General features: G+C 38.6%; 2 protein-coding genes across 2 annotated transcripts; both read right to left on the bottom strand.

Moving 5' to 3' along the window:
• Positions 1-14,632: 14,632 nt before the first annotated feature.
• On the bottom strand, positions 14,633-23,123 carry LOC110205320 (beta-lactoglobulin-like). Its single transcript, XM_020981849.2, has 7 exons — positions 22,970-23,123; positions 21,246-21,373; positions 20,114-20,184; positions 18,801-18,917; positions 16,403-16,498; positions 15,829-15,845; positions 14,633-14,865 (listed from the first exon to the last, which is right to left on the bottom strand). Exons 1-6 carry the CDS (start codon positions 23,063-23,065, stop codon positions 15,829-15,831), a joined length of 525 nt encoding a protein of 174 aa, XP_020837508.1. The 5' UTR covers positions 23,066-23,123; the 3' UTR covers positions 14,633-14,865.
• A 5,234-nt stretch (positions 23,124-28,357) lies between these two features.
• Positions 28,358-70,910, bottom strand: LOC110205113 (late lactation protein-like). The gene is made up of 11 exons (XM_078149164.1): positions 70,821-70,910; positions 69,997-70,124; positions 69,220-69,290; positions 66,611-66,724; positions 65,561-65,662; positions 37,787-37,833; positions 37,257-37,310; positions 36,026-36,159; positions 32,287-32,357; positions 30,144-30,251; positions 28,358-28,383 (listed from the first exon to the last, which is right to left on the bottom strand). The coding sequence occupies exons 1-11, from the start codon at positions 70,908-70,910 to the stop codon at positions 28,358-28,360; spliced, it is 945 nt and encodes a 314-aa protein (XP_078005290.1).
• Between the last annotated feature and the right edge of the window lie 1,179 nt (positions 70,911-72,089).

The raw sequence follows: 72,089 nt of genomic DNA, 5'->3' as shown, positions 1-72,089 counted from the left end.
GTGGATAGAGTACTGGACTTGGAATTAGGAAGACTCATCTTCATGATTTCAAATCTAGCCTCAGATACTTACTAGCTGTGTGATCTTGAGCAAGTCATTTAACCTTGTTTACCTCAGTTCCTCATCTGTAAAATGAGCTAGAAAAGGAAATGGCAAACTATTCCTGTATCTTGGCAAAGAAAACCCCAAAATGGGGTCACAGAGAGGCAGATATGAATGAAACACCTGAACAACAGAGTTCAAGACCAAACAAGAGATACAGGGAATAACAGAAGGTAACACAGATAATTTTCATTACATAAATTGAAAAGTTTTTACAGAAACAAAACTGATACACCTAAAATTAGAAGAAAAGCAGGCAAGTGGGGAAAGTATTTGCAGAAAATTTCTTTGATAAAGGTCTCATTTCTGAGATTTATAGGGCAATTTTTCAAATTTGTAAGAATAAGAGCTAATCCCCAATTGTTAAATAGTCAAAGGATATGAACAGGCATTTTCCAGAGGAAGAAACCCAAGCTATCAGTTGTCATATAAAAACGCTCATAATTACTAATAAGAGAAATGCAAATTAAAATAGCTCCAAGAACTACCTCAAACCTATCAATTATGCAAAGTTGACAAAAATGAAAAATTACACATTCTAGAGGAGCTGTGGGAAAATAAGTATGTTAATGAACTGCGGGTAGAGGTATAAAATGGTCAAGCCATTCCAGAAAGTAATTTGGAACTATGCTCAAAAAAAATCTATTAAACTGTAAATACCCTTTGACCCTTATATAGGCTACTACATCTATACCCCAAAGAGATAAAAAAGAGACAAAGCTCCAAAATGTACAAAAAATATTTATAGCAGCTCTTTTGTGGGGGGTGGCAAAAAATAGGAAACTAAGGGATGCTGACCAATTCTGGAATGGCTACACAAGTTATGACATATAAATGTCATGGAACACTGTTATATTTAAGAAATTTTAAAGAACACAATTTCATAGAAACCTGGAAAGACTTGTATGAACTAATTCAGAGTATGAGAAGCATAACCAGAAAAATTTATTCAACAACAATATTATAAAGACAATTCTGAAAAACTTGGGAGCTCTGATCAAAAAACCCCAATTCCAGAGGACTCATAACCAAGTGTGGTACCCACTTCCTAATAAAGAAATAGAGGACTCAAATTGCAGATTAAGAGTTATATGTTTTGAAATGCTCAATGTGCTGTCTAATGTGTAAATATGCTTAATATGATTGCACATGTATGGTGTATATCTGATTGCATGCTATCCTAGGGAGGGGGGAGAAAAGGGAGAGAGAAAAAAATTGGAATTAATAGTCTTATAAAAGTGAATGTTGAAAACTATCTTTGTAAGTGATTGGAAAAAAAATAAAATATGATTAAGTGCGGGGTGGGAGAGAAGAAAGAAACACAGAGTGCATAAGAAAGAAATGAATGGCCAATCCTTGGGGGTGCTATTAAAGCTTTCTCTAATCAATAGTAATTTGGAGCATTTTTTTTCACATAACTTTAGATAGCTTTGATTTCTTCTTCTGAAACTTCCTGATTATATCCTTTAACCATTTATCAATTAGAGGATGGCTCTTATTTTTTTATAAATTTTACTTAGTTTTATATGCAGCATATATTTGAGAAATGAGGCCTTTATCAGAGAAACTTGCTATAAATTTTTTTGTATTACTTTTTTATATTACTTGTATTATATATTATATTACTTGGATACATTGTTTATGGTATCATTTAGCAAAATATAGTTTCCATATTATCCCTTCAAATTATCCTTTTAATTTAGTTAGGTCTATTTTTGCTTTGTCTGAGATCATGATTGCTACTCCTGCCCTTTTTTAGTTTAACTGAAGCATATTAAATTCTGCTCTAGACTTTTATTTTAACTCTGTATGTCCTTCTGTTTTTAAGTGTATCTCTTATAAATACTTTATTGTTGGATTTTGATTTCCAATCCATCCTGCTATCCAATTCCATTTTATGGGTGAGCTCATCTCATTCATATTCATAGTTATGATTACTAACTTTGCTTTTCCCTTCATCCTGAAGTATCAGAGAGTTCTACTGTGCTTGATGGTGGACTGACTTGATTGGCACTGCTGAATTTTGTGCTCTCGAGTCCACAGATAGGCCCAATGTTCATCCCAGAGCATACTTGGTCAACACAAGAAGGAAGGTTACTTAATGCCAGCCCAGGCAATTGGAAGCGGAGAAACTGTAGCTTTTTATCTTAGTTCATTCTCTCAAATGCCAACTGGTTTAGATCAATTCTGCTCATAAATTATCCTAACTGTACCTTTCTGAGAAGCTCCTCCAGATTTGTCCAACCTCTGGATTAAGGAAATGGGCAGGAACTGTATTTTCTTATCACCTTGAAGAACATTTCAAACACCATGATTGACATGCCAGGAAAGCATAGTCATTGCTTGGAGGTCTTAGTTCTCTCTCTCATTCCAAAGGAGGGAATGATAAGGAATAGCCTGGAAATATAAGGAAGCTTTGGACTTCTCTGACAACCTCAGAATTCTCAGAGGAAACTAATAAAAATAATACAGGACCTGCGAAAGAAATGATACTTCCTTTGAGAAGGTCAAACAAGGCTATTGAAGGTACAAAGTACTTAGGAAAACATTCCCTAAGCTGTTGTCTTTGGATCTTACTGTGGCTGTTAGAGGAAATGGGAATAAGGAAGCTTTCATTGCTCTATCAGGCCTGTCACTTGTTCCAAACTACCAGCTAAGGGAAAGGACAGGGAAATAGTGTTTCTTTGAAAATCCTTTATTAACTGCTCTGCTGTATCCAGAATTTAGTTATAATCTGGATCCATTTAGGCTTAACTACTTAACTATGTATAGGTTCACTCTAGAGATAGCTGTATAGATTAAAAATATATGTGCAGAAATCACAACAAACATTATTAATTGCCTGCTTGTGCGTATCACTATGTCAGATACTGGGGAAAACACAAAATTTAAAGAGTTTATTATTGGAGCCAAGATGGTGGGTTAGAGGCAATCCAGATGAATTCTGTCAACATTCCCCTCCAAACAACTTTAAAATAATGCCTCAAATCAAATTTTGGAGTGGCAGAGCCACAAAAGGTCAGGATGACACTTTTCTGGCCTAAGAAAAATTCGGAGGTTGGCAGGTTTGTGAGACTGGGATAGAGGCCAGTCCACAGCCCACATATTCAGTAGCAACAACAGTGTCTGTAGCAACTGCTTCAAAAGCATTCAGCCCTGGAGCAGCCAGGTGGTGCCATCAATAGAGCACCAGCCCTGGAATCTGGTGGACTTAAGTTCACATCTGGCCTCAGACATTTGACACTTACTAGCTGTGTGACCCTGGGCAAGTCACTTAACCCCATTGCCTAGCCAAAAAAGAAAAAAAGCATTCAGCCCAGATATGGTAAGGGGATCAGATAACTGGTCCAAAAGAGATAACAAGGAGCACTTTACTAGCACTGAGTACAGCTGGTATTGATTGGCAACTCTGTTGCCTATATGCAGTTCTGGATCACAGTTTCAAGGCAGAAAGGAGCACTAGTGGTCATTCACAAGTTAACAAAGAGCTTGACCAGAGTTCTAAGACAAGCTATCACTTGTGACTGCAGGGGACTCAAAGCCCTTCCTGGGTAAAAGCCAGAGTGCAGATTAGCAGAGTAATGACCATGGCTTTCCCCACAACACACTACCTTTGAAACATTGAAAACTTGCAGAACCCCAGAACTAGCTCTGAAGAGAGCAACACAAAAAAAGCCTGAAGTTTGGGACAGTGCTTCCCCACCCCCAGGGTGAACAGAGTCCAACTTTAACATAAAGTTAAAAATGAAGAAATAGGCTAGAGAAATGAGCAAAAAAATAAAATAAAATAATCTGACCATAAAAAGCTATGACAGTGGAAAGGAAGATCAGGCTATAAATTCAGAAGACAACAGTGTGAAAACAGCTACAAAGCCTCAAAGAAGAATGCTAATTGGACCCAAGCCCAACAAAGTTTCCCAGAAGTTAAAGAAAGAGATAAGTAGTAGAGAAATAATTGTGAAAAGAAATTAAAATGATGCAAGAAAATTATGAAAAGAGAACAGCTTGGTAGAAGAGGAACAAAAAAAATACTGAAGAAAATAACAACTTGAAAAACAGAATTGCCCAAAGGTAAAAGAAGCACAAAATCTCACTGAACAGAATAATTCCTTAAAAATTATAATTAGGCAAATAGAAGCTAAGAATTCCATGACACATCAAGAAACTAAAACAGAATTTAAAAAATGAAAAATGGAAGAAAATATGAAATATCTCACCCTAAAAACAACTGACCTAGAAAATAGATCCAAGAGAGATAATTTAAGAATTATTGGACTACCTGAAAGCCATGACCAAATAAAAAGCCTTTCATATTTCAGGAAATTAACAAGGAAAACTGTCCTAATATCTTAGATACAAAGCATAAAATAGGAATCAAAACAATTCACCAATCCTCTCCTGAAAGAGATCCCAAAAAGAAAACTCCCAGGAATATCATAGTTAAATTCCAGAGCTCCCAGGTCAAAGAGAAAATACTCCAAGCAGCCAGAAAAAAAATTATTCAAATACCATGGAGCCACAGTAAGGATCACACAAGATTTAGCAGGTGCCACATTAAAGGAGCACAGGGCTTGGAATATGATATTCTGAAAAGCAAAGGAATAAAAATTACAACCAAGAATAAACTACTCAGTAAAACAGTGTAATTCATCAATGAGAAAAATTAACATTTACTGAAGTAGAGGACTTTCAAGTATTACTGATGGAAAAACAGAGCTGAATAGAAAATTTGATATTCAAACACAAGGCTAAAGAGAAGCATAAAAAGGTAAACACAAAACAGTAATCATAAGGGCATCAATAAACTTAAGCTGTTTACGTTCTTATATGAGAAGATGATACAAGTAACTTTTAAGAATTTTATCATTATTATGGAAGTTAAAAGGAGTTTACAAAGACAGAGGATATGGATGTGTCAATAATGTTAGAATGATCTCAAAAAAAAAGAAAGGTTGAGAAAGAGAGATGCAGTGGGAGAAGGCATAAGGGAGAGGTAGAATGGGAAATTTTCTGCTATAAAAGAAGTACACAAGGAAGAGTTTTTACAGTGGAGGGGAAAATGGGGGAGGATGGTGGGCAATGCCTGAACCTCACTCTCATCAGGATTGGCTCAAAGAAGGAAAAATACATATACACACTCAGTTATGTATAGAAATGTAACAGGGAAATAGAAGGTGAAAGGGATAAGAGAAACAGGAGTGGTGATATTAAAAGGGAGGAGAGATTAAGGGAGATAGTGATTAGAAGCAAAATAGACTTTTGAGGAGATATGGGATAAAAAGAGAGAGAGAAGAAGAAATAGGATGAAGGGAAAAGCAAAGTTAGTAATCATAACTATGAATATGAATGAGATGAGCTCACCCATAAAATGGAATTGGATAGCAGGATGGATTGGAAATCAAAATCCAACAATAAAGTATTTATAAGAGATACACTTAAAAACAGAAGACATACAGAGTTAAAATAAAAGTCTAGAGCAGAATTTAATATGCTTCAGTTAAACTAAAAAAGGGCAGGAGTAGCAATCATGATCTCAGACAAAGCAAAAATAGACCTAACTAAATTAAAAGGATAATTTGAAGGGATAATATGGAAACTATATTTTGCTAAATGATACCATAAACAATGTATCCAAGTAATATAATATATAATACAAGTAATATAAAAAAGTAATACAAAAAAATTTATAGCAAGTTTCTCTGATAAAGGCCTCATTTCTCAAATATATGCTGCATATAAAACTAAGTAAAATTTATAAAAAATAAGAGCCATCCTCTAATTGATAAATGGTTAAAGGATATAATCAGGAAGTTTCAGAAGAAGAAATCAAAGCTATCTAAAGTTATGTGAAAAAAAATGCTCCAAATTACTATTGATTAGAGAAAGCCAAATAAAACAAGTCTGAGGTACCACCTCACACGTATCAGAAATGATAAATGCTAGAAGGGATGAGGGAAAAATAGGTACATTTATGAGCTATGTAGTAAACTGGTCCAACCATTCTAGAGAACAATTTAGAACTATGCCCAAAGGTCTATAAAACTGTGCCTACCTTTTGACCCAGCTATACCATTATGAGGTCTATAACCCAAAGCGATCAAAGAAAAAGGAAAATAATTTGTATATAGAAAAATATTTATAGCAACTCTTTTGTGGTGACAAAGAATTAAAATCAAGGGGGGATGTTCATCAATTGGAGAGTGTCTGAACAAGTTCTGGCCTGTGATTATGACTGAGCACTACTTTGCTGTGGGAAATGATTAAGGCTGTGGTTTCCAAAAAAACATGGCGAGACATATCTTATATAACTTATCCCTGGTCACATAGCATGATTTGAGTAGTCAGCGTGTACTGAAGGAAGGCAAATTCATTCTGACATCAGCCTCAGTCAGCTTTACAATAGAGTATAACACTTCTGTTGCAAAATATAAATATAAAATATAAATATTTCATTATTCACTAGTTTGAGTTATCTGCACCAGTGCCTTCTAAACTTTCCTTGATTCAACCCTAAATTAAACATCAAGGAGTATTTGTGACTAGAAGATTCAGAATTCCTCTACAACAGAGAACTGCTACAATGTCAAGAATTTGTTATTCATGGTCTGCTGTTTTTCTTCTAGAGAATTCAAATATATATCTCAGTCTGCTAATTCTGTCTCCAGGCTGTCATGGTCCTGATAATACAACTATCATGGTGCTCTCTGAAGGAAGGAATCATTGGCTTGGAACACAGGCCTGAAGACACTTTGGACAAAAAGATGGAATGAGGGAAGAGGCAGGGCACCAGAACTCAGCTCCTCATAATTAATTCAGCTTAAGAAGGATAGCATGATGAGGTAGAAAGAACATTGGATTTGGAGGTTGGGGATCTGGGTTAGAATCCTGGTTCTGCTCCTGAGGATCTATTCCAACATCACAAGTGACTCAATCTCTCTGGGCCTCCTATTTTCCTGCTACGTAAAATGAGGAGGTTGAACTACATGACCACTAACGTCCCTTCCAGCTCTAAATCTATGATCAGGATGGGCACTTCTGACATCCAGAATACTTCTCAAGGTCTTAGTTGCATGGGATGCTAGAGCCAATGCCATTACTCATTCACCTGGGTAGCTAAACTTCTGATAATGAGCCTACCAAAACTAAGCTGCACTGTCAGAATCTATAACTAGGTTTGTACTCAAAGCCTTTCCAACTTGATAGAAGCTTCCAATTCTTGGGAATCTCCAACATAGCTTTGGAGAGCCCTGTGTCACCCCTACCAATCTGAAGCATCATAGCAGGACTTTAATGAATAAATTTAAGGAATATCTAAATAGAAAAGGAGTATGAACAAATCATAGAGTATGTTATCCCCTTAGTGCGTATGATTATATGATAGCACCTGTAATTTTAGCAATTTTTTTCTTGGTGAAGGAGACCAACCATAAGCACTATTCTTACTATTTCTTTTCCTCCTTACACTTGGTTCTATTTGTTCCAAGACACAAGAGGTATAGATCAAAAGAAGACTTTCTCTGCATTTCCCTTTAGGAGGAAATGCCCACAGCCCCATGAAACCACTGTGTTCTTTGTTTCCCTGAAATAAATTAAAGTGTCTACAGCAGCCAATAGCTTCATTGTAGGAATAAGTTTACTTAGTAAACAAGGTTTTACTAAGAATTGCTGGCAGCCATCATAGAAGGCTGTATGTATAAAGCAATTTCAGAAAGGTAACTCTTAAATTATCATATTATATTAGTCTAAGCCCTACATGCCACAAGGCAAAACAAAACAAACAGTGAAATTCTAAAACCTTAGCCCTAATCCATAGCAAAGTTTGCCAGTATATGGGAAGGGATGTCTTGCTCTAGCCAAGACAGGAGAATGTTTCCCATAACCCCCAGAGATCTCACACACAGATCTCAAGGGTTTCCAACTCCCCTTTCATACAATCGCTACAGGCCAATCTGGTGAAAGGGGGAAAAAATCACTTTCTAAGAAAGAGCAGGACACTGCATACTCAAAGGGAACCAGGATTTTCAGGAAATTCTCATGAATGCTGGGACCAGTTCTATTTAAATGAGAGGTTTTCACTTTCAGAGAATCCTATGCCAGACATAAAACTCCCAACCTATCAACCTTTGCAGGTGCAAATAAAATGTTAAGAGGGCACAGTCATGGGAGAAATTGGGCAGAGTTTGAGAAAGCATCATTGACCTCAATGTCTTGTCGGACTTCAATGGATCTCATTGATGTAGATTCTATGTCCAACAGGTTGAATCCTATCCATGCCATCTTCTCCTATGATGTTCTTATCCTCTCTTGGTCTCTTTATATCTGAAGAATATCAGCATATCATCTAAGCTTCTTTTCTGGATGTATGACCAGCCCACCTCCTCAGTAACTGGCTGTTGAATTGAGTTGAACTGAATTGAATTGAGTTTAATCAAAATCAAATTAATTGAAGCTTTAGTTGGCTTGGGAAGGATTTTTGGAAATGAGGAGAAAGAGCAGAGCAGTCATCTCCAGGCTTTTTGTTTGTTTGTGTATCACTATCATTTTTTTAAATTAAGCATTCATCTCATATATATATGTATATATACATGTATGAGTGTGTACTATGTATATAAATGTACTTACTAGCAAATAATATACATGTTGCTGTTGTTCTGTCATTTCAATCATGGTTTTCTTGGCTAAGATTTTGTAGGCCATTTTACAGATGAAGAAACTACGGCAAACAGTATTAAATGACTTGCCCAGGGTTACACAGCTAGCAAGTGTCTGAGGCCAGATTTGGACTCGGGTCTTCCTCACTCTAGGCCCAGCCCTCTATACACTGTACCACCTAGCTACTCTACTGTTATATTTATGATATATATCAAAAAACTTACACAAAAATAGATATGTAAAAAAGATGAGAAAAAGTTCAAATAATATTTGATCCCAGAGTCAATTGGTAGCCATTAGAGTATTGAGTATGAAGGTTATATTTTTAGACCTGAGTTTTAGATAACCAAATTTGTCTGGTGAGTAAAGCCTAGATTGAAGAGGAAGAGGATTGGGGCAGGGAAATCAACCAGAAGGCTACTGAGATAGTCCAAGAGAGAGGAGCTGAGACCTAGGACTATGGTGATGGTTGTGTGAGTAGAGTGGAGACAGAAGGGAAAGAAGTAGAGGAAGAATTGATGAGAATTGGCAACTATTTGGATATGTAGGGAGAAGGACAGCGAAGGGTAGAGGATGACACTAAGGTTATCAACCCAGGTGACTAGAAAAATGATAGTGTTCTCAAAAGAAATAGAGAGGTTTGGAAGACATAGATTTTGGTGGAAAGATAATGGAATGAGATCAGTATTCTGTCTCACCCCATTTGTGCCTACTTATCCAATGTGATTTGCTCTGTTTCCCTCAAAACAAAAAGTGAGAAGTGGAGTTCTTATCAACCTTGGACACAAGAGTGCAAACTCCCTCTCCTCTCCAAGGGCTACTTGCCACAGCTTGATGGGAAGCAAAGAGTAGGTATGCTGGAATTAGAAAGGAATTTTCTCAATGTTATATGCTAAGCTGCTACTGCAGGTGTCTGAGTATTGGGTTACAAGTTCCTTGAAGGGCTCATTCCTGCCTCAGAAAGGCATTTGGGAGCTTGCACAGTAGAAAGAGAGGGCAGAGTAAATAGTGTCATTAGAAAAGGGTAGGTGTGGTTGAATTGTTGACAAGTTGTACAATTGGCTATTGTTGGTGGTCTAAGATGCAACCTATCTCCCCACCCTCTAAATGATTTATCACATACCCTTTTGGGGTCAGGCTAGCCCTGTTGAGCTCAGTTTGTGGGATCCCAGGGGGGAAGTAGGCTTTTTGCCAATTGGCCTACAGGGAAGCCCTCCTGAACCTCTGGAGGAATAAAATAATCTAGCCCATCACTTTAGCATTCCCCTGCACCAGCTACAGGAGGGTCTGCAACTAAGAGAACCCAGGAAACTCAGAGCTAATTCCTATGGTCATAAACCATAACTATGACACTATCTATGAGGATGCCAAGAGCATATACAGATGATAAAACCCTCCCCTTGTTCTTTTCTTTCTTGGTCAGGTGGCTGTAATTACTTTAGCCTGGTTCAATGCTGAGGCTAGCTTCCAGACTCAGGAAGCCATTTATTTCCTCTTGGCCTCTGGAGAGGAGCAAACCAAGTTAATTAAAAATAACCACATTGATTGCATCAGACTGAGTCTATGTCTTCCACAGAACTCTGCAGGGACAGGAGAGAAGATGGAAACAAGGGAGAACTGTCAGTTTGTGAAAGTAGATTCGGCAAACATGCAGGTATTGTGGTCACAGGGGCACCAAGAGAGACCCTATTTCTCAGTTCCTGTCCTGACCTTCCCTTTTTCACTGACCTCAAATTAACACCATCCTAGAAACTTCCATAGCTCAGAATTCTTATTTATGTTATTGCCAAATAAATTGGCAATTACTTGTTAAATATCTACTTGTAGTCACTATAAACCTGCAGAGCTTCCCAGCTGACTGATAGTGGCTGAGTCCAGAAGCAGTCTAATGTGGCTCCCAACTAAGGGCCAGAGAGTCACAAAGTCTCAAGCGCAGTTCAAGAACTTGCAGAACTCAGACCAGTGGGGATCAAACTTTGCCCTGGATCAGATCACTTTGGGAGCACTGAAAGCTTACAGATCCACAAGAATGACAGAATATTCAATATTCATAAGAATGCAGCAGAAGGACCCTGGAGGATACAAGCTCATCCTAGACCTTCCCTCCAAAGCTTAAAGGGCCTGACCCTAAAATAAAGTCCAAAGTCAGGAAGTAGTCTGAAAAAATAAACAAAAATGTAAAAAAAAACCCACCATAAAGAGCTATTATAATGACAGCAACATTCAAAAAACAAACCCAGAGGAGAAAGATTCCAAAACAGCTACAGGAAAAGAGAAATATATCTTGGACACAAATTCACTTAGAATTCTTGGAAAAGATGAAGCAAGAACTAAGAAAAAAGAGGTATTTTTTTTGTAATTGAAAAGAAAATGCTAAAGAAAAAATGGAGAATAAATGAGAGCCACAGAAGAAAGAATTGGAAAGGGAAATAACATCTTAGAATAAAAGGTATAAAGCCTCATCCAAGCAGCAAATGCCCTGACAACTAGAACAGACCAAATAGAAGCCAATGATTCCATGAGACAATAAGAAATTTTAAAACAAAGTCCAAAAACTTAAAAAATATATAGAAGAAAGTTTAAGGTCTTTCATAGCAAAAACAACCAGCCTGAAAAGAGATTAAGGAGAGATAATTTAAGAGTCATTGAAAGCCTTGACCAAAAAAAATAGAGTAGACATCATATTTCAATTTTAAGATGCTCAAATCTCTTAGAACCAGAGAGCAAAGTACAAGTAGAAAGAATCCACCTCCTGAAAGAAACCCCTAATGAAAATTTCGAGAATATTCTAGGCAAAATCCAATACTTCTAGGTCAAAGAAATAATACTACAAGCAATCAGAAAGAATTTAACTACCAAGGAGCCACAGTCAGAATCACACAAGATTTAGCAACCACTGCTCTAAATGAGCAGATACTTTGGAATATGATACTCCAGAAGGCAAAAGATATAGGCTTACAATCAACGATAACTTATCCAAGAAAAACTAAGTATAATCTTGCAAAGGAATATTAAGCTTTTAGTAAAATAAAAGGTTTATTAACGTACCTGATGAAAACATCAGCACTACATAGGTACTTTGAAGAACAAACAGGAATCAGGAAAAATGTTTTTAATTAATCATAAGTTACCAATCATGAGAGACTAAACAAGAATAAATTGTTTACATTCAAATATAGAGAGATAATATATCCTCTCAAAACCCTATCACAATCAGGGATTATAGAGGAGGTCTAATTATACAGAGGGCCTGGGAAGAGTTCTGACATGTTTTGATGAGCTTAAAAGAATGGAAAGGGAAGGGAAGAAGAATACTCTGGAGGGGGGAATGGAGTGGTGGATTGGAAAAACTATTTCATATAATGGGAGTGTACAAGGATAAGTCTAAAAAAAACTAGAAGAAAAGTAGAGGGAGAGTAAGGAACACATGAACTTTCCTCTGATTTGAAACTGGTCAAAAGAAGGATGAATATACACACACACACAGACACACACACACGTACACACCCAAACACACACACAGTTGGGTATAGAAATACATTTCACTCAATAGAGAAACAGAAGAGAAAACGGAGAAAGAGGAATTAGAAAGAGAGTAAATTAAGGGAAAGAATTACTCCTAGACAAATAAAAAAAAACTCTAAGAACATATAAAATATTTATAGTAGCTCTTTATTTGGCAGCAAAAAAGAGGGGGGGACTTGAAGGGGTGCCCATCAACTGCGAAGTGACTGAACAAATTTTGGTATTTAAATGTGGTAGAATGCTATTGTGTTGTAAGAAATGATGAAGGGGGTGGTTTCAGAGAAATCCAAAAAGATTTTATAAACTGATATAGTGTGAGAACAAAACTAGGGAAACAAATAATACAATAATGATATTATAAAGATGAAACAATTTTGAAAGACTTAGAAACTCAATGATCAACTTCACTTCCAGAGGGCTCATGATGAAACATGCTATCCAGCTCCAGATGGGTAGCAAACAGAGAGGTAGGTGATGGGCTTAGAGTACAGACTGAAGCATGGTTTTGTTTTGTCTTATTTGCAAGTGGTTGTTGTAGGAATTTGTTTTGCTTGACTACATTTATTTGTAATAGGGGTTTTGTTTTTCTTTTTAAGTTTGGGGGGCAGAGAGAAAAGATGGATTGGTTTCTGAAAAAAAATTAATTTTGAAAAATGAAGGTGTTGAATCAGATGACCTCTGAACTCTTTTCCAGCTCTAAATTTATGATTCTGTAGTCCTACACAGGTTCTTCTATAAATTCTGCTCCAGAGTGGAGTCTACTAAGCACAGAGGATCTGGGTATAAATCCCATTTTAACCATTTATTCTAAGTGACCTTGGGTAATTCATTTAGTCACTCTGGGCTTCAGTTTCCTCATTTGTAATATGAGCGAATTGGACTATATCATCTCTGACCTTCCTTCCAGTTCTAAGCCTAATATTATTATCTTTCTCCACACATAGTGTTCTTTTCCACTGTTCCTCTGTCCGGAATCTTTTCAATAGTCAATAAACATTTAAGTGCCTACTATATACCAGGCACTGTATTAAATGTTAGGGATACAAATAGAGGCAAAAGGCAGTCCCTTCTCTCAAGGACATCACAGTGGGGGAGGCAACACGCAAACAAACATGTAGAAATAAACCATATACAGAATAAATAAGAAAAAATTAAGAAAGGAAAGGGCCTAGAATTAAGAGTAGTTGGGAAAGGCTTTCTGTAAAAGATAGGATTTTAGTTTCTGTTTAAAGGAAGCCAGGGAAGCCAACAGATGAAGATAAGAAAGGAAAACATTACAGGAATGGGGGACAACCAGAAAAAAAATCCAGAGCTATAAGATATAGTGTCTTGTTCATAGAGCTAGAATGAGGTCAGTGTCACTAAAGTGAAGAGTATATATATATATCAGGAAATAAGGCATAAAAAAACCGGAAAGGTGGGGGGTGGGGGACTGGGTTATGAAAGGCTTTGAGTACCACAGGATTTTATATTTGATCTTAGAAGGAATATGGAGCAACTGGAATTAATTTCATGAGAGATGATATGATCAAACTTGTGCTTTAGGAAAATTGCTTTAGTGACCTAACAGAGGATGGTATGGAGTGGGGAGTTAGTTGAGGCAGGCAGGACCACCAGCAGCCTGTGGCAATAGTCCAGGTGTGAGGTGACGAGGGCCTGCACCAGAGTGGTAGCAGTGTCAGAGAAGAGAAGGGGACATAAAGGAAAGATATTACAAAAGTGAAACTGACAGGTTTTGGACATGGGGAAGGGGGGCGGTGAGGGGCAAAAGATAGCGAGAAATCCAGGATGACTCTTGGGTTGGGAGCCTGAGGGACTGGAAGGATAGTGTTGCCCTCTACAGTAATATGGAAGGTAGGAGGGGGCAAGGGTTTAAAGAGAAAGATAGAGTTCAGTTTGGGACATGTTGAATTTAAGATATCTACTGGACATCCAGTTGGAGATGTCTAAAAGGCAGTGGAAGATGCAAGATTAGAGGCCAACATAGAAGTTGGGGGAGGAGAGATATATTTGAGAATCATCAGCATAGAGACAGTAATTAAATCCATAGAAGTTGATAAGAACACCAAATGAGGTGGTATCGAGGGAGAAGAACAGAGGTCCCAAGACAGAGCCCTGTGTGTGCTTAGCAAAATGCCTGGCACATAGAAGGCATTTAACAAATGCCTGCTGACTTCACTCGACTGTTCATTTAGTAGCACATACCATGATCAGGGAGGGATTCCTGAGCTCAGTCAGTACACAGCAGACTAAGATTGCAAAACCCCTGTCTAAATGGCCCCTAGTCAACTAGGATTTTTTTAATAATTCCACCCAAATGACCGTCCAATTCAATACACAGAGTCCTCTGGAGTAATTGCTGAACAAGTTTATTTAATACAAAAAGAGAAACCTCTCAGAAAGAAAGCATAAGATCCTCAAGACAGAAACATGGTAGACATCACTTCCTTGAATAAAAAGAAGAAAGTGAAAGAATCAAATGGTATCCTTGATTTTCAGTATATTAGTGATTTCAGAATGGAAACTGCCATAGATTCTACCATTCTGAGAGGTGATCTTGGAGGGGGATAGCTTCCTCTGCTTTCCCTGTGAATAATTAAAGGTGATAGGGTTACAAATTACTCAGGTGGGCAAAAGGGGAAGTGCCAAGAGATGCCAACTTCTTACCTGGGACACAACTTGTCATATGACACACTTGGCAGGGTTTAGTTATGTCCTCCCACCAGTTAAAAGAATTAGACCGTTGTAATTGAAGCCACGAAACTTATTCCACATATTTTACATGAAATAGGGGGAATTGCTGCTCACACATTTGGCCAGAGGAGAGAGAACTGATTCCCTTTTCCCCCTCTTCCCTGCTCACTTCACATCTACTCTTTCTGAACATAGCAAACACAAAATTATGGGTCCCTACCCCTCAGAGTGCTACATTGCATACCTGAGGGCAGAGTACAATTGGACACAAAATTATGCAACAGTCTAAAGGGTAGAGTATTCCAGTGGGAAAACACCTCTGAGTAGAAAGTCAGAGGACTTGAGTTCTAGTCCTAATTCTCACACTATATAATATTGGGAATGTCCATTCCTTTCTTTGGGCCTCAGTTTTCCCCATCTGTAAAAGAAGAGGTTGTATTAGGTGATTCCTAGAGTCTCTTCTATAACTTAGAAGATGTGATTGTCTTCTACCTCCCTTTCACAAGCAGCAGAAGACTTGAGTTTCCTGGCTTTCCATGGCAAGGAAGTGTCAAGAATGATTAAAATATTGCTATGTGAAGACCATGCCCAAAAAGAGGCAAAACTAGTCTGTGGATTTTAGGACTGACAGGGCAAGTCCTCTAAATCTACTCAGGCCCAACTCCTCCAGACAGGCCATGAGGACATGGAAAATTTTGTTGCAAACATGGACCCTTTACCTTCCAAGAAACAGGGGAAAGTCTTTTATCACACAGTTATAAGGATCTGCACATGCTGAAATCTCATAAATGTAGGCTATAGAAAAGAATAAGACAAAGCATTTTCCCAAAGGAAAGAAATGAAACACTAACTTACCTAAACACGGCATGTGTCTGTGGAAAGAAAAAGAAATGCTTGAGTGACATCATTTGGTGAAAAAAGAAATTGCCTTTGGGAGTAAAATCGCTATAACTGAAACCACATAACAAAATTACTCCTTCAAAGGGTAAGGAGACAAGTTCTCTCATCCTTTCATAACCCAGAGAGAGCTTTCTCTGATAGCCCCACACACACTCCCCACCCATGAGCAGTAGAAAAAATTTTGATAAGTATCATTGATGCTTTTCCTGATTAAAATAAAACAACAAAACAATTAATCTTTGCTGTTGGTAGTCATAAAATGAAAGAACTGTATTCTAGTAGGGATGGAGATCACTGACCTTGCCTTTTCTGGGTTATATTTTATACTGGCTCAAATTCGTTCACAGATAAGCCAGAGAGGATCTTGAGGGTATGTAAGATGACTAATCAAAAGTAAAGTAGTTCTCTGTAAGAGAAAGCTTTGATCTCCTTGCTTATTAAAGACTTGTTAAGAATCAATTCAATTCATAAAAATTCTGCCTTCAGGTATCTATTTTCTGAACATTGAGCTGAGATCTAAGAAACCTACCTCTTGTACGGAATTCAATCGCTGTATAAGGCATAGTCAAAGTCCTGAGAATTTTCTTGAATTCTTCCATGCCTCTGCTGTCCTCTATTCTTCTGACTGTAGAGTTTAAAAATTTAAGTCATTTTATTTATTTTTCTAAGACCTTGATGGGAATGCAGAGAAAACATGTTCCCATATGAAGAACTTGTTAGGTCACACATACAAGCCTACGCACCAAAATCTCTATGATCCACATTCAGGTTATCAAGAAACTGGTCTATTGTTGTTATTATTAATAATCTAGTAGTAATCACAATAGTAGTAGTAGTAATAGTAATAGTAATCGTACTCATTTGCCTAGCATGTTGAAATTTTTAAAGGAATTTCACATATATAGCCTCATTTAGGCAAATGGGGGGGGAAAATCAGTCAAATTATTTGACTGAGTCATTTGGTTTATTCAATCATACTGGTTAATAAAGTAACATGAAAGTGCAGACTTCACACAAGCACATGTGTGTAAGTTTTTTTATGCTATGTGTTTAAAATTATATCTGGTCCCCACTTTGCTACCCTTGATACACATCATGCCCTATTGGTCATTGTTTAAACTATAATCCAGGTGAGATAAAGTTATGTAAAGGGCTTTGTAGCCCTTAAAGTTCTCTATAAATATCAGTCATTTCTATTAATATTAATTCAAAATTAGGCTTGGCACAAAAATTCGTTACATCCTTGACCCAATTACTGTAACACGTTGTTAATTGTCTACTTCACAAACTGCTTCAAGAACCTGTGGTTTTGTACTCCTCCACCAAAGAAAACTATAATCCCTTGACTAGGGGCTATTTTTGGAGAGTTACTGAGACTGAAAAAAATCATCACCCTTCAGCCAACATGATTAGGCAGGATAACATGGTCTTTCATTGGACCTTTCTATACTCACAAACTTTCAATTTTAGGAAGGCTTGCCAGAGTTTATGCTCCAAGCATAGACACAAGCCACAGTTACTTCATATCATGATGAGAAATCAAAAATAGGATTCTCTCACTTACGTGAACTGATGCTGAGTGAAGTGAGCAGAACCAGGAAAACATTGTGCGCAGTAACAGGAGCAATGTGCGATGATCAACTTTAACAGAGTTAGTTATTCTCAGCAGTACTAAGATCTAAGACAACTCCAAAAGACTCATGATGGAAGATGCTATCCACATCCAGAGAAAGAACTACAGAGTCTGAATGCAATTGAAGCAAACTATTCTCTCTCTTTTTTGTTGTTGTTGTTGTTGTTTTTCCTCCCTCATGATTTTTCCCTTTGGTTCTAATTCTTCTTTACAACATGACTAATGTGGAAATATGTTTACTATGATTGTACAAGTATAGGCTATATCAGATTGCACACCATCTTGAGGAGGGGGGGTGGAGGAAGGAGGAGAAAATTTAGAACTCAATCTCAGAGAAGTAAATGTTGGAAACTAAAAACAAATAAATAAATAAACATTTAAAAAAATAAAAGATGTTGAAACCATTCTTGAGACTTGTTTATCTCAGGGGACTAAAGGCTCAGGTTATTGACATCAGTTCTGGATCACAAGAGAACAAAACAGTCAAGAATAATTCCACACATACTGTGATATTTGGCTAGTGAGCTGCAGTAGGCCACTCAGGCCACTTATTTGTTGTTGTTCAGTCATTTAAGTTATGTCTGACTCTTTGTGATCCCATTTGTAGTTTTCTTGTCAAAGATACTGGAGTGGTTTGCCATTACCTTCTCCAGCTAATTTTACAGATGAAGAAACTGAGGCAAACAGGTTTAAATGACTTGCCCAGGCTAGTAAATGCCTGAGGCCAGATTTGAACTCAGGAAGAGTCTGCATGATTACCGACCTGGCACTCTGTCCACTGCAACACCTAGCTGTACTGCATATACATATACATACATAAGTATGCATATATATTATTTATTGTACATATTAAATATGTATATGTACTTAGACACCTTAGGAGGAGAAAGAAAGAGAAGCATGCAGGCTTAATTTGTATTAGTTGTGTTGACTAGATGATTATTAATCTTCTGATTCCCACTGGACCCTAGTCTGGTCCCCAGAACTTCAGACAGTTCCACAATTGCTACTAGTGCCTTCCCTCTGACAGCATCTTCTATCTACTCTGTATATAGCTTATTTATACATAATGGTTTGCATGTTGTCTTTCCCATTTGAATGTGAACTCTTTGAAGGAAAGAACTGTTTTTGCCTTTCTTTGTATCCCCAGCTCTTAGCACAGTGCTTGGCACATAGTATATGCTTAATAAATACTCAGACTGGCTGTGGACTGATTAGTTTCTTGATAATGTGTATTATGAGTGATGATCTGTTGTCATATCTCATTCAAACTTGTAATGAATAAGATACATACCATAGTGAGCACATGCCATTCTCTCCCGGGAATTGATGTTCTCCAAGCAAAAGAGGATGTAGTTGTCATAATCAGTTTCCATCACAGAGAATGTGTATGAGGCAGGTTCTGAAGGAACTAGGACAGAAGCCATAAGGAAAAGTCTAAATTTTCTTCCCAAACTGGAAGCAATCTGAAACATCTGGATGCTAATCAATCTAACTTTCCCCCATCAAGTCCACAAGGGTAAAGATTATCTCACTGAGAGTTACAAAGGAAAACTCTTTGGTTCTTACACTCTGTATCCCCTCTCTCCTGTCCTGTCCTTGGCTTGCAGTTCCCATAGCTGCTGTTAATTCAACAATGCCTCCTAACCTGCTTAAGGCATACCTAACCCAGGAATTAGAACGCAGAAGCAAATGCTTCATGACTGATCCTATCCCTCAGTACTCCACATCTTATCCCTCTAGGTCAGTGTTCCCAAAATTTGAAATCATTACCTTCAATAGATCCTTATTTCATAAGATTTTGATCTGGAAGGAACCTTTAGTGGTTGTCCAGTCCAGTCCTATCTTGCCATAGATAATGAAACTTGGACTTACACAAGGGAAATGACTCTCCCAAAGTACAGGAATTAAGAAGCAGGTCAGGAATACAAACAGAATTCCTCAGAGTCTGAATCTCCTGAAAAATTCTTTCTACTACATATATTACTATGATTATACATATATTACTATACTTGGAATAATATCACAAATAAATAAGTAAATATCACAGGTCTATCAAGAAAAAACCTCAATGTTTTATTTCCCAGCGATGTTCTGAGAAAAGCCTGTTCACATTTTAGATTTGGAATCAAGTTCTATATTTGAAATCAAAGTTCAATAATTAATACAAGGACCCTTCCCCCAATAGCATATTTTCCACAGATCATTTTTTACCTTTTTATTTATGAAAGCAAGTTTTCCTTCATTCTCTACCTCATCCCCAACCCCAACATACACCGAGGCAATGAAGCCTTTATGTGGCCAGTCATACCATCTGCCTACCTTCCTAACTTTATTGGTTACTACTTCAAGAAATTTTTTTCTTAGTCTTTAAAAAGAATTTAATATGTCAATTTAAATTGACATAGCACTATCATTTCTCTTTACCTTATTAAAATTACCTTATTCTCAGTATAGATTTAAATCTTGGACTCTCAGAAAAAAAAGAGTAAGAAAGAGCCTTCTTCATCTTTTGTTGAGTGTAGGGGAATATGCTTCCTTTCTGGACCACCACATAAATAGGGGCAGTATAAGCAGAATCTGGAACCATGACTTGGTGATACCTACTGCTGATCTCAAACTCGGTAGGTTCCTCAGTTTTCTTTAGAAGAAACTTCTTCTCAACACACCTGTCAGTCCTGAAAAGCCAATCAGATTTGTCAGTCTTTTCTCGAACCTCACTTTTTATGAACCAAATACTGGACTCAAGAGGGAAAATAACAAGGGTGTTTGGAGAGCTCATACCACACTCAAACCAATTGGAAAACAAGGAAAATCTGAGAGAGTCTCCAGTTATTTTCATCACACCCAGAAGCAAATGGCCAGTTAATTGTTTGAGTCAAATCAGTTCTATTCAACACACACTTATTAAGATTGTATTATTCACAAAGCACTTTACCCAGCGTTTTGACTGAATTCAACTTTTCTTGATAAATGAAATGATAGTCCATTAAGTCAGAAAACTCTATATGTGTAAATAGAGGCTTGATGAAAAAAACAAATCATTTGAAGCAGTAATTTGACACCCTAAAAAGCAAACAATCAAGTGATTTACTGGATGTGGGAGACTTTATAGCTTTACAGGATGCAGTTTCAGGACATAAAGTTCCCTACTTCCTTCCTAGATACAGTCTTCCAGCTTTGAAGGTAAATTTCCAAATCTGAAGGTGCCACGACCATGCCCACGGTTTCAGGACCATTTCCTTTGGTTTTTTGTTTGTTCATTTGTTTGTTTGTTTTTGCTGCCTGGAGAAATCAAGACCCAGTTCCTGAATCTTACCAGTTTTAGCCAAATGGCTCTTTGTACTGATTTCTTTTTATTCCACCTAAAGGTTCTAGAAGTTAAATTGCCCTCCCCGTTGAGACAGTAAAGAAACACCAGCTCCACCATTTACATGCTGGTGCTTTTCATCATTTAGACAAGGATCAATGGCTATACCAAAGACTCAGGAAGGGGCTACTAAAACCCTATTTAGGGAACAAGCCTTGATCACCTTAGGACCAAAATTTTACTTTAGTAGTCTGTGCCATGGTCTCTGCCCTTCATAGCCTTTGCTGCTAAAAGCAAGGCATAGTTTCCAACACCACCCCAAAACATACTTATTCAGCCACTCTCCTTCAAAATTTCCCTCAAAGCTATAATTCTCTGTTCCCTGATTCATTGCTTTCTTTAGTCATCTTAGGAGGCTGTGATACTTACTTCTCTAACACAACCAATTCCAGATCGCGTTCAGGAGTGGGGTTCACTTCCTTAATGTCCATATCCAACAAGGGGACTGAAAATTCCATGGCCTTTACTTCTTGTCTGAGATACCATGGCCCTACAAGCTATAGAGAATATACTTGTGAAACTCTATGTCAGGGTTCGTAGGCATAACTGACCTCTTTCCTACTCCCCTCTGCCATATCCCTCACCAGCCCTGAAGACTTTTAATTCCAAGGTTCATGTCACTGGCCTGAGTCTAAAAGAATTAATGCTAGAAAGAGGGAGGCTCTGATCCAAGTCAGAAAGCAGAGATGGGCTGTGATAATGGAAGGAATTCCTACATTAATCAGCATATCTACTAAGTATTGGTGAATTGTAAATATCTTAAAGTTTATGTGGTACCAAACTTCCTAGAATATTGTATTGTCATGGAATAATTCGGGGGGAAATGTACAAATATTCTTATGCCTTACACAATAAAATAAAGGAAAAGAAGTAAAAGGAAAGGTGAGCTTCCAAGTGTGGAAAACAATGAGGTTGTTGAAAAGAGAACTCTGTGGCCCCTTCTAAGCTGCTGTCAGAGAAGGTTTTCAACCCCAGTTGCATCACAACTGTGGCACAGACAAGAATGAACTTCTCTGAATGGCACAGGCAAGAATGAAAACTGCTCTTCTGAAAAGATAGTTCCATTCATACAAACCTGTTTCAATGGCTTTAGAAAAGCTAAAAGCTTGACTTGGGAGAAGTCATATATTCAAGAATCCCTGGGCCTAGTCTAAAGGCCTAGTGTTAAAGAAAGGGGCAAAGAAGAGTAGCCTATGGTGAAGAATGACAGAAAGAAAAGAGAGTTAAAAAGGGGGAATAATAAAAAGGAAAAAAGTTCCTAGTGGTATGAACCCCTATTCTAGGGACACAATTGTAAGTCTCCCAGGGACAACTGCCATTTCTGTTGTGTGTACTCTTCCCCCCTGTAATCAGTGCTACCCATAAGGAGAGTGTCTCTAAACATGCTCTTGCCTCCCAATTCTAGAATACTCACTCCACAGATAGAGGAAAACTCTTTATAAAATGCCTTAAAACCATCTTAGAAAATGGAAAATCCCTCTTTAACCAAGATTCTGTTGTTTTTTTGGGTTTTTTTAGTGAGTCAATTGGGGTTAAGTGACTTGCCCAGTTGAACGCAAGTCCTCCTGATTCCAGGGCTGGTGCTCTATCTACTGTGCTGCCTAGCTACCCCAACCAAGATTCTTTTAAGCCAAATTCTAGCTGGGAAGTAAAATCACCAGTTGAAGTAAAAAATACCCCAAAAATGAAATGAGAAGACTGTCACAGAATCACAGAAATGTATAATCTTAAATTTGGAAGAGAATTCAGAGGCTAACTGAGACACAAGATACCCCTCAAGTGGTCATTGGGCTTTTATTTGAAGATTACCTGGGACAGGGAGCTCACTACCTCCAGAAGCAGTCCATTGTATGGAATGTATGGAATATATTATAACTGTAAGGAAGTTTTTCCTTACATCAAGTCTAAATTTGGCTCTAACGGGTAGGGAAGGGATAAATCCCTATAATAGACAAAAGGATCATTGACCTCATACTCCAGGAAGCATTGTCCCCTAAAATCTGATTCACCTTGTCACCCCAATGCCTGGCCCATCATTAAGAGTAACACTGGCCCAGACCATGCCACTCAAACCTACCTTCACTTTCTCTTACCTTTTCAACCACTAAATCTTTCTTGGAGCGGATGTTTTCAGTAGCCTGGATGGCACCAATGAGGGCCAATCCAACAGCGAGCAGAAGGAATTTCATAATGACAGTTGTTGGATCTCACTTCTCTGAGGTCTGGAGAGAGTGATGATGGACAAGTCACCTCAGCAGAGCCTTATTTATAGAACAGGAGCTTGGGTTGCCCCATGTACCAGGGCAGTACCGCCCTACCCACCCACAAACCTTATTCCTTGAAGCCCAAATGGTCCAGCTGGCAAGGCTTAGAAGGTACTGTCACCCAGGAAAATAAAAGTTCCTTCCAAAGAGAATGACACTCATTTTCCTTTAAGTCCCTAACAGGAAAGAGATTCTATGGTCAGAGCTGGCAGAATGGAACTCACAGTCTTACAGAATGGATCGCTGATCAATTCTTGGCAGATGTACTAGAGGGGGGTTGGAGATGGATATCAAGGTGGCAGAAAATTACAACTACATTTCTATGAGCTCTAGTATTGTGAAATACAGTATAAATGATGGGGTGTGTGTGTGTGTGTGTGTGTGTGTGTGTGTGTGTGTGTGTGTGTGAGAGAGAGAGAGAGAGAGAGAGAGAGAGAGAGAGAGAGTTCTTAGAGAGATACCCCAAACAAGAACAAGGAAGGCATACTCCGGCAACCAACCAGTGTTCCTGAGAAGCATGTTATTTCACCATTGCCAAAATATTTTGGCCTTCATCCTGAGACACCTAACCCAGGTTTCTATATACAATTGCATTATGCAATAATGCAATATATAATTGAGGAGAAACACAAGGGACACACACCATCCTCTTCATTAAGTCACAGGCTTTTCCTCCTGGTAAACCTTTCTCAAAACACCTTCCCTAGTAAATCTCTTATGTCTACATCCAATTTCAGCCATGCCATTATTTTTGTTTCCCTACATTTGTATGTAGTTTCCCTTATTGTGATATGAATTTGTCCAATTTCTCTTTGCCGAGTAAGTTTATTTTGTTTTTCGTGACTTCTCCATGTGTTTCTTGTCCCATTTCCCTGTTTAGTCTATAAACTCATTAAGAGCAAGAACTATGTCTTTCACGATATTAACCTCCTTACTGCTCCTTGCACAAGTCAATTCATCTCCAAATTCCAGATATTTTCAGTGACTGTCCCACATGCCTAAAATTTTCTCCCTCCTCATCTCCACTTCCTGACTTCCCTGGCTTCCTTCAAGAGCCAACTAAAACTCTACCTTCTACCAAAAGACTTTTTTGCTCTCCCTTAATCCCAGTCCCTAATACGAGTGCCTTCACTCTGTTGACTATATCCAATTTATCCTGTATATATGTTGCTTGTCTAAGATGTCTGCATGTCGTCACCCCATCTGACTGTGAGCTCCTTGAAAGCAGGCACTGACTTCTGCCTTCTTTTAATCCCCAGAGTTTAGCACAGTGCTTGGCATACAATAAGTGCCTAATAAATGCTTGGTGACTGACTATCACACCACAACTCATTTTCCATAGGCAGGGTCAGATGTCTCAGGAAGCAATCAAGACCTGGAAATTCATCTGCATGTTGTACTTTTTCCTAGGGGGAGCAGTAGTGGCTTGAGGCTGCAGATATTACCTAGTGGAATGGCTTCCTGGGAACTGGCCTAGTTGATTCATGGAAGGATGACGCAGCCTATTTCTTGTATTGAGAAAATGACAATAGAGCTCTTTACCCTCAAGTCTGAGCATTACTTATTACCATACTGATTTAAGGTATATGCTTCTCATTCATGTTTCACCCCTACTCATGCTACTTTGTTCTAGGATTGGGGAAACCCAACAGGTTCGTGTTTGCTTGTCCTATTTCCTGACTGATATTTTATGCTTCTTTAGGAAAAAAACATATAATATCATATTACACCTCTTAATATAAACAGGGTAAGACTTTGAGATCTTCTTATCTCCCTATCCCACCCCTTCCTTGCTCACTTCCTACTCCCTCCCAGCACAATTCCCTCTCATGTATTGAAGATCAGTCAGAGCACAGAAAGCTAAGATGAAGAGCCACTGGGTCATTTAGATTTTCCAAATTTTTTTCAGATGGCTAGAAACCAATTAGAATAAGGCCAAGGTTGGGGACTCATTAACCATAAGGTAGTACCGAGAAAAACTCTCTCATGGCTTTAAAAAACCAATTCAAATGTGACCAGTCAATTTACAAAGGCCTGAGTGCAACCAGGCAAGAGAGTGTGAATAACCCCAGTATCCATTCCCACAGCAGGAAGAGTAAGTGAATGCCCTGTTGGCAGTAGGTTGAGTGCTTCATCTCAGCGTATAAAGGATGATTGTGTATTTTTTTAAAGTCACTCAAGTGGTTTATGGTGTCTCACTGGTGGCCATGTAATATAGCCTGTGAACATCTGCAATTTAGCTGTTTGACCCTGGACTTCTTGGAGACATTACCTGACTTCTCTGGAGCTCTCTGGACTGCTACTGCTCGATATGTTGAATATAACACTTCTCTGGATCTCTCAAGGTGTCGTGAAAATAAGTGAAATCTTAGGAGATCACCTCTGGAGTCTCCAGACCCTTTCTTCTGAGGAGTTTCCAGACTAGAAATCATTATAATAATGATTCCTTTACTTTTTTTCCTGCTTCCTTCCTGATTTAGGGTTAGGTCCAGGACATGACTAAGGATTATAAAGCAGTTCATTCACTCCCTCAGACTTAACTTGTAGGCCTCTTCTAGGTAAATTATATTTTCTCTATCACTAGAAATCATAACACCTTTGTTCTGGCAGCTGTGCTTATTACTTGGAATTTCAAGTTCCCTAAGTGAGGACAGAAGGAAAAGGTTGGGTTTTTCAACTGCAGAAAAAGCCACAAGTCTAAGCATAATGCAAGAAAGGACCAGTTCAGGATTACACTCTTACTTTAAAACTAAGCAACCAGTTTTGTTTTGTTTTGTTTTGTTTTTTAGGCAATTGGGGTTAAGTGACTTGCCCAGGGTCACACAGCTAGTAAGTGGCAAGTGTATGGTTTGAGGCCAGATTTGAACTCAGGTCTTCCTGACTTCAGGGCTGGTATTCTATCCACTGTGCCACCTAGCTGCCCCACAAGCAACTAAATTTTAAAAGTAAATATGATGCATGGAAGTATTATAATGTCAATGGACACCTATAAAAATGCAACATATAATATTATCTCTAAGACATGTACTTTCTCTGCAATAAACAGCCTTTAGGTGGCAGTGATGTATCTTACTATGTATTCTGGTATAAAAAGTGTGGGATGTGGATTCACAAAACCCAGCTTCAAATCTCAGCTTTTCCATTTAATGAGCTACGACTTCAGCCAAGTGATTGAACTTCTCTAAGCTGAGCTTCAGTCTCCTTTATCTTTTCAATAAATGGAATGATGTCTAAGGTACCTTTGGTTTTAAATCCATATCCTTGAGACCAGTAGTATCAAACTCAAATGTAATCAGGCCACTAAACTGTACATAAGAATCTCACCTGGCCACATCTTCACTTAGAAAACCACATATTAATAGTATCTATGTTTTGTTTTATTTTTATTTTAGCAAATATTCTCCAATTACATTTCAACATGGTTCAAGTGGTACTAAGGGATATTGTGGGCTTCATGGTCTGCCTGCTGGCCTCAGGTTTATCACCTCTGCCCTAAAACAAAAGATTGGGCAAATTTTCACTTTTCAACCAGCCATGCAAGTATCAGAGAGGAGCAGCTTCCAATATTCTATAGGTATCACTATTGTCTCTAAAGCTTTCAAAGTCCAAATTTCTAAGAATCCCATGGAGGTGTACCTAAGAAACCAAGTGAAAAGTAATAGAACTAAAGCTAGAAAACTCAGAAGGGGAAACAAAGCTTATTCTTCATTCATTTCTTTTGTCTTTTTTTGTTTGGATATATGGCATATTATAGAAAAGATTTATGTATAATTTTATTTTTTTAACTTGCACATTTATTTGGTTCTCTGTTTTTGTTGGTGTTTTGATTTATTTTTAAATCAGATTCATCGTTACATCAGTGTGGAGGACAGCCTATATTGAGGCATATCAATACCTGCTAATAACTTATATAGAGTCTCAGAGAGTTGTATCAGAAAACGAGAGGCCTGGACAATGACTTGTCCAGGGTCACACAGCAATCCATCAGAAGCAACACTCCTGACTCCAAGGCTCTATGCACTACACTATGCTGCCTATAAAATAAGGTACAGCAGCAAGATGGCCTAATCTGGAATTCGAGGACCTAGGTTTGAATTGCAGCTTTGCTACTGACTCTCTGAGAAACTTAGGTGAGGCACGGCCTTCTGTCTCTCAACCCTCTAGGGGATTAAACTGCATCACTGCTGGGGCCCTTCCAGCTCCAAACCTACTGCTTTATGATCTCTGCCTTAAAGGAGAAATGGGAAAGAGTAGGGACACAAGGGATCATGCGATGATAAACATGGACTAAAATAATAATTTAAGTGAAGGAAAAGGGTGATTTAGTTTTCCCAGCTTTTTCGCTCACCAAAGGAGATTTCAACAAACAGACTGAGCCAGTTATGATTGCTGTACAGTTTATGTACCACCTGAAGAAAGTGTTAGGAAGGGTGTGAGAAGATGACAGGGAGGAAGAAGCATATTCAGAGTCCAGGCACAGAGAACTGCTTTCTCAGTGGGACAGAGGACCTAGGATTTCAGGCTGAGGCTGAGGTCAAGTGAAAGAATCAGTTTCTCCTAGAAAACAGCAAATAGAACGTAGTGATGGGTTGTTAGGATTGTATGAAAGAATAGGATGGGGGACTTTCCTTGAGCCAACTGCAGGACATTAGAGGTTCACACCATTTGGAGAAGACTTTTAGGAAGAAGTCAGTGATCAACCTTTCCTGAGCACTTGTAGGTATACTCCCTACAAGATGCAATCCATAGGCTATGGTACCTAGGCATTCAATTAGACATCCATACACATAACTGAGGGGCTAGAAATCTGAAGGAAGCAGTGAGGTGTCATGTAATAAGATATTCTGTTTGACATTGTTTGGGGATTCATGTACCTGAGGGTAGGATCTAAGACCAGATGACCTCTTGAATATTACTGACTTCAAGAATTCTATGATAACTGACATTTCTCCAGCCCTCTAAAGTTTACCCAAGTGCTCTTCTCACAAGACCCCAGTGAGCTAATTACTATGAGCATAATTAGCCCCATTTTTTAGTTAAAAAAATTGTCTCAGGCAAAAAACAAAAACAAAAACAAACCCCATACTGCTGGTGAGCTCCCAAGCTGGGGTTCATGGCCAAATCTTTTGATTTCAAGTCTAACACTCTGGTCCTTGCTAACTTTCCACTTTACCTTTCTATAAATGATTCACTTGAAATCCTCAAAAGTCACTTGCCCTATGCTCGTCCAGGAACACAGTCTTCTGCAGAAATAAAAGAATACATGGACGCATTTACCAAGTGCACTTACTACAACACACCTTCTTATGTGGCCAACATTTTGAGTGTGAGACTAATAGCAGCTTAAATTTTACTAGTGGATTATATTTACAGAGTACTTTAAAAACTCTCTCAACAATTCTGCATGATGGTTAGTATGACTATTATCTCCATTATATAGATGACAAAATTGACTCAGAAAGATCCAGAGAGGTCATGGAGTTATATATTTAGAGGTGGAAAAAACCTGAAGGGTCATCAAATCCAATCTCTCCATTTTAAAGACAAAGAAGCTGATATTCAGATGGTAAATGACATCATCATCATCATCATCATTTTAGGTAGTATTTTTATACCATGTATTATGTGCCAGATACTATTCTAAGTGCTTTACAAATATTACTTCATTTAATCTTCACAAGAACCCTGGAAGGGAGGTACTATTGTCCCCATTTTACAGGTGATGAAACTGAGGCAAATAGAAGTTAAATGACTTGCCCAAGGTCAAACAGCTAATAAGCATCTGAGATTTGAACTCAGATCTTCCTGACTTCAGGACCAAAGCTCTATCCACTCTATCCTCTATTCATATCTAAGGTTAAATAGGTAGCAGAGTAGACATTTGAATTCAAGTCTCATGATTCTATACCCAATGAACTCTGTACCACATCACACTACCACAAATTAGAAAGGAGAAGCTGGAATTGGGCATAATCTCAAGAGAAAGTAGAAAATCCATCTTTGTTACCCTCCAATTCAGGGATGATGATTTTTTTCCTCATCTTGTCCTTTGCTCCGGACAAGTTCACTAAATATTTTCAAAACTTCAGGATGAGCAACTTTGTTTTGACCTATAATTGCAAGTCAGAATGAACAAATGAATACAACATTGCTACCTCTAGAGGGTACTCTGGTCAGGAAAGAAACATGGGAATTTATCTCTAAGTATTATTTCTACAGTCTCTTGAAGGAGCTTCATGGGCATACCCAAGAATTTTTAAAATTCATAATCTCTCCCTCTTCCCTTTTCCCAGTATCCCCAAGAAAGAGGTGGGATGGCAACTGTTATGGAGCAACTCTTTTAACCCTTTCAGGGCAGTAAGGTGCTTTCCAATGCCCTAAATTGAAGATCACTGGCATCATAAACAACAGTGTTTGGCAGGACCTCAAGAGATAATCTTACTTAACTCTCAACTTTCAGCAATATATCATCTTCATTTTATAGATGAGGCAATCTGTATTTAAATTCTACTATAGCAAATCCTATTTCCATGAAAGCTACTTTCTCAGGAAGATGCCTCTGTGTCTCCCTAGGTTAGCCAGAGAAAAAATGCTCTTATGATCTGATTATGACAAATTCTCTGTAATTAATGTTCCCAAACAGCCAGGTTTTTCCCTGGTCCTATGCTGTGAAGTGACTTATTACAAGTGGAACAGGAAAAGAAGATTCCTAGCCATTTGTGTATGCCAATCAGATCTTAGCCTAACAAAAACCCAGATACTCCATGGGGTTCCCAAGTCACTGGAACAGGCTCTGACTTATTCTTGTGCCAAAACCATCACCAAGGCTATATCCGGGGGAGAAATAGTTAAAGGCCTACAATTATTTATGCTGGTAGATTCCAAGTGCCTAATAAGTGTCTACATAGAATAAGCTCTTCAAAACTGTGAAGTGAATTGAACTCTAGTCATCTCTATGAACTGTGTTCTTTCAGTAGTATTCACAGGCTGCCATAATACATACCTGTGAGTTCCATCATAATGACATTTTTCCCATTCATCTTGCTTTCTACATATATAATTATTTGGTCGTCCATACCTGTGCTCAGTAACCCAACAATCTGCCTTCCCCCTATGAGGAAAAAAAACCACCCATTTTACATTTATACAATGTGTAGTCACAGCATGTGCACAATTCCTTGTACTTAGTAGGTGCTTGACAAGTGTTTAAAGTGGTATCTCATTGGTGACTTAACCTCTGGCTTTGTTGAAAAGGTGATCTGGCCTTTTAAGAATTCAAGTTGTCAAATGGTCAGGGGACACTGAATTTTTTGCAAATGAGAACCTGAGGAATTGGAGGAGCTGAGGAGTTAGGCTGAGACAAGCAAACTGCCTTTAGGTTAAAAAGCCATTCAGAGGCCTTCAAGGGATAAAGAGGGTGCACAGAACTGAGACCTTCACACAGAGTAAACTAGAGATGGCCATGGGAAAAGCATATTTATCCCTTCAGCCCTAGCTCTTTAAAAGCTGATGCTAAGGTGGGACACAGGATCACAGACCCAGGCATTGTGAATCAGAGAACAGGCGTCAGTTCAGTGAAGCAAAACGGGGTATGTTTAATATTTAGAAATTTTCTCTTAAAAACCTTGATCTATTTCTATGATATTGAGCTCTGAACATGTTTTTAAATGTTTGTTTACCACTTTCTGGTTTATTCTAGAGGCAACTTGGAGTCACAGTTAGATGACTAGCCTTGGGGTCAGAAAGTCCTGGGTTTAAGTCCCGCCTCTTACACAAACTGGCTTTATGAGCCTGGGCAAGTTACTTTCAATTCTCTACACTATTGTCTAAGCCTATCCTTTGAAGAGAAGGTGGCAATCTGCATTGATAGAGGGAGTTTCCTCACCTGGGAGTTTCTTGTACCAACAAAAGTACAATTCCAGTCTGTATCATTTTTAACTCTTTAAAAGGATTCATAAAAGCATAGCTCTAATGATCAAGTTTCTCTGGTGCAAGTAAGGTATAATTATTTTTATAAAAGATTAATTTTAAATAATTTTGAGGATGTGTCTAAAGCATCAATAATTTATTCATGGGTATTGTTTCACCTCCACTTGAGAGTTAATACCTTGCAGACATAGAACCAGGAATTCTAGTGCCTGTGGAAAAAAAAAACAGACTGAGAACAGACCTCAGTCCCTTGGGGAAAGAGACTCCAGGACACTACTCCACGGAGAGGAGAAAGACAGTTTGACCACTTCCATTGGTGGAAACTTGAAGGAAATGTATCCTGAGGAGGTGTTGGGGGGAGGGATCAGAGAGGCATTGAGGAATGAAAACTCAACTGGTAGTGTGTGAAAGCCTTAGGATCCTGTTTTGAATAGAGAGAAACCAAGGAGCTTCAGAGAGCATGCAGTAGTTCTGGATGATGTGGAGCTGGAGGAGGACTGTGGGGCCTGAGGATCAGGCCATCATGCTATCACTTTGGAGCAAAGCCCCATCACCCCAACCTAGTTGCAGTTCCACAGCTATACATCTTAAGCTGGGCTTTCAACGGCCAGTGCCTCCACTCAATTATGTGTTTTAAGGCTGGAAATTTAAAGATCTGGGGGAGGATACTAAAGATGTTGGGGTTAGATGGGGAGAGATCTTATAGTTCTTCAAATTGTATTATGTGAGGGCCTGCCTACCTTACCAGTGCTCTCCCTGTTCCCCTTGCCCAGTGACTGTGTCAGTCCTATCTCATAAACACAGCTGGCAAGTATCACAACATAATTTCTCCATAGCAAATGTTCTTTCTAGAAACAGAATTCCCATGAATCCTTTCTCTTTCCAGCACCAGTTTTTGCTTCAGTGAATAGTAATAGAAATAAAATTCAAACTAATGAATGGTTTATACTTTGCAAAGCTCTTTCTTCATAACAACAGTGGGAAATACAGCAAATATCACTGCCTCCCATTTTTCAGAAGCCAAACCAGCAGACAATTCAATATATTCCATGGAAAATGTCAGCCAAACTATGGCTCTTAGCTCTGAATCACAATTAGATATGGGTTCCCAACTTCTGCCTTAATACAAAATCAGACAGATTACATTTGTGGGAGCCAGACCTCAGGCAGGGATTCTTGACCTTATCGCTTTAAACTGGCACATTTGAGTCACTTACAGGTGATGATTTTCCCAGGTTCCTTTGTTTTGTCTAGAGTTAACTTAATTTCTTCACATCGGCCATTCTTTCTGAAAAACAAAATACCCATTAATGATACTTCTAGATAAAATTTGTTTCTTTATTGGAGAATAATTAAAATAATAATGACAGTTCAAAATGATACATTGCTTAATGATAGAGCCTTCCCTCTATTGATTATTTCCAGTTTATCCTGTACATATCTTTTTCGTACATACTTGTTTATATTTTTATCTCCCCTCTTCGACTGTGGGCTTATTGAAATCAAAGACTATCTTTTACCTTGCTTTATAGCCCCAGACCTTAGCATGGTGCCTAAAACATAATCAGTGAGTGATAAATACTTATTGCCTACTTTAAAGTTTACAAAGCTCTCTCTTCACAATAAGGCTATAATATAACTATCATCACCTATTTTTCAGAAGTGAAAACTACAGCTTGGTGTCTGCATCTATAGCTACAATCTAAAGAACGTGCAGCAACTGAAGTTGATGTGATGAGTAGTTGAGATCACTTGTGCACGGCCACATCATTAGGAAGAGGCAGGGCCAGGACTTAAACCCAGATCTACTGATTCTGCTTCCAGTGATGCTGTGATGCCGCCTCCCCAAAATGCCTAAAACCTTTAGTTCAATTTAATGAGTATGTATGGAGAGCTTGACACATGCCTAAAGTAAAATACCCTAGCCCCTGGACAGCGCCAGAGCATGAGAACTAATTTGTCACCAAAAAAGTAAACAGTGGAATCATTTCATTGCTCCTTACTTGCCTCTCATGGCAAGCAAGTATTGGCAGGTCATCACTTCAGTCTTTCTATAATACTCTAGATAATCACATTCCTATGTAACAAAAATGCCCTTCTCAACCTAATGATCAGAGCCAGAATTTGAACTCAGGTCTTCTTGACCCCATAGCCAATATTCTTTCCATGCCTTGAGTTTTTGTTGATGCCATTTTCTGAGAAGTGGAGATCTGGTACATGGAGCCACCCAAATTTTTTTCACTTGGTTTCTGATAGGGCATGTCAGTGAAGCAGTCATTTGGACCCAGGGAAGGCCATCTGTGATCATGCCACGGTTTTACATGGGGCAACCAGGTGGTGTAGTGGATAGAGTGCTGGCCCTGGAGCCAGGAAGATCTGAGTTCAAATCAACCTCAGACACTTACTAGTCTTATGACCTTGAGCAAGTCACTTAACCTCTGCTGGCCTGAGTTTCCTTATCTATAAAATGGGGATAATAAGAACACCTATCTCCCAGGTTTTTTGTGAGAATCAAATGAAATAATAATTGCAAAGTACTTTTGGTGCCAGGCATATAGTAAGTGCTGTATATATATATTAACTATTGTGATTATGTAATTCTCTAGTCCTTAAAAAGATTGAACATATGACCTTGACTGTATTACCATTTATATTCTATTACTATATTATATTGTATAGTTAATATATTATAATATATTACTATGTTACCATATTACCATTACCTGAGTGTTCTAACATAAGTAGCACCCACCTTAATGTCTCCCATAGCTTTTTAAATTTTTTTTTTTTTTTGGCAATTGGGGTTAACTGACTTGCCCGGGGTCACACAGCTGGTAAGTGTCAAGTGTTTGGTCTGAGGCCGGATTTGAACTCAGGTCTTCCTGTCTTCAGGGCCGGTGCTCTATCCACTGTGACACCTAGCTGCCCCTTCCCATAGCTTTTTAGGTATAATCAGAGTATTACATCGACAGATTACATGCCCAGGCATTACCTCAATTCCCCTGTGGCAGCTGACAAAGTCTTCCCCATTTTCTGGCATCTTTAGATATTTTAGTCAAATCTCATCCATTTTTTAAATTAAGTTTTGTTTTATTTTCAGATCCACATTGTCTCCCTCCCACATCCACCTCCCTATTTAAGCCTATTCATTTGGAATAGGCAGAAGGAAAGCCAATCTGAATTAATGGAAAGCCTGAGTTACACGTTATTATTTAAATATTTAAAATATTTATATATTTTTATATGTTGTTCACTTTTGAGTAAAAAGAAAACATCATGTTGTGATTTCACTGGACCTATTTTAGTGAAAATATTAGAATGATCTTTAATTATTACAGTAGATTTTTCATTTGCTAAGGAAAACACTACTGCTAACGTAGCAAAGAGTTCATTTCAAAGACTTTGTTCTCTTACATAGGCCAATTTTCATTCCTACTCCTGTGATTAAATACTATAGCAACACCTCTACGATCCTATGTCATTGTGAGTATACAGTTTTCTGTAAAAGTGATCTTTCTAACTAACCCTGCTTTTAACATTTTAAGTGCCAAAATTATTTTATTTCAATTTTCTTCAGATGGAATTCTTTCTATGTTGGGCAACACACTTTGCTGCCCTCTTGGATCATACTAAATATCATCTGCCCCTTTCTTCATGACTGAGTGATATCATTATGAACATGTGTTACTAACCTGTGCTTTAGATCTATCTACCTGTGGCTAATGACCCCAAATGTGCTCCCTCATCCCCAAGATACCTACAGAGGCATCACACAACTGATGGATCTTTATGAGACACCATGATACCCTTTGCAGTTACTGAGGTGCAGAAACTTATGTGACTCACACTGCGGGCCTTTGATTTCCTTGTACTTTTCTGAGTGATTGTTGCTCACTGCCCCCATAATCATAATGTATAAGAGTTGCCATATGGAACAAATTGAAGATTGGCAGAACACTTCACATACCTGTTCTCATTTGATCCTCGCAACAACCCTGACAAGTTACTACTATGGATTATTATTGCCCCCATTTTACAAATGAGGAAACTGAGACATAAAAAAATGAAGTTATTTTCCCACAGTCACACAGCTAGTGGAGGCAAGATTCATGCCTGTGTGTCTCTTGACTCTAAGTCTAATTTCCTTTCTTCATGCCAGGAACTCTTTACTGCTTCTAATGTCCACCACTACTTCTATTGCGCTCTGTGTCTGACATTTAGCACTCCCTTCCCTCCATTTTTGTTTTTCCTCTTCTTCTTCTCAAGCCCTGCTTCCTTGCCCGTGATTCTTACCTTTGCCATTAAGCATCATGGCTGCCATAGCCATTGCTACAGGTCAGTGTTCACTGCATACCTTTGTTCCTGCTTAATAAGTAATTAGATATAATCTTCAGGGTCTTTGGCTTATATGAAAATCATTGCTAAAATTCAGAGCTAGAAGACACCATAGAGGTTGAAATCAACTCCTTCATTTTACAGATGAGGAAACTGAGGCCTAGAGAGGTTGAGTGACTTGCCCAGGATCATTTATAGCTAATAAGTACCTGAGATTTGAACTTAGGTCTTTCTGCCTCCCAGCTCAGCACTCTATCTGCTATGCCATGTTGCTTCCCAGGTACTTTTCCTATTGAATGATACTCAAAAGATGCTTCACTACTGCCTGGAACACTTCAGTTCATTGCTTGTTTTCTGGAATTGGCATTGGTCAGATATTCGATTTGGTCAGAAACTTCCTTCCGGATAACAAAATCATTACTGTATTAATTTGCTTGGCAAATTTTTTTTTTTAAAAGCTAATGAAGTGGTAGACTTTAGTGCAAATTATTAAACTTTTCAAATTACTGAATACAGTTAAAAGCTTAACTACCATTTCACAAAAGCAATTGTACTGCTTTCAAGGGAAGACTGGAAATCATGAAATGGATGGTGGAATACTCCCATACAAAGTACACTTACTTAAGATTTAATTTGGCCTCCAATTTACCATTAGAAAGAGGTCTGATAGTGGTGGGAGGTATTTTCTGATACCTCTTATCTTCAGGAATATCCACGTTTCCAGTCCAGGCATTTACATACCACACTCCAAACAGCTAGAGAAAAGTGGAGACAAGGAAGACTCGAATTGTAAGAATTCTGGATATCCAGACATTGGGATTCCTAGGACAGAAGGGAAAAAAAGAAGAAATGGCAAGTGAGTGGAGCAGGGAGTCTGCCTATCTTCACAGGTCCAGGAAAGGTTTGGGAAGGGGAAGGGTTACAGCTAGACCTATACTCAAGTAGGGTGGACATCAGATCTCTGGGCTGCTGCTAGAAGATGTCAGCAGCAAGAGGGGCATCTGTTCCTCCTCTCATTCAAGTTCCAAAACCAAGACTCTACAGGATGGGCCCTGACTCATCCTAGATTTGGAGAAGGGGGATTGTATGATTAGGGATGGTATTCTGGTCTTTTATGAGAGAGATAACTAAAGGTATAAAAAAAAGGCAATATAATAGCTTATCTTTGATTAAATTGGTAGGAGCTAAGTTTCTTCTGCTATACAGAAGAATGAACAGAACCTATCTTCAAGGGCTTTGGACAATATACTGCAAGTTTCATGGGCTAATCAGAAGCCCTCTTCAGAGAATTCCCATAGCAGCTACAAAAGCCTGTGGCATACCAGAGGAAGAAGACTCTAAGAGCAGGTGAATATTATGGGGGTTGCTACCACAAAAATGATTCTGTACGGCAGACCTAGAGAAGCCCAGAGAATATTCTACTACCCCCCGGTGTCTACTTCTCAGCATCCTGGCTGTAGAAAGACACTACCTCCAAAACTGAGAAATCCTATCAGAAGTAGCCAGCCTCCCCTTTCATGATTAAGGAGGTTCTGTCTTTGTAGCAGAGTTAAACACATTGACCTGGTTGCCTCTGCTTAAAAGGTGCTCATGTTAAAGTAACACATCTCTCTCAGATTTATCTGAGGCACCACTATTTGGACTGGATTTTTCTGCTGGGTTTTCTGACAAAAGCCTACTGCAATGTCCCAAACCAGATTGATTCTTTCCCCTACCTTCTTAGGTGCCATTTCATGTATCACTTCTCACTGAACCAACACCCAATCCATACACCTGAGGACTGCTAATAGCTTTGCTCTCACCTTACTCATAGCAGATGCACGATGTCAGCATGGTAACCATGGCAACATACCCATACTGCAGGTAAGTGAGTAGGTTCTGATGAACTAATTTTTCTAATACAAACCTACAAAAAAAGTAAATATCACATGGACCAAATGGAATTAAAGTTCTAAAGGCCCTGAGCCAATTAACTGGTTCTCTGAAAATTACAGCTTGTGACACATATGAGACTTGCTTCATTTAGGGATACTAATAATTCTGATTGGCCATCAGCAGTACAAGAACTAGGAATATCACTGCTCCCAGCTCCCAGCTCCCAGATCACTCTGGTCACAGTAGACTTGGAACAAAGTGGGAAATTCTCACCTTGGAATCCATCCTATCTCCCTCTCTGACCTTCTCTTCTGTGGGTCCAAAGAGTTCTGCCAAATTCATAGCCATCTAATTTCTGTCTCCTGGCTGAGTTATAGGGTAAGAGGATTTCAGGGGTTGTAGACCAGCCTGGAAACACACTGAATGGGTCCCTACGCTGACAATGGCATCTTCTGGCTGGCGTACATCTCTCCCACTCATTTTCCCTCCCAAAAAAGATAGTCTCACCTTCGACGTGTCTTTATCAAGAGAAATAGGTTTCCAGGCATGGATGACTGAGATGAAGAACATCAAGAATGGTATCTTCACCTTCAGAGGACTATGCACTGGGCTTCTTAGCAGAGAACCTGGTTATACATTGAGCCTCCCTCTTTATATAGTACCCCACATTCAAAGGCCCTGAAAACTGATCCCCCTTGCACACAATGCCCCAGTCAGTCTTTCAAAAGCAGAGAGATAATAGCATTATTTTTGGAAACAAATGTCCAAATGTCTTTATGATTTTTTAATGATAGTTCATTAAAAATCACTCTGATAATCAACAGGATCTACTTTTTTTGGATGCCTGCAATCTTTATAGGTTCTCACAATTGATGCCTTTATTGGTGGAAGGCAGATTGTTATCAGAAGGGGATATTTTCAAAGGCCTTGTACTTTTTGAGTAACAAAGAAAAAATCAATGGCTTCATTTCATTCCTACCCACTCCCTTCCTCTACCCCCTCATTACATATGCTTCTTAAAAATAATATTTTATTTCCCCCCAATGACCTGTAAAAACAATTTTTAACATTCACTGTTTTGTTTAAGCTTTGAGTTCCAAATTCTATCCCTCCCTCCTTCACTAAGATGGTAGGTAACACAATATAAATTATACATGTACAATCACATAAAACATTTCCACATCAGTAATTTTGTGCAAGAACACTGAAAGAAAGAAAGAAAGAAAGAAAGAAAGAAAGAAAGAAAGAAAGAAAGAAAGAAAGAAAGAAGAAGAAAGAAGAAAGGAAGGAAGGAAGGAAGGAAGGAAGGAAGGAAGGAAGGAAGGAAGGAAGGAAGGAAGGAAGGAAGGAAGGAAGGGAGGAGGAAGGAGGGAGGGAGGGAGGGAGGAAGGAGTGAGGAAGGGAGGAAGGGAAGGGAGGAAGGGAGGGAGGAAGGAGGGAGGAAAGGAAGGGAAGGGAGGAGGAAGGGAGGAAGGAAGGGAGGGAGAAGGAGGAGGAAGGAAGGGAGGGAGGAAGGAAGGGAGGAAGGAAGGAAGGAAGGGAAGGAAGGAGGGAAGGAGGAAGGAAGGGAGGGAGGGAGGAAGGGAGGGAGGAGGAAGGGAGGAAGGGAGGAAGGAAGGAAGGAGGGAGGAAGAAGGAAGGAGGAGGGAGGAAGGAAGAAGGAAGGAAGGAAGGAGGAAGGAAGGAAGGAAGGAGGAGGAAGGAAGGAAGGAAGGAGGGAAGGAAGGAAGGAGGAAGGAAGGAGGAAGGAGGGAGGGAAGGAAGGAGGGAGGGAGGGAGGAAGGAGGAAGGAGGAAGGGAGGAGGAAAGGAAGGAAGGGAGGAAGGAAGGAAGGAGGAAGGGAGGGAGGGAGGGAAGGAAGGAGGGAGGGAGGAAGGGAGGAAGGAGGAAGGGAGGGAGGAAAGGAAGGAGGAAGGGAGGGAGGGAGGAGGAGGGAGGAAGGAAGGAAGAAGGGAAGGAGGGAGGAAGGAAGGGAGGAGGAGGAGGAAGGGAGGAGGGGAGGGAGGAAGGAAGGGAGGGAGGGAGGGAGGAAGGAGGAAGGGAGGGAGGAGGAAGGGAGGGAGGAAGGAAGGGAGGGAGGAGGAAGGGAGGGAGGAAGGAGGGGGAAAGGAAGGGAGGAGGGAGGAAGGGAGGAAGGAAGGGAGGGAGGAAAGGAGGGAGGAAGGAAGGGAGGGAGGGAGGAAGGGAGGAGGAAGGAAGGAAGAGGAAGGAAGGGAGGAAGGAGGGAAGGGAAGGGGGAGGAGGAAGGGAGGGAGGGAGGAAGGAGGAAGGGAGGAAGGAGGAAGGGAGGGAGGAAAGGAAGGAAGGGAGGAAGGAAGGAAGGAAGGAAGGGAAGGAGGGAGGAAGGAAGGGAGGAGGAGGAAGGGAGGAAGGGAGGAAGGAGGAGGAAAAGGAAGAGGAAGGAAGGAAGGAAGGAAGGAAGGAGGAGAGGAAGGAAGGGAGGAGGGAGGAAGGGAGGAAGGGAGGAAGGGAGGGAGGAAAGGAAGGGAGGAAGGAAGGGAGGGAGGGAGGAGGGGAGGAAGGAAGGGAAGGAAGGGAAGGAGGGAGGGAAGGAAGGGAGGGAGGGAGGAAGGGAGGGAGGGAGGGAGGGAGGAAGGAAGGAAGAAGGAAGGAAGGAAGGAAGGAAGGAAGGAAGGAAGGAGGGAGGGAAGGAAGGAGGGAGGGAAGGAAGGAAGGAAGGAAAGAAAAAATAGCTGTCACATTTTTTTCCAGCCCTTTCAGGTGGATTAGAGACTTGTGTTTCATCTGACATGCATGTCTTCATGAACTCTAAGGTCCATTCAAACTGGTCCTTTTACTGCTCCTCACACACAACATTCCATTTCTGATTTCCATACCCTTATACAGGAATTCTCCGTCATTGGAGTATATTCCCTCTTTACTTCAACCTGTTAGAATCCCTTATTTCCTTCAAAACTCAGCTCAAGTGCCACCTTCTACAAGAAGTTTTCATGATCTCCCCAGCTGCTAGTGTCTCCTCCCCCCAAAAAAATTACCTTAAATTTATTTGTTATACACATATACATACATATGTGTGTGGTATGTGGGTCTATAGGTCACCTTCCTTTTTAGGTTAGCACAGTAGCACATAAGATAAGGACCAGATCTTCATTGGTATAGGGAACTCACAAATGGACTCTACCACTGAAGTTGATTCTGTCTGTGCAATACGTAGTCTTAAGCAATTTCCCAGAGGACTAGGAGTTTGTGACTTGTCTGGGATCACATAGCCAGTGTGTGTCAGAGATGGAACTTGAACCTTGGTCTTCCTGGATCTGAGGTTAGCTTCCAATTCTCTGCCCTACACTGTCTCTCCCTGGTACATAGTAACAACTTTAAAATTCTTGCTTTTTGATGTAGAGGAAGGAAGACTTGAGTTATATCCCTTCTAAAAACTCCACCATGAACAAGATTCTTCACCTCACATCTGGAAAAAGTTTTTCACTTAGACACTCACAATCTCATAGGGTCATCATTAATACTGTTTGACAGATAAGGAAAATGAAGCCAAATGACTTGCCAAGGGTCACAATCTATAACTAATCTGAACCAATCTATAAAAGGTAATATTGAATGTATAGCCTTTATCAACACAATTTGCCATGATAGAAAAGTCCCAGCCATTGTGTTATCCCTGGTAAGGGCTACTCCTTTGTCTGCCATTTGGCTGCTCTGTACTTTGACCTTACCTGAAATACACACACACACACACACACACACATCTCTCTCTTTCTATCTCTCCCTGATAAGAGGGTTTCTGTTTGTGATTTCTCTTCTGCCTGATATGTGCTGAGTGAGTGAATAAAAACTCACTCAAAGCACTATATCTAATAGGTCTTTAGATCATGATTCACATTCCATTTGGCTATCCACCAGTAGCCCAGACCCTATCTTGCCATCTTGCCATGTATATCCTTCTTCGCTGAGTTTCCACCTCTTGCTCTGGGCACAGTAATCAAATCAATACAACCATTACTTCTGGATGGTACGGGTAAATCAACTGCTTTATGACTCTACTCCCAATCCCTCTTACACCAAGCCAAAACATGCCCTTCCTGGCCATCACTTCCTGATATGTATTGTTTTCCCCCATTAGATCAGAAGCTCCTTGAGGACAAGGATTGTCTCATTTTTATACTTTTATACCTAGCACATAGCACCATGCTTGACACATTGTAGGCAATAAATAAATGGTTTTTTCTTCATTCATTCATTCATTCTTTCATTTTGTCACAACAGATTTTCTTGTTCTGACAAGAAATTTCAATGCCTCTTCTAGTCACTCATCCTGTTATGGCCTCTACTTAGATCTTCTGGTATTGAGCTTCCTCTTACCAAAGCAAGGATCTTGTCAGTCTTACCCTAAGGAACTAGCTGCAATAGCTACACACTGACCCCCAAACCTTCTGCTACTTATCTCCCATACCAAATGTCAGAAGGAGTTTATTTCCCTGGAGTCTTTATTATTCTTTCTTAAACATTTTATGAGTTATATTTTATCACAGATCACTGACCTAGCACTTTGCTAACACAATATTACCACCTCTTTTCATAAAGGTCATTAAATGCACACCTACAAGAGGGAGTCTCATCCCTTCTGAGACCAAAGTTAACCTTGCAACTCTATCCTAAGTCAATTACTAAAGCTCTCCTAAAAGAGCATGTCAAGTTTATCCAGCAATACTTCAAGGATCCAAAATTTCACTGGGATAAGCACTTTCTCCACTTATGCAGAATGAAGCCCCTTGACTCGGCAGATTGTCTTAAAACAGTTATAACCAAATAAATAAATCACTTTGCAGTCAATCAATTGATGAATCTCTCCAAACTTAGCTGGGTGAGTCTTTGAACAGTAGACACCCAGTCTATCGTTGGCCTATGACTGAAGTTTTCTAATTTCATAGAACAAAATTTCTAATTTGTAGATTGTGCCTATAAAGCTTGAATTGCATTGGTAGTCTAACCTTCTAAAAACCAATCATTTATATGCCATGATGAATCATTCCTGCCTCATATCTCTCCCTACTTCATCTTCCACTCAGTGATCAGTGTTCCCAAAGCACAAATCTGACCTTGTCAATCCCTGTTCAACTGACTCTCGTGGTTCCTTAGAATCAAATATAAAATCTTCTCTTTGGGATTCCTTATAACCTGCCCCCTTCTTATCTTTCTAGTTTTCTTACCCCTTATTGACCCCCATCTATCCTGTGTGATCCAGCAACACTAGGCTCCTTGCCAGTGAGGAATACTCACACATGGTACTCCATCTTCCACCTCTGGGCTTTTCCACTGGCTATTCCCCATACATGGAATGCTCTCCCTCCTCATTGCTACCTCTTGACTTTCTTAGCTTCAAATCTCATCTTTTACAGGAAGCCTTTCCAGATTTCCCTTAATGCTAGAACCTTCAGTCTTTTGATTACTCCCAACTCATCTTATATACATTTGATGGTATATAATTATTTGTATGTTGTCAGATCCCATTAGATTCTGAGTTCCTCGAAATCACAGACTGTCTTTTGCTTTTCATTACATTCTCAGCTCTTACTTATCAGAGTGCCTGGCACAAAGTGGATACTTGATAAATGCTTGTTAACTGACTAATTTCAAGAGTCTAATATGAGTGCCAAGGTACAGTTGAAGAAACATCTCTCCCTCTCTTTGTAGAGAAGTGAGAAGTGGAATAAGACAGAGATAATAAATTCACATATTCCAACAGACATAGTAGCTCCGTTGGTTATTTTGCTTACTATAAATAAGAGTATTATGGAATAGGTAGAGGCAGGGTATATCATGAAACATCTGGTACAAAAATGAAAGGAATCAATGAAACTTTTTAAAGTATGTGTACGACTCTATGAAGTAAGAAACAACACAAAGTCTGTACAGCATCTAGGCTAGAGAAATGGATACTAGTATCTGATAATATGATGCCACTCAATTTTCAGCAAAAGAAAAGTTTCTGCCACTCAGCTGAATCAATTCTATCTATATGTGGCCCTACCTGGGAATTACTCTTCAAATGAAATCGTTTCTAGACATATATATCATTCTCCCAGTCATTTGGGTAACTATGTTAATTTTTAACATGAAGATGGCCCACCACCAAAATGTTAGAATGGAACAAGATGAGATAAGTTGGTTTGTCTACTGGTGGGCATTCCCTTTCCCAATGTACTGTATTATCCAAAGGGATTTTGGACTTTACCTAAGGCCAAATTATTCAGATACTTAGGAAGGAGTGTCAAAAATAGACATGGGAGTCAAGCCAAGAAAACAAGACATAAAAGACTTTGACTTTGGCAGACAGTGGAGAATGGCAGAGGTTAGAGCCTGAACAACATCCCAGATAGATTCCATTTTCTGAAATCTTTATAAGTTGAGCTGTGCTCTATCAAGCAATGACTCTTCCCAAAAGATGACCAAGATCTGGGGATTTGGGGACAGAATTCCAGAGCCATCTGCAATAACCATTTAAGATGCAAGAAAAGAGCTCTTGGTAGGACTGCCTTGAGGACCAAGTTTTCCTGGGGAGCAGAGATACACTTTCCTATTTTCCATCATGTTTCCTTCCTTATTCTATTTACTCCCTAATTGAGAATTGAATACTAAGGAAATAAGCCACAATGCTCCTGCCTTTCCTTCCCCATCTTATGGTAGCAGCCTTTGGATGCTTCAAAATTGTTGTCTTTATAAATGGTATAGTTTTACGTGATTTTTCATATTGTGTGTGATAATATATTAAAATCCAGATGCCCTGACTACATGTCATAATGCATTTGTATAATCTATAGGAAATTGCTTGCCTCCTCAAGGAGAAGGGAGGGAGAGAATTTGAAATTCAAAATTTTTCAAAATGAATGTAAAAAATTACTTCTACATGTAATTGGAGAAAAATTAAATATCCAGATGTTCAGTTGAATGTGTGACAATTTTGCTTAGTTGAATACTAGCAGTAATTGGGATTGAAGGAAGGACACCAAGAAGGAAAGTAAACTTTAAAATAATGAGATTGACTTTTGGCCAAGATGGCTGGCTGAACAGGCGACATCCTGTTCATGAAGCACCTTGTTCCCAAAAAGCTATCTACTCCAGTAGAATCCCAAAGTACACACAAAACTGAAAAATGATCAAGAAATCGAATGAAAAATTCAATAATGGATTTTTTTCCACTTAGAACATAAAAAGTTAGCCAGCTGCTGACTGTTTCTACTTCCAATAGAAATGGAAACCTCTGGCAAAGCCATCATGCTAGTACATGTAGGTACAACCAGAGATGAGTAAGAGGCAAGTGTAGTCTGTAAGGCTCTATGGGCAGCAAGTATGAAAGGTTCCCCTGAGAAAGCCCCAAAGTGGTCATACAAGCCTGGAATGGAGACCTTGGAATCTGTAAAGTGAGGTGGTGACTATCATGGCAACACAATGTTTATGTTGAAAAGCCCAACAAGATTCCTAACACTCTGTCATGAGATGAGGACTCTGAAAATCCAGATCCCTAAACCTCAAAGGTACAGGGAAGCTATCTGGGAGAAGGAGGTCAATGTAGGAACCAAGGCATGCAGGGCAATAGTAAACAAAGCTAAAACAAATATCTAGAAAGGAGTAGTTGAAGTACCTACTACAGTCGGGATTATGCAAGACCTGAAAGGTTCTACTAAAAACAAAAGAATATCTTGAAATACAATATTCAAAAAGGCAGAACAGATAGATTTACAACAAAGAATTATTTATCCTTCAAATTTGAATATAATTCAGGGTTGGGAGGGGACAGATCTTTGTTAGAATTGTGGGCTCTTAAGCATTTCTAATGAAAAGACCAGAGATGAATAGGAACTTTGAAATATAAACACAAGAGTCCAAAGAAATCTAGAAAGGTACTTTTATTTGAGCAATCTGGAAGAAAGTTTATTGTAATTTAGTGCTAACATTCTAACAGAAGAAAAGGAAACAAGAGTCCTTTCTGAACCTTAATGTCTTCAAAGGGGATTGAAGGAGGCAAATAAGAATAGAGGTAATGGGGTTGGAGGTTCTAAGGAACTGAAGATTTAAAGAAGGAAAAGAGAAGGTAGATAAAAGGAATAGCTAGTGTAGAAAGGAGGAAGGGGGAGGAAGGAAATGAACAATTATAGAGTGCTTACACTGTGCAAGGCACTGAGCTAAATGCTTGACAAATATTGTCTTATTTGATCCTTACAACAACCCTAGGAGACAGGTGCTTTATTGTCCTCATTTTACTATTAAGAAAACTGAGGCAGATAGGTTTAGTGACTTGCCCAAGGTAAAACAGATAAGTGTTTGAGGCCAAATTTGAACTGAGGTCTCCTGAGTCCAGGTCCAGTATTCTATCCACTGTGTCACCAGCTTACTCTAAGAAAGGTGTGGAACTTGCTATTTCTCATAATTGAGGTGTGTGAGAAGAATATGCAAATCTGGAAGAAGGGGTAGGAGACATAGGCATCAGAAGAACCTCACATATTTTTGTACATACTATTTTATTTTTTCCAATTACATGTAAAGATAGTTTCCACATTCATTTTTAAAACATTTTGAGTTCATATTTTTCTCCCTTCCTCCCATCCCCCATCCCCAAGGTGGCAAGTAATCCAATGTAGGTTATACATGTGCAGTCATGTTAAACATATTTCCACATTAGTCATGTTGTGAAAGAAGAAACAGAATAATAAGGAAAAGCCACAAAAGAAATTGAAAATAGTATACTTTAATCTGCATTCAGACTCCATAGTTCTTTCTCTGGATATGGATAGCATTTTCCATCATGAATCTTTTGGAATTATCTTGGATCGTTGTATTGCTGAGAATATCTAAATCAGTCATAGATGATCATTGCACACTGTTGCTGTTACTGTGTACAATGTTCTCCTGGTTCTGCTTACTTCACTCAGCATCAGTTCATGCAAGTCTTTCTTTTCTGAAACCCACCTGCTCATCATTTCTTATAGCACAATAGCATTCCATTGCATTCATATACTACAACTTGTTCAGCCATTCCCCAATTGATGGGCATTCCCTCAAATTCCAATTCTTTTCCACCACAAAAAGAGCTGCTATAAATATTTTTGTACATGTAAGTTCTTTTTAATGATCTCTTTGAGATACAGGCCTAGTAGTGGTATTGTTGGACTAAAGGGTATGCATAGTTTCATTGCCCTTTGGGTATAGTTAAGTTGCTCTCCAGAATGTTGGATCAGTTCACAACTCCGCCAACAATGCATTAGTGTCCCAATTTTCCATCTTCTCCAATATTTACCATTTTCCTTTTGCCTTATTGGTCAATCTAAAAGGTATGAGGTGGTACCTTGGAGTTGTTTTAATCTGCATTTCTCTAATCAATAGTGATTTAGAGCATTTTTTCATATGATTATACATAGCTTTAATTTTTTCATCTGAAAACTACCTAGAACCTCACATATTTAAATAAAAATATAGTATATTAAAGGAAAAGATATTATTATTGAATGCCCAATTTCTCTTGAGACATGAGACAGTAATCAAGAAGCTCCAAGTTTTAAATAGGCAAAGCAGTGTCATTTTTTCCCTCTTTGGGGTCAGTTATATTGGTGGGCTGGTTTTAAAAGGAAAGTCACACTCTTCCCCCAAAAATGGAAGAGGAGTTTCACCAGCATGCTTAGTAGCTTAGAAGGCTCAAAGAATGACTGGCAGGCCAGCCTGATTTGCTCATGATTGCCACCACCTTTTATATATGAGAACAATATCCAGGTAAATGATTTTTTTCTTTTTTTTTTTAATTTGTCCAGGGTCAATTAAGCAGCACTGCACTTTTTTTTTTATTGAATTCTAGAGATGTCTTTCCCCTTTAACTGATCACTTTTAATCCAGTACTTTAATCTGAGGTCATAGCTTCACAGTAATAATGATGCTTGCCATGATCTTCACATTGTTTCTCCACTTTTGCATTCAGGATGTTGGGCTTTAATCACCTTCAGGACTGCTGATCCTGATTGTTAACACACCTATCACCTTCTATTTATGTAGCCTGTGATTAATCTAGTCAATTCCAATTCATTCAATAAGCATTTATTAATCACTTTCTATGTGTGTATCTGTTTCCCTCACTAACTTACTAGTAATTAAGTTCTTTATAATTATCTGAGTTGTTCTACAGACAGAAGACTTTTTGAGGTAACTGTAGGGCTTATTTGTTCTACTCAAGCCTTGGACACTAAAGGATTGCCTAGATTGTATGTTGTTAATGATATAAAGCTTAATTATGCATAATTATGATATTCCCTCATCTATCTCTTCAATTATATTGGTACTAAATCCTTAATGGAACAGAGAAATACAAATGTGAGAGAAGGATATTCCATCAGATGGGCCAGTAATCACACACAGAGAAGTAAATAAAGGAAAAGAAGGATACCATTGAGAAAGGAAGGCATGTTTCAGAGTCTTGTTGGCCAAGGGGCAAGAAGTCAAATCAGAAAACTGGAGAATCATAGCTAAGGAAACCAGTCAAAAGATCTCTTCAACAAGCAGGCAGGAACCCATGATCCAGAAATGTTACAACCAATAGAAATCTCAATGGAATAGTACTATAGCCTCTGAATGGGGCTGAAGGTGGACAGCTAGGTGGCACAGTGAATAAAGTACCAGGTCTAGATTCAGGAAGACTCATCTTCCTGAATTCAAATCTGGCCTCAGATATTAGCTGCATGATCCTGGGTAAGTCACTTAACCCTGTTTACCTCAATTTGTCATATATAAAATGAGCTGGAGAAAGAAATAGCAAGCCACTTCATGAAGAGTTGGACACAATAGAAAATGACTAAACAATAACAGTCTATAGAGAAAAGTACTCTATAAAATATATTAGGTTGTACTTTTTGTCAGACTTGGTCTTTGTAATCACTCATCAACCAAGTTTATCAATTAAAAATTGTTTTATTAAAAAAGTTTATCAATTAAAAAAACATTAAGTTCTTACTCTGCCAGACAATGGGTGAGATCCTGAGGATACAAAGACAAAACATGAAACCATTCCTATTCTCAAGTTTATATTCTACCATCCTGCCACTTAGTATATTTAAGCTATAAATGTTTACTAAAAAATAAGTGAGAATAAGGCTTTATCTTATACATTTTTATTCCCAAAAGTTGACACACTAGGTACTCTATCAATGTTTGTTTTTTATGATGATAATGGAGTCTAAATGTTCTGTCTCACAATTAGACTACATGTTCATTTGGCAGAGGTGATCTTGTCTCATACCTATCTACAATCCCTATAGCATACATACCACAGGTTTGAATACACAGTCCATGAAGTATATTAAATATTACTGAGTCAAATAAGTATGTCAGATAATGGTGGGACTAGTCAATCCTATGGCAATCAGTTGGACAGCCTTTCTGGTACCTATCCACTTCCCCTAAGAGCTCAGTCTTCTCTCCTTACCTGTGGTCCAGCCATGTTATTAACAATAATAGGGTGTAGTAAGTACAGTGCCTGACAGGACAATCTGGCTTTAGATCCTCCCCTCTGACACTTACTAGTCAATGACCAAGGGCAATTCACTTAATCTTCCTCAGCCTCAACTTTCTCAACTAATGAATAGGGGTAATAATACCTCTAACATATCTCAAAGGGTTATTGTAAGACTCAAATGAATTAGTGTATTCAAAGAGCTCCATAAACTTCTAAGAGTTATATAAGCCATTATATAATTGTTGCCATTGTTCACAGGTTCCCATGCAAATGTCAGAACATTTAGGCCATTTCTATTCCACTTCCAACCACCCAATCAATCCAGTACAAAATTCAGCTGACTCAGAAAAAAAAAGTTCTTTTTGCCTTTTGTGTGTGTGATATTTTTTTTTTAAATTTTGTTTTATTTTGTTCTTTGATGGAAGGAGGAAAAGTTGTTAGCAGAGCTAGAACTAGCAATTATTACATCTAGGTTAAGCAATATGATATGTGCCCAAAGCAAATGGCATAAAATGCATTCTGAAATCAACTTTTAAAAACAAATGCAGTTGATTATAAGGAAACACTGAGTCACTAGCACATGGAGGGGATGATGAGACAGAAATCTTGGGACACTATGAGGAACTCTCCTGGTGGATGAGAGTCAGGGAGGGTGGGAAGTAGTATCCCCTCTAGCAGCTTAATAATTCAAAAAATTATGCTTGCTCACTTGTTATAAAACAGAGCTGATTCTCCACAGCTGAGGACTGCAAGTATTCAATTTTGGTGTCCTGAAGCAAAACCCAGTGCTTCCATAATTAAAGCTCTGGTAGTTAGCACCATAAAGAGAAAATAGATGTCTTAATTTCACTTTTTAACCATCTGTTTAAGTATCTTGTATGTGAAACTTTTGATTTCATCCTATAGAAGCCATAAGTTCCTCTCAACCTTTGGAAGTCCAAGATCCCAGGGCTCCTAATCAAGGGCAACTTAACTGGTTGTTACCTACTTCCTATTCATTGACTCCAAGAAAACTTCCAAAAGGAAACAGATTTAACCAAGGTTGATTGCTTTGTTGAGGTTTAGGGGTGTTGGGACCCCAAAATCACAACACACAGATACTACCAGAATGAATTCTGTCCAAGCCTTCTTTCAGCCAAAGACAAGGCTTATTAAAGAGCTATTGGCTAGATTATAAAAATCTGAGCCCTTGGCTAGACTCTTAAAGAATCTGAGCACCTTAATAGAGACAAGATGGACCTTGTATACAGAAAGACTGTGGGAGGGATCTAGGACGATCTTGATGGGATTGACTGGGATGTGGAGAATGGGGTCTAGATGGGGTCAAGGGTGGGAAGTAGCCACGGGCTATCAGGAGGTAAAAGACAATGGAGGATTGGGCTAGGTTAAGGGTAATGGAGAATTGGGAGATTGGGTGTTGGCAATAGTGAAAGGTCAGTTGATAGGATTCCAGCCTCAGGTGAACCTAGAGACTTCCTTGATCAAGTAGGAGAGCTCAAGGAGAGTCCTTAGACAAATGGGACCCACATTCTTTTTGGGACGAGGGGCAAAGATCTTGGCTTCAGCCTGTACTCCATCAGCTTCATATACTTATGTAGCGCTGGAATAAAGTAGTAGTGAGTAACAGAGGGAGTTTGAGAAAAGAGGGAGAAGCTTATCTAGGATATGGTCATAGGGAATGGCTGGTCATCTGAAAAGATGGCTGAGATTTTCTGGATAGCATTGATTCTGAGACTAAAGTGAATCATCTTCTTTAAAAGAGCAAATGGATACTCAGTAATGGTTCCTTGGGGTTTCATGAAATAGCAGAAGTAATAGCTTCCCAAGAATTAACAGGCCCAGCACCAGGATCTTGGAAAATCACAATAAGACACAGGTGCAAGGACAGAAGATTTGGAGTCAGAAAACCTAGGTTTGAATCTTGGTTTCACTGCTTAACACTTGCGTGACCTCTTTGGGCTTCATTTCCTTCAATTTTGAAATGAAGGGTTTGGAATAGATGATCATCTTTAAACCTTGGATCCCAGAAGATGATGGTCCAATGAGCAGTGAGCATTGACCATATGCAAAGCCACACATGATAGGTGTCAATACTCTAGAAGCATTCTGTGAAAATCAGTTTTTGGAGAAGCAAATCACATATATGAGAGCGTGTTAGACCTTAATTGGAGGAACTGGAAGGAGATGAATGAAGGACAATTGGATGATTAAGATTATGGAATTCCAGAGTTAGAGCTGGAAGAGACCATAGGAGTCATCTAGTCCAACCCCACTCATTTTAGGGAAGAGAAAACTAAGGCCCAGAGATGTTAAATTACTTCCTCAAAGTCACACAACTATTTCAAGGTAGACTCTAAATTCAGCATGCTTTCCACTACTCCACATTACTTTTCATAAAGGCATGGATTCTAGTCAATTTTTCTCTTCCATGAAGAATCAACTAAGACTCAATGACTTTGAACGTAGTACCTGGGAGTAGAGTGAAATCTACTAAATAATTTACTAAAATATAGGAGAAGTAAACACTAGCACAGAAACCCAAAGGAAACTAAAACCAGTTTAAGATACATTAAACAAGGTCATCTATTTGGGATGGTTTGGGAAATCACCTTTCTGTAGATGTGCTGAACCAAATGGACTCTTCAATTCCAACTGAGCTATAAGATTCTAGTTTAGTCTAAAAAATCTTCTAGAAGTCTTTATAGCACACACGTCAGTTCTGGAGTGAGGATGCTGCAGAAACAAACACATGAGAATGCATTTGCCAAAAGCATTTCCTGCCATAGAACTCATTAGCTGGACTATAGTTTAAATAACTAGATATGTTCTGAAAAGAAGTTAATATACATTAATTCCTAAGGGAAAGGAAAAAAAAACTAGAAGAGAGAGGGAAGGGAAGGAGGTGGAGTGCAGAGCCAGGAGGGACAAGGCAGTGAAGAGTCAAACCCCATTCTTGTTACCAGCTTTTTTGGAGATGATGACCCTATCAAATCTACCAATAGAGGATAATCCATGTATTCATACTACAAGACTTCTGCATTCTCATTTGCATTTATGCCTGCAGAAAGAGCCAAGGATATATAATTAGTAGGTTTGACTCAGTCCTCCTCTAGTTCTTATCTCCTTAATAATCACCCTCTAGGGTGAAAGTCCTTTGCTTTGCTCCTTGGTAAGTTAAATTGCCAGAATAAAGGGGATACCAGGAGAGAGTTTAGCAGTGGTTGAGAAGTTCATCCCTCTTATGTTCTACCAACAAATCCTCACTCCCACATCAAACACTCCCCAACCTCTCCTCTCTACAAAAAGCCCACATAAATCCCCCAACCATGAACCTAATCGCATCCGCAACTCCCTAAAATCTCCACAAGTTTGGATGAGGAAAGAGATAAAGCATGAAGACATATTTACATTTCTCCTACTTTTTTCAAAGAAGGCTTTGTCCCTTGCTGCCTTTTCAAGGAACATCTGAGTCAGTGCCCACAGCCTAGAAATACAAATGTTTAGCAAAGCCTGTATTACCACCAAACCTCTGGCCAACAAAATCTTGGAGGTACACTGTGAAGTCTACTGATCATTCTATAGGGCTTTAATTTGCATCAGACATGAAATATATGCCCTCCTGCTCCTTCCAGAGATGAAAAATCTGGAAATAATCTGAAGATCAAAGAGAATCTGAGTGGGCAGGCTCTAACAACTGCCTGGGTCTTTGGCTCTTTTAGTGAGATTCACAGAACGACATGTTACTAACACAGAAGCTTGACTTCTGGCTTTTTTGCCATCAAACCCCCCTCTCTAGGTTATAATGTAATGATCCTTCACATATATATTTAATGGGACACTGATGTAGCTTTAGCTCCTGTCAGGAGAAGAATGATGGGGAGATATACCTTTAGTAGCCTAAATCTTCTTGGAAAATATCTGTGGAGGAGAAATTGAGGCAGGTTTGGGAATTCAACTATATAAAACTCTATCTGAACCCAGGAATCAAGCATAATCCAAGAATTACCAAGGAGAGTTGGATGAGTCCCTAAGCAACATGACCTTCCATTTGGACCTCATTGAGCACTTTTGCATTTATCTTAAAATACTGTGCATTACAATCAAAAGATTTAGAATCTGAAAGATACTTAAAACATCTGCCATTCCCCTTTTGCAGATGAGGAAACTGAGGCCCAGAGAGGTTATTTAATTTACCCAAAGTCAGAGATGAATTATAATATAATAGATATAGAGACAACTTTGGAGTGAGGAGAATCTGAGTTCAAGTTTGACTTCTGACACATATTGGCTGTATGACCTGGTTGTTTACCATATCTCTTATCTAGCACGTATGAATCCTCATCATAACCTTCAAAGGACAATGCTTTTACTCAACAGAGTATCTACTGGTGAGGATATCAGATCTGCAATTTAACAGAGTAGAGAGGTTAAATCTTACGGTTTCTCAAAGAAAACTATAGGAATAGTGGCCCACTCTACCTTTGCTACCTCAGCCCTTCAAGACCAATGATTTAGTCAATCATGTCAAGAGCAGAGCAAGCCCACTGGTCAACCCAATCCATGCCATGGAAAAATATGTTATCTTAAAAACCCAGGCTTTGCTCTCCAGGACCACAGAGAATCTCAGGTCCTACTCTTGCTTGAGCCTGGCAAGCCTCCTCTATGAAGGACTTGCCTCAGGCTAGATTTGTTATCTCAGGAGGTCTTTTTCATATGCCCTGTGAGTCACTTACATAGAATATTCTGAACTCATTTCTTTGGTCTGTTGTTTTAATCTCTTCACACTTGCCCTTCTTCCTGTACAACGTAATACAAATAAAGAGTTTGGTTTGTTTGTTTTTTCTGGTTAGGACTCAGGGATAGAAATTAATGCATCATCAAAATAACAAGAGGTTATTGGATTTCCTCAATAGTGACTCATTCCTCTAACTAGGCCAGGTGCAAAAGAATACTGGAAAGCAAAGCACTGTTTTAGCTTCTGATTAATCTCACTCACAAAAGAACTTTGTGATTCCCAGCCATCTTTTTAACATGAAATATTCTTTAGATCATTCTTCAGAGTGGGGAATCACAGAATATCATGGTCTCTAAAGATTCAAAATCATAGCTGATCTCAAAGGAAATAGATAGAAATGCATGCTATGAATAGGCTACAGTATATTACCTAAGTTGACTTGTATAATGTATCATATGAGGCAGAGACATCTAAAAGGGAATGGAGAAATAGGAGTCTCAAGCCCATGTGTGGACTAATAGTCAGTGACTCAGGAAGTCAGTTGGAGAAAAAGAAACATTTTACCCATTCATGCGAAAATACACCTAAACTCCATAAAGATATGAGAACTTACATCTATTATATTTGTGGTCTTATTAGGTGAGCAGAGGGTATAGAGTTTACTGGTTTCATTTATGGACCTAGGATAAAGGCTGTATAAAAAGAAAACAGGTTGCTTGGACCTATTCTACATACAGATGGCAAATTTGTCCTCCACTTCATTAAGGGAGGGGGGGTGATAGTCAAGGGTAATGCAGCATTAGAACTCTTCTGCTCAGAAAACAATTTGTTTCCTTCAATGGCCTTTACATAGTAAGTACCACAGAGGGAATTATGAGTTGCAGCTCTGGTGTAAAGAAGAAAAATTAGAGAGAAATTGGTCTTCCCTCCACAAACATCTTCTTCTAATCCTCCTGATCTTAGCACCTCTCTCTGAACATAAGCCTCATTTGGACTACACAAATCATCCAGGAGCTGGTAACCTAGGCACCATTATGAACCTATTTGCAGCATCCATGATTGGAGGTTTATTAGAAGAAGTCAATAAACTAAAGTGACCTAACCATGAGTACCTAAACAAATATTTCATAGCCCAAATTGAAGAAGAGATTTGGCACTTAGTGGGTAACTGAATGCATACAAAGAGTGGCTTTGAGATTGAGTACTTCTCAGGAACATAATATTTTCTGAATGGCATTTGGCAGGGATAGAGTTAATATGATCATAGCCTGATTACCAGCTCTCTCTGGACACAGTAGACATAAGCAAAGACAAGAGAGCTATGAAATTCTTGACCTAACATCTGTTTCCTACACTGATATCCACACCACCATCACCCCCATAAACTCAATCCAAAATGAGTCCATTAAACCTAAAATTATTGTCCTTTAGCTAGGTAACAAGGTCACACGAGGGTCCAGACCTGGCTGGAAAAAAAATAATGGGGTAATAGGTTTTTGATAATAACATCTTGCTAGTCCTCTTCACTCTAATTTATAGCACCTTCCATGCCAACTTTGCCTCATGTGGCTCTAATCAATAAGAAAGAAATCAACATGGAGATCTTAACACAAGGATTAGAAAAAGGGCCTTCATCTTAAAAAATGTTAATAGAAGCTTCTCAACAACAAGGTTACCCTTAGTATCCTGAGAAAGAATTTGAGTTCTAGGATTGTGATTGAATGTCATGACTTTGGGAACCCAGAATACAGAAGTCAGCCCAAAGAGCTAGAGTCAGAATTGACACCAGGCCCAAGGTACAGTAGGAAATCAACTTTCCTTTTGAAAGCTAAATCTTAAATTTCTGAAGTTTGGTTATTTTACTTGTTGAGAATATTTTGGAGAACCAATCAATCGAACAACAAATATTTATTAAGACTCTATTACATGCTAGGTGCCATGCTAGGCTTTGAATGTCACTGTCATTCAACGACCTTTATAACCTACCCACAAACACACCTTTCCAGACTTCTTACACTTCACTCCTTGCCATATACACTTCATTCCAATGACAGTGGCCTCTTTGTTTTTTCTCAAACAAGGCACTCCATCTCTCAGCTTCAGGCATTTTCTCTGGCTGTTCCCCAGGCCTGGAATGCTCTCCCTCCTCATTTCTGTATACTGGCTTCCTCAGCTTCCTTCAAGTTCCAACTAAGATCTCATCTTCTACAGGAAGCCTCTACCAACCCTCTTTAATTCTAGTGCCTTTCCTCTGTTAATTATTTCCTATTTATCTCATGTATATAGCTTATTTGTGTATTAATCATTGAAACATTGGCTAAGTGTCTATTATGTGCTGGGCACTGTGTTAAGGGCTGGGGATACAAAAAAAATAGTCCCTATCCTCAAGGAATTTATAATTTATTTGCTTGTTGTGTCTCCCATTAGATTATAACCTCCTTGGGGTTAGCATTGTCTTTTGCCTTTTTTTGTATCCTCAGCCCTTAATACAATGCCTGGCATGTAGTAGGCACTTAATAAATGCTTACTGACCTACTGGCTGGGCAAAAAGAGAATAGTCCCTGCCCTCAGTGGGCTTATGTTCTATTGGGAGAAACAATATACGTGTATATGAATACATACAAATTCAATGCAAGATCATTTCAGGGTTGGGGGTAGAATCAATGGCTGCTAAGATCAGGAAAGATTTCATGGATAAGGTTGTATTTAAGTTATGCTTTTATGAAGGCCACAGATTCTAAACCAGAGAAATGACCCTTGCCATCTACCTCCTTTCTCACTGTGAGCATATGGGTACTCAATAGTGCTCTAATATTTATTTCACTGTTATTTTTTTTTCATTTTTGGACAGTGATACTATTAGTAGGTAGATCAGCAGAATCGCATTGATTAACCTGGGTTTCAGATCAATACATTTGACCAAGCCTCTCACATTATAAGATGGGCTAGATGATAGTAGTTAGGTGGATTAAAAAGCCATTGAGTAACTAGAACCAAAAGGTAGTCATTAATGTTTCAATACCATCTTGGAGGAAAGTCTCTGAGTGGCATAAGGATCTTAGCCCTTTACCCTTTGACATTTTCTATTGATTAAGGCTCAAACGACATGCTTAACACATTTGCGGATAGCATGAATCTTGAGGGAATAGCTGACACATAGGAAAGTCAGAATCCAAGGTCATTCTAACAGGCTATCATTATGGCCCAAACCTATTGAGATGAAATATAACAAATATAAAAGCTAAGTCCTTGAATTCTGAAAAGTCGAATTCATGAAGACAAAACAAGGAAGTATGGCTATGTAATAGTTAATAGGAAAAAGTTTATAGTGCTTTTAGTCACCTTCAAGTTCAATAGGGTTCAAAATTGTGAAGCTGCAAAAAAAAAAAGCTAACACAATCTTAGGTCCTGTTAATGAGTCATAATTTCCAGAAAAAGGTAGGTGATACTCATGTTTTATCATGAGCTCTTCAAATCTCATTTAGAGCACAGTGTTCAATTCTAGGTGCTACCTAGAAATACCAGGCTGGAGTACATCCAGAGGAAAGCTGCCAGACTCCAGCCTATGCCAATAAAGAATCATTTTGAAGAATTAGTCATTGTTAGCCTGGAGACAAGAAGATTTATGAGGATATGTTATCTGTCATCAAGTATTGAAGCAATTTCATATGGGAAAGGAATTAGACAAGTTGTGCTTGGCACCAAAGGGCAGAACTAGTGAACTTTGCCAGACTAACCAAAAAGTGGAATGTGCTACCTTGGGAAACAGTGAATACCCCTCACTAAGGGTCCTCATGTAAAGGCTGGATGACCACTTGTTGAGTATTGGGTGCAGAGAATTTCTATTCAGACTTGAATTGGATTAGATACCCTATGAGCTACCTCCCAACTCTGAGATTTTTTTTATTTTAATAGATTTTGTTGATAGCTTTTGAGTTTTTTAACATTACCTAGATTTCTCCCTCCCCCATTCTTCACTAAGAAATTTATTGCTTATAACAAGGAATCTTTAAAAAAAAAAAAAAGAAATAGAAAACAAAGGAAGATTAAAAAGATTCAGCAAGATTAATCAGTACATTAAAAAATTTGATATTATATGCAGTGCTCCGCAACCATGGATCCCTCACCTCTGTAAAGGAGTGAGAAGAGGGAAGGAACTCATTAAAACCAATGACAACATTGAAAAAGTATGAAAATAAATACAATTTTACACTCTTTGAATCTCCTACGTCTGTAATAGCCACAAAATAATAGAAAGTGAATGTTGCAAAATTATGAAGAATGAATATAGGACCAAAGAAGAAATATGAGAAGTACTTTACTACTCTCCTTTGCAGAGGTGAAAAGTTCAGAGGAGTGAAAAATTGTATTTATTTTCATACTTTTTCCTCCAAATTTTTCCTCAGTGATTTCATTGGTTTTGCTAATTTTTTCTCCTCTTCCTCTGTCTTTCCCTCTTCTTCTTTTCCTTCTTCTTTTCCTTCTTCTTCTTTTCCTTCTTTTCCTTCTCCTTCTTTTCCTTCTTCTTCTTCTTCTTTCTTCTTCTTCTTCTTCTTCTTCTTCTTCTTCTTCTTCTTCTTCTTCTTCTTCTTCTTGTTCTTTCCACACACATTGTTACAGCTAAAATGTATATTATTTTTCTGGTTCAACTTACTTTACTTCGCATCAGTTCATGTAAGTTTCTCCATGTTTGTCTGTATTTATCATATCCTTAGCACTGTTCAACCTGCTTTCCTCCTCTTAGCACAGTAATATTCTATTACATTCATATACCAAAATTTGGTTAGCCATTCCCCAACTGATGAACACCAACTTTGTTTCCAGTTCTTTGCTGCCACAAAAAAAAATCTACTACTAATACTTGGGCATGTATGGCTCTTTTCTCTTTTGTCAATAACTTCCTCAGGGTATGCCTAGCAAGAAAATCTCTGAGTCAAAGGGAATGGATGTTTTAGGTATCTTCTTTGAATAATTCCAAATTGCTTTCAAGAATGTTTAAACTAATCCAAAACCACACCAAAAATGCATCAGTGTGGCTATCTTTCTACAACCTCTCCTGTTTGTATTTTTTGCCATCTTTGCCAATTTTCAAAGTGTGAGATGAAACCTCAGGGTTTTTTGATGTGCATTTCACTTAAATTAGTGATTTGGAACATTCTTCCATATTATTGTTAATTGTTTTTGCTCAGCTATTCAATGGTGTCTGACTTTTCTTGACCCCATGAACCATATTGTCTTTAGGGTTTCCTTGGCAAGGACATTGGAGTGTTTTTCCATTTCCTTCTCCACTGGATTAAGGCAAACAGAGGTTAAGAGATTTGCCCAGGGTAAAACAGCTAGTAAGTTTCTGAGGGCAGATTTGAATTCAAGTATTCCTAACTCCAGGCCCAACATTTTACCTACTGAGCCACATAACTGCCTCCATTATTGTTAATAGTTTACAATTGTTTTGAGGTTTGTTCATATCCTTTTACCACTTCTCCATTGCCAAATGGTCTTTGATTCTATATATTTCTCATAGTAGTTCATATGTGTATACACACATCTATGTTTATATAAATGTTTTTATGTGTACATGATGCATATTCAATATGTTTATTGAGTACCAAACTCTTATCTGAAGTATCTATTTAGAATATTTTCCCCAATCAATTGCTTCCTTCTTTTCCTAGATTCATTACAGAGCAAAAGCTTCTCTTTTCATGTAATCTAAACTATTTTAACTTTTGTTAGTGTCTCAATCCCTTGTTTGGTTAGGAATTCACCTCCTGACCAAAGCTGTATCTGCTCTCCTCTAATTGCTTTTGGTAGGAAATTCATGTAAGATGTGTGTATGCTCATGTATGATATGTATGTCCTTATGGATTATCTAAATTCATCTTGCTAACAGCATGAAAAATGTCTCTGCAATCTGGCCCATCTATCTGCAAAGAAGACTGTTATTTCCACCTTGACAAGAACAAGATTGTGACTAGTTGTTTTCTCCTTCTCTCACCTATCTCTAAGAGTATTAAATGATCATTATATCTATTTTCCACCCACCCACCCACCCACCCCCCCAAAAAATGTATACACACACATATATGTATGTATGTATTGTTGGTCTAGGAGTATAATTTTCATGGATTTAAAACAAAAGCTGTTCTCTTAGTTACTAGTTTTTAGCTCATATTTGCTAGCTTAACTCCTTCCCGCCAAGTATTAGTTGTTCAAAAGACCATAAAATATAGTAGGTAGTGAGCAAACCCATTTATCCAAGGAAACAGAAATCAGAGAAGTTATTAAGACTGGAATATACTAGAAAATGCTCAGTAGGAAATTCTTTCTTTGCTGGACATAAGATGAAATTCCATCTCATACCAAGAGAAAGGCTCTGATCTCACCCAAAGGGAGAATTTGAATTCTCTAAGGAGACAAGCTAGAACTCAGGGACATGATGAGAAGCTGGTTTCTCCTACATGCCTGGAACTTCCAAAGTCTTTGAACATACCTTCCTCCTGAAAATATCTAGACCATACACATATCTTCCAAGGAAGCTCTGGCACTAGCCCTACTTCTTATACAAGTTTCTAATTAGTATCCAGTCACATTCAACTTTCTCTCCCCTAATCTGGAATCACATCTCCTTCTGCACATGAAACAGCACACAAAACAGCTCAGGCTTAGGCAAAAACATGCTCCTCCCTTGGGTCAAAACCTTTTATAGTCTCTTGTAAAAATCACCAATGCCAAATTCAAAACCTATAATCATACAGCAAAAACACAAACATCAGCACCTTACAATGATAATGATTTTCCTAACATCTCAAATAACCAACCTAGAATGCCATTAAAAATATATTGAGTTATTTCTGGGTGACCATTACGATGGAAGATTAATAGTTTCTCTAATTCTCATGACCTCTCAAATCTCTCCAAAATAAAAATTGTGACATAATAATCCTAACAAGACAAGAACCCAATGAACTTACAGTAGAGAAGGTGAATTCTTAATCTTAGTATACTTCCTCAGTGATTCCCCCCCCCAACCAGCTACCACACTGTGACAGTGCTACATGGGCTGACCCACCTAGATTTGTAAAAAGACTCAATTCTGCTCCCATGCCCATCTCCTTGCAGCTTCAGAAAAGCAAAATTCAAAACCTTGTTCTGGCTAGGACTTGTTGTTTAGTCATTTCAGTCATGTCTGATTTGTTGTAACTCCATTTGGGGTTTTCTTGGGAAAATATTGAAGTGGTTTGCCATTTCCTTCTCCAGATCATTTTACAGATGAGGGAACTGAGGCAAAAAGGGTCATATTTGAACTCATGACTCCAGGCCCTGCATTCTATCCACTGAGCTACCTAGCTAATCCATCTGGCTAGGAGTACAGTGTGACAATGTTCTGTGTTGTAACAGTATTCAGCTAGAGAACTGAGGAACAGAGGGAAGTAGAGGACAGTCCATCATACCTGAAGCAAAGGAGACTAGTTTCCAGCTGGAGTCAGTTCTGTTCCCCCTTACAGCCCACACCCCCAAACCCTGCAGAAGTCTTCGGTGTGTATTGGTAGATACATTCCAAAATATTTTATCTATTATATAGGTTTTTTTAATAGAATTTCCCTTTCCAGCTCTCCCTGTTTGGTTTTTTTTTTTGGCAACATAGAGGAATGTTGGTGATTATGTGGATTTGTTTTAGATTTTAAAATTTGCTGATTTGATTTATTGTTTTAATTAATTTTTTGGTTGATTCTTTAGGATTTTCTAAATGTATCATCATATTATTGAAATCAGGGGGCTTGTTAAGGATCTGACTTCCCTTATATATCCATAGCTTCCAAAGTCTTTTTACCTGTCTCCCTCCTGAAGAATATCTGGAAATGTGCATGTATGTATATAAGCATATATATGTGTGTGTTATACATGTGTATGCATGTGTGTGTGTGTGTGTGTGTGTGTGTGTGTGTGTGTGTATCCCTAAGAATTTCTGATATTAACCCTGTCCCATATGCAGGCATTCAATTTCATATACTGTTTAGCATTCTTTCTCCTAATTCAGAATCATGATTTCTGTATGCATAGCAGTATACAAAATAATCTGGGTTTGGATGAAAGCTAGTTACATTCCATATGCAGGTTGCATATCCATTTTTAATTTTTTTTGTGAAATATGGTATAACTTGTTGGTCTAAGTCTAACTTCTTTCATATTGATTTCCAGTTTTCCAAGCAGTTCTTATCAAATAGGTAGCTCTTTCCTAAGTAATTAATGTTTTTCAGATTTCCATAATACTGGATTATTCAATTTCATAATTCTGATTTTCTTTTTTTAGTCTATTCTATAGATCTATTTTTCTTCAAAAATCACATGTTAAATATAATCTTTATTGAATTATGATCATTAACTGATATGTTTAGTATTTCTGATTTTTTAATTTTTTGGTCGGATCTTTATGTCCCAAAATATGATCAATTTTTTTAAATGTGTTATGTATAGCTAAGAAAAATGTAAATTCATTTTGTTCCCATATAGTAATAACTAGAGAGCCTTCACCTCTAATTTTTAAACAGTTATATCCAAGTTTTTATCTTCTTCATTGTTTATCTTATGATTAGATTTGTCAATATCTGAAAAAGATACATTGAGGTCCCCCACTATTACAATTTTACTGTCTATTTCTCCTGACAATTCAATTAATTTTATTCCTTTAAGTATTTAGATGCCATGCTATTTGATGCATATATGAAGTTTTTATATTGACTTTCTGTGGTGCATTTAAGCATAATGTAGTTTCCCTGCTTATCCTCCCCTATATTCACTGCAGCCTTATCTGAAATCATGACTGCTGTCCCCACTGGAGTTCAACTGAAGCATAATAGAATTTCCTCTAATTCCTCACTTTTGATTCTATGAGATTCTCTATGTTTCAAGTGTATTTCTTATAAACAACATGTTTTTGGATGTTTTCTAATCCATTTTGCCCTAGGTGAATTTGTACTATTCATGTTTGTGATTATAATCATTAATTGTGTTTCCCTCAATCCTATCTTCTTGTACCTTTTCTCTCTTTGCTCCCATCCTCATCTATGCAAATAAGAAGGTGGTAAAAGAAAGTAAGTTTTCCTCATTCTTTGCTCTATAAATGAAAATGGTCTGTTTCCTCTATTACCATCTTTTCTTTACCTTATTCTTTCCTTGGTCCCAGGTTGTATTGTTTCTTCCTTTCTTTTTAATCTGTCCTTCTTGATCTCTTCTTCAGGGGAATTTGTTTTGTTAATGACTGTTACCTTACCTATTTTGCCCTCCCTAGTCAATCTAGGCTTCTTGGTATTTGAGCTCTTTTTTTCTTATTGCTTTTAGCATTTTTTACCTAGAAGTTTTGGAACTTGGCTATGGTATGCATGGGATTTTCCATTTTGTGGTTTCTTTCAGAAAGTGCTTAGTGTAATTTTTTAACATTACTTTCTGGTGCTGAGATCTGAACAATTTCATTTTTGATATCTTGAGATATAATACCAAGGTCTTTTTTAGGTTATGATTTTCATATAGGCTGATAATTCTTAGATGTTCTCTCCTTAGCTTATTTTGCATATTTTAATATTATATTCCTTACATTTTCTTTGGTTTATTTTTTTCAGTCTTTTAATTTTGTTTAAATATTTCTTGTTTTATTTAGTTGTTTTCTGTTTAGCTTGTTCTGATATTCAGCTATTCATTTCTTGGGTAAGAAATGAGCCACTTAGCTACCATCTGTTTTAAAGTCTCAATTCTCCTTGCCATTGTTTTCTTCCTAGCTATTCCATTTTGGATCTCTTGTTTCATTTTCTCCAGGTACTCCTATGATCCTCTTGTATATTTTTTGTGTATATATACCAGCATACACTTTTTTCTTGAGATTCTTCTTGGACTTGTGGGATTAGTCACCTCTTCAGGGTGTGTTCATTGGGTATCTCTCAATCCAAAATATTTCCTCATGAAATTTATTGTTTAGTTTGTTCATATCACCTGTCTGGGTCCAAGGTTTGTGCTTGGTCAAACTCTACTTCTATGTCACTTGATTGTGTGGTCAGACTTTACTTTATCCTGTGTACTATGGTAAAGGCTAGGTTCCATCTTATTCAAGAATTATTTGAGCCTATTACCTGAACCATAGCTCAGCCCCAACATAGCTGGATGCTAGGTTAGGAGAAAATTGCCTGGATGATGCTCAGGATCTTTTTTTTTTTCTGTGGCCAAAGCTCTGGGGCTACCTTGCTACTGAAATTATTATTATCTCCAGTTACATAGACCTTAAAAGACATCCCACACTAGGATCTTCCTAAGGCCTTTCTTTCTTTTTTCTTGACAGTCTGCCTAAGGCATTTCTCTGGCTGAGAAGCCACTCTCTCCCCTGGGCTCAGCCTGGGGCCTTTTTAACACTTTTTCTTATTGTAGTAGTCTGAGGCTGTCTCCTTGCTGAGTTCCGCTCAGGGTCTTTTCTCCTACTGCCTTAGGGATCCAAGGATACACTCTTGTTGGTCCTGCTAATAGCCCCCTTTCTCACTGTCATGAGACTGGTTTGCACTAGTCTTTCTACCTACACTAGGCTTCATACATTCCAGATTTCTATTGCTTTTTTTATGCAACTCTGGGCTGGTAGAGGATTTTCTATCTGACTCTAAATTAAAGTCTTGAGTGCATTTTTACTGAAGCATTTGTGAAGGATCCAGGCTCCTCCTAGCATGCTGCCATCTTCCCACAACTGATTTGTTTTCATCATTGATTTATCTCTCCAGATTTGGATCTTACTTTAAGTGCTAGCATGAAACTAACCAAAGACAGCTTTTTGAATATCTTATATATGCAACCTTTGACCACACCCTGTAGAAGCCATAAGTTTCCTCTGAATATTTGGAAGTCCAAGACCCTAGGATTCCCTGTGGTGTGTAACTGATTTAGTTATAACCTATTTCTTGTTCACTACCTCAAGAAAATCTAAAAAATAGACTGAGCGAAGTGTGATTGCTTCATACATTTATGTAGCACTTACATAGCATAGAAAATGTTAGAAATTAGAGGATGGTGTTGGGGTGATGAGAGAGGAGAGTATGCTGGACCCAGACACAGAGAACTGCTTGTCGTCTGAAGTGATGGCTCAAATTTCCTGGATAGTGTTGATTCTGATATTGAAAGGAATCATCGTCTCCTAGAAAACATCAAAGGGAAATTCAGTGATGAATTCTTGGAGTTGCAGGAGAGAGCAGAAGCTTCACATGAGCTAGCAAGACTTAGGCCCAGGATACTGAAAGTTCAGAAATTTCATCATTGTCTTCAAATACAACAATGGATAATTGGGCTTGTAACACTCTAGGCTTAGAGCTGGAAGAGACCTTGAGATCATCTAGTCCTCCTGACATTCATGCTGTGAATAGAAAATCAAGATCCAGAAAGTTGAAATAATTTTCTCAAGATCACACAGGTATTTGAAGCCAGAACTTGAAATGAGGTCCTCTGGCTCCAAGTTCAGCATTCTTTCCACAGCATCACACTTACTCTCCTAAGGGGATAGAGTCTGGCCAGTTGTTCTTTGCTTCCACAAAAAACTCATCAAGGGGCAATGGTTTTAAGCTCTAATATCTGGGAATGGAGTGAAATGTCCAAAAGCATTTATTAAGATATAGGGGTACTAAAGACTAGGACAGAAATTCTAAGGAGTTCATGATCTATTCAAGATATTGAAAGCAGGATCAGAACTCTGGAAAGGCTTAGTTTATCTTCCTATAGTTAAGCTGAACTAAGTGGCATTTTAAGTCTCAGCTGAGCTGAAGGCTTCTAGATTTTTCTCAAAGATGCTCTAGAAGTCTTTAAAGTACACCTACCTTAAGCATATTCTGGAGTGCAGGTCTCTGCAAAAATAAAGACACATGTGAATGCATTTGCAAAAGCATTTCCTACCACAGAGCTCACTAAGTGAACAATAGTTCATGTGGTTAGATGTGATCTGCTAAGAGGTTGGTATAAAATAGCTTTCAAAATATGAAAAGCGAATAGAGGAAAAGAGATTGGAGCACAGGAAGTAGACAGACAGGGCAGGGAAGAGCTAAAACTTCATTCTTATTACCAATTTGTTTGGGAGTGATGATTCTTCTTTCATCAAATCTTTCTCTGTAGATAAACCTGTAAAATTCCTGTAGGGCTTTTGGGTTCTCATCTGTATTTGGACCTGTAGAGAGAATCAGGATGAATAATTGTGAGATCTGACACATTAGTTCTCTAATCCTTACTTCTGTAATAGACACTTCCTATAATGAGTCTCTCATTTTTGCTGCTTAGTAAATTTAATTGTTAGCATGAAAGGAAATCAGAGGAGAACTCAGTAGTGGTTGAACAGGTCAGCACTTGTCCCCTGCCAACAAGTCCCCTTGCCCCCCCCACCTCAGATGCATCCCAAACCTTCATCTGTATAGAAAAAAAAAACATCTAAATCTACCAAACATGAACTAAAACAATGCCCCCAAATCTCCAAAAGTGAAGAGGAAGAAACATGTGCATGTTTACCTTCTCCCTCTATCTCTTGCTTTGTTCAAATCAGACTCTGCCGTGTGTGTGTGTGTGTGTGTGTGTGTGTGTGTGTGTGTGTGTGTGATTTCAGTTGTGTCCAACTGTTTATGACCCCACTTGGGGTTTTCCTTGTCAAAGATACTGGAGTGGTTTGCCATTTCCTTCTCCAGCTCATTTTACAGATGAGTAATTCAGGCAAATAGGATTGAGTGACTTTCCCAGGGTCACAAAGCTATTAAGTGTTTGAGGCTGGATTTGAACTCGGGAAGATAAGTCTTTCTGATTCCAAGCCCAGTGCTCTGTCCACTGCACCACCCAGCTGTCTCTGCTGCTTGCTCACTCACTAAGAAAAATCTGTATCAGTTCCTGCAGCCTGAGAATGTGACAGCTTAGCAGTGTTAAGTCCCTAGCTAAGGAAATCTGAGATGACTTGTAGAGTCCACTGTCCACTTCCCTGGGCTTTGATGAGTATCAAATGCAAAACCAAGCTGCTCCTGCTACTTTCAGGGATTTCATATTTGAGAATGTAGAAGACAATCTGGTGGACAGATTTTAGCAACTGCCTCACATACTGAGACCGTTCTCTTGATTCGTAATACATGTCACTTACCCACAAGTTGAGCCATTCTGATTTGCTTGCCTTGAAATCCTCTTTGACAATATAGAATGCAATATTTCTCCTCAGATGTTTTTACTGTGGCACAGGTATAGTGTGGGCATCTGTCTATAAGGGAACAGTGAGAATATACCTCTTTAGCATTCTAAATCCTCTTAGGAAATATCTGTATAGAGGAGACTGAGGCATACTTGAGAACTCCACTTCTGGTCAGAAAGCAACCATAATCTAAGAATCACCAAGGATAGTTACATGACTCCAAAGCAAAATGACTTTCCCCTTAGACTTCATGCAGCACATCATTTTGTACTTCTCTTGTGGAATTATCATGGACAATTACGTATTATAGGAACTCAGGATTCAGTGATTTGGATTTGGAGGGAGCTTAAGAAAATCTAATCTAATCTCTCATTTTACAGATGAAAAAACTGAGGTCCAAAGAATTTAATTAATTTCACCAAGGTCAAAAAGATGGCATACGGGGGGCAGGTAGGTGGCACAGTGGATAGAGCACCAGCCCTGAAGTCAGGAGGACCTGAGTTCAAATCTGGCCTCAGACCAAACACTTGACACTTACTAGCTGTGTGACCCTGGGCAAGTCACTTAACCCCAATTGCCTAAAAAGCAAAAAAAAAAAAAAAAGATGGCATACAGTAAGTGTGTAGAAACCCAGTCTTGAGTCAGTGAAATAATCAAATTGATTCTGTCATCTTTTAATTGATCCTATTTACCATTAATTGATTTTGTTCTATAACTTACCTAAGTCGTAGTTTTTTGTCTCTGAGCTTAGTTCAGAAATACAGCTGGCCTGCAATGAGTTAAGTTCAGAAATCCAGTTCTCCTTCTAACCACTGTTCTACTCTTGCCTCTAGGCAATCTTTTATCCTTGAGAGATACAGTTGGACACTAGGGAATCTAATCTAGTATCTATATACCACCAAGCTATTCTTCAAGTATGTCTGGTTTGTTATCCAAAGAAGTCTGGTCCACTATCTCTGACACAAACAATAAAAGAGGGAGTTGTTGCTAGCCCCTCATTCCCGACTTCCATCCAATTACATTGTTCCCCATGCCTAATCTCTGTGACCAATCATCTTGATTTTGCTATGTTGGTGTTGAGCTCTTTTGTTGCTGGTCTTGTTCAGCAATTGTTCAGTTGTGTCTGACTCTTCCTGACCCCCTTTGGGGTTTTCTTGGCAAAGATACTGGAGTGGTTTATCATTTCCTTCTCCAGCTCATTTTACAGATGAGAAAACTGAGGCAAACAGGCTAAGCGACTTGCCTAGGGTCACACAACTGGTAAATGTCTGAGGCCAGATTTGAACTCAAGATGACAAATCTGCTTGACTCCAGGCCCGGAACTCTATCCACTTGCTCCCTGCCTATGAAATCCTGTTCTTTGTTCTGTACTTCTCAAAACTATAAAAGAGAGTTTTCGTCCTCATTCAAGGTATTAGCTTTGCTGAGGAAACTGAGATCCTATTTATTGGTGAATTCATGCCTTACTAATAAACTAATTGTACTCAAAACTTTGTGCCTCAATTTACCTTATTTTGACCATAATAAAAGGGAAACCTTCATTTGAGTCTCACCTCTGACAAGTCACTTAACTTCTCAGTGTCTTCTTGCAAGCTGGTGGTTATCTACATTGGTAGGATTATACTCACTGGGAGTTACTGATACCAATGAAATCATGGGTCCTGCCCGAAGTCACATAATTAATAAGAACCATTAAGTATCTGGGTATTTGTGCTGTTAAGTGGGGATCATGTCTTATCAATATGTATTGAGAGAAGACTGTGAGCTCTTTTTTCTTATTTTTGTCTTATTTTTCTATTTGCCTGCCTAGATTTTAGCACAGTGCTTCACACTAAATGAGCTCTTAATAAAATCTTTTTTTATTCATTCATTCCTTTGAAATTTGTCTCTCCTTCAATGACAAATCCTCCCTCAATGGAATTATGAGGCAATTTAAGTTTCTTTTGAGAATCTCTCCCACCCCCATGTGCCTCCAATTTCAAAGTCCCAGGCACACAACTGTGCTGTGGTACCCTACATTTGCACAGCCCCCTAAAATGCTCCACAGATATCTCCTCCTAATTCTCTGGATCTTCTCTGAACTAACCCCAGCTCTAATGCATTTTTTGGTATCAATGTATTAATGCATGTTTTTGTCTCTCTTATTTCCTGAATTACACATGTGACTCCTTAAAATAGCCTTTATGAGATAGTACCTTTGCCCAAGGAAATATCTAAAGGTGAGAGTTTCAGATCCTGGGATTCAACAGGGATAAAGAGGTTAAGAAAGTGTTCTTGTGTTTTCCCAAAGTCTATCATGGGAATAGCTACCTAATCTACCTTCGCCACTTCCATCCCCTTGATCACAGTGATTTGGTCAATTACGTCTGCAGGAGGGCAAACCTCCTACTAGTTCAGTCCATGTCATAGAAAAGCCTGCCGAACTCTCCCTATAATGTCAAGAAAACCCAGCCTTTGGACTCCAGAACCCCAGAGAAGCCTTTGCTTGAACTTGACAAGTTACTTCAAACTGGGATTCTTTGTCCCTGGGGGTGCTTTTAATGTGATATGTTAGAGTGACTTACTCATGGTAATTCTACCAAGTTCATCTGTTTTTTCCAATATCATATTAATCTCTTCACAGTTGTCATCCTTCCTGGAAAGCAGAATGCACATGAATAATTTCCCCAAAGACAATAAGACTGTTAGAAATGCACATGTCAACAAAATCACAAAAAGTCATTTGATTTCCAGATTCCTGAATCAAATCTCAAATTGGCCAACTATAAGAGAATACCCGAGAGCAGATCAGTATCACAGTTTGTGCCCTTAGTAGTCCTATTCATTAAAAAAGTTTGTGTGTGTTCCTATTCATTTTTGAATATCAAACATTTTCTGGGCAAATTTATAGAACTAGAGGTCATAGAATACTACATTCTCTAAGGAATCAAAAATAACAAGTGGCCACAAAGGAAATGGAGAAAGGTATATGGTATGAATAGGCTGTGATGCATAACCTATGATGTCTTGTGTCATGAACTATGTAGGAGAGAGGCATCCACAAGGGAACTGGGAAAGTTAGAAGAGTCCTGAACCCATATGGGGACCAAAAGTTGGATAGTGACTCAGAAAATCAGTCAATAGATGAGAAGGAAGCATTTCAGCCATTGATGCTAAAAGAGACAGAAACTTCTTACTCATATATGAAAACTTCCAACTACTGTGTGTGCTTAGATTCAAAGAGCACAGGCTATAGAGTGATATTCAGAGGCTAAAGAGCAATAAGTTCTAGGTGTGGTCCTAGAACAGGGAAGGTAAGGGATGAAGCAGACTGACAGGGTAATTCTGGGCAGGCTATTTACTCCATGGTAAATTTGGCCTCCATTCTGGCATCATCAAGGTAGGTGATGGTCAAAGGTGACACATCCCTAGGCATCTCCCCTTCAGGAAATTTCTCGTCTACTGAAATGACCTTCACATAGTATGTGCCCTAGAGAGAATTGTGGTATGTAGCCAGATGTTGAGGAGGGACAAATGAGGGAGTAACAGATCCCTCTGCTCCACAGATATCTCCTCTTAATCCTCTGGATCTTCTCTGAACTAACTCCAGCTCTAATGTGAAATTCATCCATAAGTCAATTACCCCAGGAACTATCATGGACCTGTGGCAGCACATTCAGACTGAAAAAAAATTTGGAAGAACCCAGACCTATAAAGTTGCAGCAAATATTTCATGGTCCAAAACAGAGCAGGGATTTGGCACTGATCCTTCAAATTAATCCTCACAAGCAGTGGCTCTGAATCATTAGAGGCTCAATTCCACTTGGGAGTATAACTTGTTTGAAATGGCCATTGGCAGAGATAACATTAGCTGGATAATAGCCCCTATGTCTAGCCAACTCTGGGCAGAATACATAAAAGTAAAAGCAAGAGAAGAGTGAGATCTTTGACCTGGTTTCTACCTTTTGAACTACCATCCCTATCACCACCACCAGATTAAACCCAAAGTTTTCTGGTTGAGTCTATTGTCCTGAAACTACTGTCCCTTGCAGAATGAGAAAGTTGCAGGTTCCAGACATGGCTAAAAAGGAGAACGAGGGCTTTAATTGATATCCTCTTGCTAGCACATATCTTCTCTCCCCACCTCTCCACTCCAATTCTACAGCATTTTCCAAAGCAGTCTTACCTCCAATGGTCTAGATTCAGAAAATTTAAAGTCATCAGCATGGAGGATGGAGAAAAGGCTTAGTGCAACAGTGAGGAACAGGACCTTCATCTTGACAAACATTTACAGGAGCTTCTCCTCCTCAGTCATTCACCCAATGAAGCTGGTTAGAATATCTAGGCCCCTCTCCTACCAACTGCCTCTTTATATTTCCTGGGCTCATTGTGACACTGAAGACTGATCAGCCTTAAGCGTAATGATCAGGCTGTCATATGATGATAGGGCATTGGGGGGAAAGAGAAGGGGGAAATAATGTATTATTATTTTTGGAAGCACTGCATCTTTCTGAATTTTGAATGACAATACAGAAAAAAAATCATCTAAGAATAAGAACTATTTTAATGTCTATATCCTCCATGGATTCTAATAATTGATATGTTTGTTGCTGGGAAGGAGATTATAATCAGAGTAGGAAGTTTTCAAAACTTCTTTATTTTGAGTAATATGGAAAAATCAACAGCTTCAGTCCAATGCCACAGCCTCCCCAGCTCCACCTACTCATATTTTCTGACACATTTTGCAGGGCTTTTCAGGTACATTGGAGACCTCCCTGTAGTCTTATGTGCATGTAGTAACAAGAACCCTGGACAAGGAAGAATTCAAAGAATATGAATTTGAGTCCCATTTCTATTATTCAGTCAAAGTTGGAAAAGGCCTTTCATCATTCATTTGTATAAGGCTTTCAACTTTTCCAATCATTGTCTTACCTACTCTCTCATAACAGCCTTGTGATGTCAACAAGTCTTATAAAATTAACTCCATTTGCCAGAACAAAAAAATGGAGGCACACAGCGGCCAAATAACTTGACTAGTTTCTCTCAGAAAATCTTCTGGGCTTGGCTTCACCACCCTCCTAAATGTTTAATTGAAGTTATCTTCTTTCTTGGAACCTTGTAATTGTCCAAGTTGTGCATGTCCTGAGACCCTGAGTGAACTTAGGTTGTTTGGACTGATATTGTTGGTCATAACAATTGCACCTTTGTGAGAGGAGGCTGGCCTCTCTTTGCCATGTCCCCAAGGCTTTTCAGATAAACACAAGGGAGCACAGATTATGACATTGAAATCAGTTGATTTCATACTCATAAAAAAAAATGGCAGAAAATGATAAACTAGTCCATGAAGGGGAAGGTTGGGCAGTGACATAGCAAGGCAGGACCTGAGTAACCCCTGGATATGTGTATTCTTCTGATTCTGGATGTCAAGAAACAGAAAATGTCATAATTACCTCTT

The sequence above is a fragment of the Phascolarctos cinereus genome, unplaced genomic scaffold (assembly GCF_003287225.1).
Source record: "Phascolarctos cinereus isolate Bilbo 61053 unplaced genomic scaffold, phaCin_HiC Scaffold_2;HRSCAF=192, whole genome shotgun sequence".
In the NCBI taxonomy this organism is placed as follows: Eukaryota; Metazoa; Chordata; class Mammalia; order Diprotodontia; family Phascolarctidae; genus Phascolarctos; species Phascolarctos cinereus.
This window is presented reverse-complemented; position numbering and strand designations above follow the sequence as displayed.

Bases quoted from the DNA above. Each gene is read 5' to 3' on its own strand.
- LOC110205113 (XM_078149164.1), bottom strand. From the start codon at position 70,910: ATGAAGGTCCTGTTCCTCACTGTTGCACTAAGCCTTTTCTCCATCCTC. The intron at 65,663-66,610 runs GTAAGTGACATG...TTCTCTCTACAG, and splicing joins CAGAATGGCTCAACTTGTGG to GTCCAAATACAGATGAGAAC. The intron at 28,384-30,143 runs GTATGTATTATG...TTATTTCTGCAG, and splicing joins CATTATGATGGAACTCACAG to AAGACTGTGTTCCTGGACGA.
- LOC110205320 (XM_020981849.2), bottom strand. From the start codon at position 23,065: ATGAAATTCCTTCTGCTCGCTGTTGGATTGGCCCTCATTGGTGCCATC. The intron at 18,918-20,113 runs GTAGGTATCACC...CTTCTGTCCTAG, and splicing joins TACCGAGTTTGAGATCAGCA to TTCCTTCAGAACCTGCCTCA. The intron at 16,499-18,800 runs GTATGTATCTTA...TAAACTCTACAG, and splicing joins AATGGCATGTGCTCACTATG to TCAGAAGAATAGAGGACAGC.